We start from the raw sequence: 72,089 nt of genomic DNA, 5'->3' as shown, positions 1-72,089 counted from the left end.
CTGATGGTTTACACTTTGAATATAATTTAACTGTTATAAGGCATTATTGTTATTCATTCAGTTCTCTATTGTAAAATATAATTACACTGTAATTGAATATTATTGTTAATGATTAAGCTTTCAAATTGTTTCCAATGACGATGTGTCGATTTGTTTCTTCATGCATGTCTAAAGTCCAGAGGAATAGTCTATGTGGTGGGGAGCTTGATATAATATTATTATGCTACTATGAATAGAAATAAAAATAAAAATCTCATTAACCTTTTTTGAATTATGAAACATGTTTCAACATTGATGCAATTTTATTTCTACTCATATTACAAGTAGCTCTATACAAAAAAGAGACAATATTTTGCTACTATATAGTTTTATGGCATACAAACCTATATTATTTGTTTCTTATTTCAGTCATCAGCTACAGACACATTCAATTCTTATTGTTCTTGCTTCAGAGGGAGAATGATGTTTTCTATCTTTCTTTCTGAATTCATATTCTTCCACGAATCCGGAAGCTATCTCAACAAGTACCCTGGCTAATCCTACTTTGAGAAGCGGGATATCTTCCCCTCTGAGATCTTTAACTGAACACAGCTTGCCCAAGACCCTAGTTGTTTATACACATGTACCGTATTAATATTGATATAAATGTAATGAATCATGAGGGATTACTATTTCCAGTTCCAAGATTATAATTATAAATATACAATGTATGGGGGCCGACTATTTCCATCTATAAAAGGTGTACATCATGATTTATATAGATATGGAGTGCAGCAGCCCGTTACATCCTGCTAAATGGTTGTTCGATCGTGGTTATTATGTGTGAAAAGCAAAGATGCCGTGCATTAAAACAATTATCCAACGCAAAGTGTGTGTGTGTGTGTGTATGTGTGTATGTGTGTGTGTGTGTGTGTGTGTGTTGTGTGTGTGTGTGTGTGTGTGTGTGAGAGAGAGAGTGTGGGAGAGGTACTTAGATGTGTATGAGACGGTTTAATTAATGCCAGATGTAGTTGATTTTGAGGAAGGGTGCTGGAAACAGCTGACCCTGTCCAAGCGTGACCACCCCCACTCCTCAACCACTGGCACCAAAACTGGCGTAAAGCCGGCTGCCTAATTTTAATTCTATCAGCTGAAACTTTCCTCATTAAAATAATAGCGCGTGCTCAACAGTATAGTACACATTTCCTTCTCTCCTCCAACCATTACTCCCCCACCACCCACTCCCCCAATATCTAATCCTTCTCACACTCCTATTCCTCCACTTGCTTCATCCAAACATTCTCATTATTTGATACTATCTCCTATTCATTCTCAATCCATCTCTTTCTACTTCCTCTTTCTCTCCTTATTTGATAATTCCTTTACTCGTCTCCTCCTCCTCCTCACTCTTTTCACTTCTCTTCATCACTCCTCCACATTTTGCAGTAGACTGCAAATAGATTGCTTCTTCGACACATTTTCACCTAGTAATAACTCCTCCACCACCTCATTGATATTATCATTCAATCCTTATTTTAATCCAATCGAATGAATAAGTAATTATTGAATATAATATTCTACATTCTCTTCCTGTATTCATTTATTTCCTTCTCACTTTCTCTATTTTCCACTCATTTCAATGATTCCTATTTTTCTTCTGGATTATTTTTCTCCTTTCCGTCTTCTTTCTCTTCTACCTTTCACTCTTATCAAACCTGTACTTACTGTCGTCCATTCCATTTTCGTACTCTTGTTCCCTGACATCTTTGTTTTTTGTTTTTTCTTTTACTTGTCTTCTACGAACCTTTCTCTTCTCTATTTTCATATCATTCTATCTCCTGATTTAAGAAGTCATCATTACTACAATATTCTTGTTCTTCTATTTTCCGTTATTTTTCTTCTTATTCTCATCGAAGGTTTTTAAATCTTTTCCCTCCACTTTTCTGTTTATTCCTGAAACTCACTTCAAATTACAATTCCTACTTCAAAATTTTTTCTGCTTAATAACATCCCTTACTCTATCCTATCACTTTCTTTCTTCGAGAATCTTCTTACGAGTAGATTCTTACGAGAATCTACTTTCTTCCCACCTTCTTCCTTTTCTACTTCTTCTACCTTCTCTTCTTCCTCAATTCTCTTTCATTTTCTTCTTCTCTCGTAGTTTAGCATAGTGCAGCCAAAACACTTTTCTTGTCACACTCACTCCCCTTTCCCTCATCCACCACCTCTTCATACTCTTCCACCCCACCTCCTTTCAAATCTTGCAGCATGTTAGCCAGCTAATTTCCGCTCTGTACGTGACTGGACCTCAGTGTGTGTGTGTGTGTGTGTGTGTGTGTGTGTGTCTGGGTGTAAAGCACCCCCAGAACAAAAGAGCGAACACACATGTTGCACCCCTGCATTATGGACCTTCCTCCCTCACCATCACAGTGCTATTACGTGAGCCGGCTATCGGGCTACTTTTGATTTGTTGCACATTATTGCAACCGGTGTTGTCAACAGTTACGTGGCGGACGAACTTTTACTTGTTACTTGATGCTGTCTCAAGATTCTACAAGAACATGTAGAAATATACTAATAGAAAAATAAATTAGAAATTGTATTTGTTCAAATGCTAAATAATAAATGAATATTATTGATCGAAAATCCCAATTGGATGCTGTGAATCACCCCGAAGACTTCAGCTACTGCAAATATTGATAACAGGGTAATCTCCATTGCAAACTTTGATTTCTATCATTTAATTCCAAAAACTCATCGAAGAAAACATTAGATGTATGTACATCCTCTTCTTGGATGGACTTGAAATCGTTTTGATCCATCCCTTTCCACTGCATCTCATTTTGATTAACATAATCGCATCATCATCGAATCAACCCAATATGATCGAATAATAAATTATTATAAGTTTCTGCTGTACAATACAATGAGTTTTGTTTAGTTGTATTATCACTGTAATAAACAAGAATCAGTGGCGAGGCTGAAGAATTGCACTCTGCAGTTGTCATAATAAACATTAGAACACAGCGAAACATTTATCTCAATCCAAATAGATGAAGAAATCTGATCATATTATGGTTTCTACTTCCCTTGACATTCCAATCCAAATTCAACTGTTCTCTTTTTATTCTCAGGGCTCGATTCTATTAGCAAATTTCAAATCCCACACACAATCAGTTCTTGATATTATCAAACAGCCCATCAAATTACTTGTGGAGAAAATCAAATGAATGAAGCCGAAATATTTTGTGTGTCGAAACAAGAAAATGATTCGTCCTTGCGCAAATGCAGAGGAAATAGTCCTCAATCAATTACTCAATTCAAGGAATTTGGCAAGAAACGAGCGCATTAGAACACAAGTGACACTCACGGTATAAAGTGGAATTAATTATTATCTTGAATGCAGTAATCAACGCGAATCAGACTGAATAGAATGGGTTTTCTCTTTCTGTAAACTGTGCAGGGCTGCTGCTTCCAAACAAGAGAGCTTATGCAGGTGTGTAGTGTTGAACTGTCTGTTGGTGTGAGAGTGTGTAGGGTTGAAGGTTTCAGCAGCGTGCAGCATTTGGAAGGCATGTTGCGCCCAACAACAGACTGCCGGGCTGCTCAACGTGTATTGTTCTGTGCAGTTTTGAAGCCGAAAGGAAACAATGAACGTCTCAAACGGCACGCCAACGGATTAGTGGATGGAGCTAGCTGAACATGCGATCCCGGTACTCCGAACTCGGCAGCCAGTCCGTACACATTCCTTTGGCTCATACAAGAGAATCGTTCTCGCTCTCACTCTATCTTCTTCATAAATGATTCCCTCTTCCTCAAATAATTGTCTCTTTGTCTATCTCTCATTCTCTCCATTTCAATCGGATACTCTTTTTCATTTGTAATTTCTCGTGATTTCTCATTCAGACATTATTTCAGGTTGCAAGTCTCAACTCTACTCCATCATTTTACTCCAGTTATGTGCTAGTGCCATCCATCCACAATGGCATTCCATCCGATCATTATTTTTTTGTTACTTTGTAAAACTAATTGAATGAAAAGCTATAATTTAATTTATCATTGTGGACTATTACTCAAGGCATCATGTAGTGTGATCTTCATCTACATGAATAAAGATTTCACCAATCTATCTGGTGTATCGGTCATCATAATTATTTAGTTTTCCATAAATATGAGAAAATGAATTAAATACCAAACCATTCTCGAGCCTATTGATATCATGCTATCTTTTTCATCATAGAGCATCTATCTTAACTCTCTGTGAGGTATTCGACTGATGTTTTGGTATCTGCTGACTGATATGTAGGTTTGTATATTATTCTGGTATACTTGAGAGCACTAGAGATTGATATTATTCGTGTGAAAACAGCTACTTCTTCCTTGTAACTCTATCGAACAAGTAAGTATATTTCAAGTTTTTCTATTGAATTATCTCCTATTACATTCTGTCCATGGATTATTCATTCAAATCATCAGCGTAGCACATGATCAGTGATGAATCATCTCTGCAGAAACTACTGAATTCTGCTGAAGCCAGTTATGAATTCATGATTATATTATGAAGTTCTATTCAACAGCTTCATCCCATGATTCATACAGACATCAACAACATATGCGTTACAGTTATCTTAGCTTATGAAAATATAAAAGCAGGGGAGGGCTACTGAGGGTGCTGAATCTTTCACTCACACACTTACAGGTCACCTACTCACGCGCACACCCAAGCAGATTTATGAAATACCAGCTGTAGAGGCACGCGACAACACCTGGTCTAAAACCCCTATCTTTACTGTCACTGAACCATACAATCTTCAAGTCTTTTCCCTCTTCGCTTGTCCCGGCCTGGGCTCCTAGCTGCCCCCACAAACAGACCTACGGTAGTTGGCATACCACAGGTGCTACTGTTCAACCGCTCCCACAATAAAAATAATAATGAAAAGACCCGTGGCCATCAGCTTGGGTGAGCTTCAGTTTATCACTATCTCTCTTCTACTCAATATCAATATATTTATCCTCTTCTCTACTACTCTACATCAAGTTCTCTTCTCCTTTTTCGTTTCTTTCTTTCTTCACTTCTCGTTCGCGGTCTTTTTAGCTCATGCTTTATCATTATCTCCTCCCTGTTTCCGTTTTCTTGGTATCGTAACGTTCCCCCACTTAGGTATTTTTAACTGTCTCCAAATTTCTATCTTATCTCCAAATTTCGATAATAAAATATCGATAATAATCATTATTGAACGAAAATCCAGATCAATAATGATTATTTATGCAACATTATCATTTTATGAAATGCAATCTCCAATTTATTCCTATTTATCTTTCTATCCCCTTTATTCCCCCTTTCTAAATAATCCTCTTTTCTACTTCCTGGTTTGAAATTAATGTAATTTCTTATTTTATTGTACATCAGTTTAAAATTTATATAAATTGCTACTGGAACATTTAACAGTACATTCGTGTGAGTCTTACTCCATACTTCCCTTCTCTCCAATCTCAATTTCAATCATTTGCCGCCTTCTCTGTATTCCCCTCTCACTTCCTGTAGCATGCGTGCTACACCTCATCCACTATCCTAGCATCCGGATCCGGTAAGACAAGCTTCGATCAAGATCCGAAATCTTCCAAAGCTGTACAACAGTAGATCATATCGGGTTACACTGTGTCTATACCCACACACTTTCAACAAGCTGGTTACATAAGAGCCACACTCTCAACTAAATCAGTGAACTAACAAGATCAATATTTTTTAACAATTCTTTCATGGACAAGCAACAAAAGCTTTTGGAGACAGGAATACTGATTTTTCATTGATTTGAAGAATGTTTAATCCCCTCATCATTTTTCACTTGGAGAGTGAAGATAATTTCCTTGATTAAGAAAGTTGAAATTCAAAATTCTGGGATACATAAATAGTGATTAACACTCAATTCTGATTTTGAAATCTTCAATTCTGATGAGCTCTTTAATTTCCATCTCTGGATGGAACAAAAATAGCAAAATAGCATCTAGATCACGATGGCGTTTGCGAATCCTACCAGTTGAAATAATAATGGATTGATTCACAGTTGCATCTCTTTCCTCTTCTCTCAACTGATTGAGCTCATTTGAGTGTTTTTCAATCGGATCTATAGGTCATATGGCAACATAAGAAAGGCAGTGCAAATCGTTTTTGTCGGTTGAATCAGCTGCCCGTCTGGAGATGTCTTTCATCCCCCAAGACGTTCAGCGAGGGTCGTTGCCCTCGTTCTGAGTCTGCTTCCTCGAGTCAGACCAATCTAAGAAAGGAAGCAGGTGCTACACATAGTACATCTTCTCACCGGCTTAGTACTAGTCTGGCGCATGTCTACACCTTTTGCCTCTAATCTTCACCCTCTATCCCTGTCTCATTCTCAAAAGGAAAGGACTATCCAATTATAATTATTATAAAGAAGTTTGGTCATTCACCCTGCTAATTATGGTAATTATGGACAACCTACTCATTCAGACAGGAGCCTTCTTGAATAGATAGATTTTTTTAATATAAATAAATATGAACCTTCAAAATAACAACGGAATAGCATTGTGCGGATATTGAGATTTCAATTGAAATCATGAAATAGAGAACATAAACTTAATTTCATCGAATAAAAAAGATGAACTTATCGTTTAATAAAACTATATTCGATTGAAATTAAATTTGTTAAATGCGGTATCCCTTCTTCTTAGGATAAATTATAATGAGAGTCGTGCACATAAATTTTAGGAACTGATTGAACTATCTGAGATCCCATTCGGTATTGGAGGTGGTAGTGAACGTCCAAATACATTAAATATGCAAAAAATTGTAGCAACCCTCAATATTTTTGTTTGTCTACTTGGCAAACAGAGAGATCCCAGTTTTTGTTGGAACACCATTATAAAATGCTACATTCTATCATCAGCATCGGAAGTTTAAGTAAGTATCATCAATCACTATAACTATTATCTAAGTTAGAAATCAGCATCACTAAAATTAGCATGATTTGAAGCCCTGAAATTAGCATTAGAAGCATTAACATGTTAATCAACATCAATTCATTCCCTACAAAGCGTATCAAGAGCATCCGAATTATTTCAATTTCAGAATCAGCACCATTATAAACAGTATCAGTTGAGACAACACAATTGGCAGCATCACAATCAGCACCATATTGAGCACTAAAATAAGCATGCAGAGCAGCAGCATCATGACCAGTATTAGTTCTCCTGAAATCAGCATCAATCGTATCAGCAGACCGCTAGACAGCTGGTACAATCCGGTAAGACAATAAGAACCCCAAGACAGGAGCAGAAAGGGAGTTCACTGCAACTGTTCAACAACTCGCGTCCAGGTGATTCGATGTTCATTCAACAGTTGATTCGGGACGTTATTGGGGTGGTTGCACCGGTGCGGGGGTAGATGCGCGTTGAAGTGAAAATAAATAAATAGAATTGGCGGGAAAGGCAAGGCCGTGAATTGTTTTTTGACAGATGCAGTCCGATCACCAGATGCGAGCTGACATTGTTGGAGATGATGTATGTAGGTCGCGTGCTATTAGATCTCTATACTATAACAAAAATCTGGTGTGGTACACTCACACAACTTTCCTTGCTCATATTCGAAACTACGATCAGACTTTTGTATATGTGTATATATAATTGTTTTCAGAGTACTTTTTCCTTTGTGTAAATTGTGAAATTCAATGATTTTTTTTAGTAGTCATTTTTTTAAAGTCGTCAAAACAGCTGTTCTACAGATGAAATATCTCGACTATGTGTTCTTTTTATGAACTGCTCTACCTACCTACCTCATGCACGAGAATGAGGTTACAAAGTCCATTTCTCAAGGATGGGGTGGACGCCCATTAGTTTCCCAGAAAGGAGACTCATGCCAGTTAATAGAGCTGATAAATAACTATACAGAGTATGAATTTGAAAAAAATCGGTCAAGTTATTTTGAAAAAATCGTGAAAAACATGGTTTTTAGTAATTATCCGCCATTTTTCTCAAGAATATTACGGAGCTCCTGCAATTTTCCAAGGAAAAAACTCATGTCATTTGATAGGACTTATGAATAGCTACCCATGGCTTGAATTTGAAGAAAATCGTTAGAGCCGTTTTCGAGAAAACCGTGAAAAACCTGGTTTTTGGTCATTATCCGCCATTTTTCTCAAGAATATTACGGAGCTCATGGGATTTTCCCAGAAATGAGACTCATGCCAGTTGATAGTGCTTATGTATATCTATCCATGGTATGAATTTGAAGTAAATCGTTAGAGCAGTTTTCGAGAAAACGGTGAAAAACATGGATTTTTAGTCATTATCCGCCATTTTTCTCAAGAATATTACGGAGCTCCTGAAATTTTCCCAGAAATGAAACTTATGCCAGTTGATAGGGCTTAAAAATAGCTATCCATGGTATAAATTTGAAGAAAATAGTTGGAGCCGTTTTCGAGAAAACCGTGAAAAACATGGTTTTTTAGTCATTTTCCGCCATTTTTCTCAAGAATATTACGGAGCTCCTGAAATTTTCCCAGAAATGAGACTTATGCTAGTTGATAGGGCTTATAAATAGCTATCCATGATATAAATTTGAAGAAAATCGTTAGAGCCATTTTCGAGAAAAACGTGAAAAACATGGTTTTTTAGTAATTATCCGCCATTTTTTCCGCCATCTTGAATTGAATTTTATTGAATTTCTTATTGTCGGGTCCTCATGGTATAGGGACCTTAAGTTTAAAATTTCAAGTCGATCGGTTAATTAGGAATGGAGTTATCGTGTTCACAGACATACACACACACACACATACACACATACACACACACAGACCAACATCCAAAAAACATGTTTTTGGACTCAGGGGACCTTGAAACGTATAGAAAACTTGAAATTGGGGTACCTTAATTTTTTTTGGAAAGCAATACTTTCCTTACCTATGGTAGTAGGGCAAGGAAAGTAAAAATGGATCATTTTTCCATGAACTCCCACTAGTATCTTTGATCTTAATTGACTTATTTAATTTATTCTCAGTTGAAGATAGTTGAAGAAGAAGTTTGTAGTTCGAATTTACCTTGATAGGCAAGGACAAGCAATTTCAGAATTTGAATATTCGAAGTTGGTAACATAACTTTCAGTTGAAATATTGAAGAAAATTGCACTTGGCATAACTGTTTGTGTTTTTGTCCAGATTTGAAGATGGAATATAAATGCTCATTCTTATAATATTACATATTAAATTTCAGCCATCATCGGAATTTACGAGCTTCACCTGAATTCCTCCACCATATTCTCCCATGGGATATCTTCAGCGTTGCTGACAATTGGGAGAGCACAAGTTGATGATCCAGTTTTGTGAGGATGATTGGCAAGGGACGGATTCAAGTTGAAAACTTGAATGACTTCAGCGTGACTACTTGATTTATTTATCTTCACTTTAAGGATTGTGTTCAATTGTCCTATTCCGGTACTCATCTATTTCTTGGCCTTCCTACATCTCTTTTTCCAGTGGGTCTATAGTTTTGGACCTCATGTTGCATTCTTCCGGGTGGTATTCTATTCAAATGACTGCATCAGTTGCGTCTATTTTGTAGAACTCTTTCACGCAGAGGAGAGACCGATAAAACCTGTCTAAAATCTTTGTTTTTGATCCTATCAATTCTAGCGCAGCCAAATACATACATGCGTTAGAAATCTCGTTTCTGCAGCTAAAATTAGACTGTCCATTTTCCGTGTTTGAATTTAATACTCACTGTCTCATATAGGAGAGTCATAACAGCAATAGTACTATAGAACATCATTCTCGTTTCTTGCCTAGTTTTATTTTTGAGGTTTCTATGCATAGTGCCACATATTTTCTGGAATTCCGATATTCTATTGTTAACATCCATACCTGTATCGTATGATACATGACAATAACTGATATTGTTATTGATACTCAAATTGTAATTTTTAGCAACTCTGTCCAACATGATAACTGACTTTTGTGACTACATGATGTAAAAGGAAAATGTTACTTGAGCTGAGAGCAAAAATTAATCAGTGCTATGAACAATTGAATTTTAAATAAACGCGATTAGACTTAGAATCAGGCAACTTGATTGGAACTGAAATACGGAACTGAAATTGAAATTTATTCTTCCAAAAAATACATTACATTACAATATATCTTCTTCTCTATATCTATAAAAGGCTAAGCCCCGACAGACTGGAATCACACCACAGCTCAAACTACTAAGCCTAAAAACATGAAATTTTGCACAATTGTTTATGATAGCCTCAAAACATCCACAAAGAAAGGATTTTCAGAAATTTGCCCCCCTGAGGGAGCTGGGGCCCCCCCCCCCAAAATTTTGTCTCTATATCTATAAAAGGCTAAGCCCCGACAGACTGAAATCACACCTCAGCCCAAACTACTAAGCCTAAAAACTTGAAATTTTGCACAATTGTTTATGGTAGCCTCAAAACATCCACTAAGAAAGGGTTTTCAGAAATTTGCCCCCCTGAGGGAGCTGGCGCCCCCCAAAATGTTGTACTTTTTAACCGCTCATTTCACAGCAAAGTCATAAGGAACTTTTTTGTTCAGCTATGAAAAAACTTAGACCTATGCAGAAAAATTCCGACCAGGAGCACATAGTGGTCCAGGAGAGGGTATTTTTCGAAATTTTTCATGGAAAATCACACTCCAGCCCAAACTACTTAGCCTACAGACTTAAAATTTTGCAAAAATATTCTTCAAACATGCAAGATGCGTACTAAGAACGGATTTTGAGATATTTTGCCTCTAAAGGTTTCAAAGGATGAAAAAGGATCCAACTAAGTAAGCTTATGAACATGGTACGGTGAACGTCAAATGAAAATGAGATAATTTATTTATTGACATGTGATATCCCTTTCTTCTTCTTCTCTTCTCTATATCTATAAAAGGCTAAGCCCCGACAGACTGAAATCACACCACAGCTCAAACTACTGAGCCTACAAACTTTAAATTTTGCACAATTGTTTATGATAGTCTCAAAACATCCACTAAGAAAGGATTTTAAGAAATTTGCCCCCCTGAGGGAGCTGGGACCCCAAAAAATTTTGTACTTTTTAACCGCTCATTGCAAAGCAAAGTCATAAGGAACTTTTTTGTTCAGCTACGAAAAAAAATTAGATCTATGCAGAAAAATTACGACCAGGAACAGAGAGGGGTCCAGGAGAGAGCATTTTTTGAAAATGTTCATGTAAAATCACACTAAAGCTCAAACTAATTGGCCTACAGACTTAAAACTATGCACAAATATTCTTCAAACATGCTAGACGCGCACTACGAACAGATTTTGAGATATTTTGCCTCTAAGGGTTTCAAAGGATCCTATTTAGTGAAGTTATGAACATGGTGAGGTGAATGACATATATGGAGCTGAAATAATTGACACATGATATTCTAACATATGTTGTAATTATTGGAAAGCTTAAAATAATTTTATCAATCAGCTGATCAAATTCAATTTTCTGTGGATCGAAAGCGCGTGTTTGTTCCATTGTTGTATGCTTATGCTTGGCCTTCATACATATGCTTATGCTTATGGAGTCTCATACATTCCGATTAGAACTGAGCACAGAGATTTTCTTTGGTTAGGAGTTTGTTGATAATTCTTTTTTCAAATTCAAATTTTATTGTAAACAAAAATCACATTGAAAAATTTCTTAATAGACAACAAGATTACAAAAACGAGATGTCAAACAGAAACCTACATTTATTTGTAGCACGGCCAGAAAAAGACAAACTTGAGTACGGTACTAGCCGTGAGTTCATTCAATATACTGTAACTTATATTTTCGTGTTAATATTTTGTGAACAAAAAGTACGAGTTAATGAGAGATGTGAGTAATATTTTATATTTGATCTAAATGGTTATTCATATTGTAGTAGTCGGGGTCACTTCAATCAAAGTTTATTATTTTGTAGCTAATAAATTTCATACGTATTGATTGTCCATAATGTATTCAGTGTCCATAATGGAAGTGATTGAACTACTCAAAATTAATGGCTTACTGGTCCTTCATAGAATTTATAGTATTCCTGGTGATTGAGCCTGTCTTTTTTCAGCGTTGACTATTAATAATAAAGCTTTATTTACAACTAGCTTACCTGGCGAACTTCGTACCGCCAAAAAGTCAATGTATCTCATGGCACACTTTACTTTATTTGGTGAATCATGAAATGTATCTGACAACCAATATTTTCATTTACATCTGAATACAAATTTCCTATGTGCTTAGTCATGCAGCATTGATTATTCCCAAAACATATTCTTCTCAATCAATTGGTAGTAATATCTACCAGTAAAGTGTTGAATTAAGAAAAAATAGATAGGATAAATCAGTGTTTCAAAGATGAATTCAATGTTTTCATAGTTGTTGATTGTAGATAGATGGTCCAGGAAATATGCGATGTACGATGAAACACACAGAATTACATATTCTTTCCATCTTCCATTTTAGGATGAATATAAGCTAAGCTAAATTAAAAAAGAAAGTAAATTATTCTGCCATCAATGAATGAAATATGAACAACTCTCTTCCATGAGGTGAATCATTTTTTCCAACATTTTCCGGTTACTCATTGATAAGGGAGTGATAATTATTTGTATAGGTCTTCTAAGGAACCATTATCTACAGCTGGTATCAATCAACTACACTTCAACTCCAAACTACCGTTGTAATACCAGTAGCCTATACAATTTATCATAGGGTGACGTGTTTATTACAGCTGGTAACTCTAGATGCTAAATCATAGGCCTATTATCCCAATATGATCTTGAATCATGATCATCTTTCCATTCTTCGGTAGCCGCTAGGCCGACAATTTCGAAAACATAGGTCTGTAAAATGGATTAATAAATAATCATTATCAACCACCCTATTAAAATTTCTGGTCAGAGACCATCCCCAATATTCACACAACATATTCCCAAAGTTTCATGCCGTTATCTCAAGTATTTTTCAAGTCATAGGGAACAAACACACAAACAGACATTCATTTATATATATATATATATATATATATAATATATATATATATATATATATATATATATATATATATATATTTATATACATCAATTATATTAATTAATTATATTTATTTATACATTTATATATATTTTTCAAGTCATAGGGAACAAACACATTTATATATGTATATAAATGAATGTCTGTTTGTGTGTTTGTTCCCTATGACTTGAAAAATACTTGACATGGGAGTATATATATATATATTATATATATATATATATATATATTATATATATATATATATATATATATATATATATAGATATATATATATATATATATATATAAATGTCTGTTTGTGTGGATCCTCCTATAGATCCTTCTCCAGTTGCTTCGATTGCTCCTCCATATCGCTGAGCTTTTTCATAATGGAAGACAGGGTAACCTCCTCCTCAGATGTTTTGATTGGTGAGTTGAGCACTACACTTTTCCTTCGTGCGTCAAGACAAGTAGAGCACTTCTACATATCCGAATCTTTCAGAAACTCAATATCAGATTCCTTGATATTGACACACTTACAATGGAACGAAACATTGAAAATTCCACAACTGATTAGAGGAGTGTTCTCGCTCCTCAACGACTTACAGCATACATCACACGACATTTTCATGTTCAGTAACGAAGTTAAAATCTTCAACGAAGTCACTTTACGTAGACAGGACGAACACTTTAATATTGTACTTGCTAATAATTCTATAACTTGAAAGCTCACTACTAGATCGTTTGAACGGAAACAAAACGGCACTATCAAATCAGTTTTAGATAACAGAGCTCTACTGCAGCACGTCTGTTCTCAATCACGGCTGAAGCCATACTGATGTATGGCTTCAGTTTTTCAGAGAACTCTCTGCAAAATCGTCAACAAACTTATTCGCAATATAGATATGGTTGTTTTTGATTTACGATCATCTCTTTATATTCTCCAAAAAAGTACTTCAGGAAAAGATATTTGATGAATAGAGAGTTATCACTGTAAACTCGTTATAATGAGCATATTTGTTAATTTATCTCTATTCACGGTTTAACCATAATATTCTCAATAACTCTCTCGAATTTTCATCTTGCTCTTATTTCTGCTTCAACATCCTTCACTCTATTGGCCTCCTCAATAGTTCGCCACCATTCATCTCTCTGATTAGCCAGTCTCCTCCAATTCCTCATTCCTAGGCACGCTAGATCTTTTCCACATCCTGCAGCCAACGTGTTCTCGGGCGACCTCTTTTCCTCGTTCCTTCCATTCTTCCAACAAGCATCTACCTCTGCATCCTATTATTCTCCATTCTTTGGACATTTCCCAGCCAGCTGATTCTTCTAGACTTTATGAATCGCACTATGTCTTTTCCACGCAGAATGTTACTTATCTCCGCATTGCTTACTCTCCACAATCACTTGCTAAAAATCTCTTCACTTGTTATCCCATTATAAGTTACCTTTAATCCACTTTGTATTGAAATATCAACCAATTTTTTTCTTTTCCTTGTAAAATGAGAATTAACATTAGATTCATTAGACTGTTTTCAACAATTCTTGGAATTGTGAAGTTATTGAGAAAACAACCACCGACTGAAGTTTACATTAAGTGAACAATAGGTGCACTAGGATTTTTAAAGGAAGATTCTGTTAGAATCTACAACTTAACATGTAGGCTATATCATCCATCTTCTATACTCGTCTATGGTGCTCCTCCATGAAGTATTCTGTGTTTCTTTGTAAACCTTGTCGACGACTCTTTTCAAATTTCATCAACTTTTTTGTACAAACTCGCTCGCTGGGATGAATTAGCAGCATGAAGAGATTAAAAGCCGAGTGCATTGTTTCTGACACTAACCCGATTCCCGTTTGTTTGCTGAGTAATTAATTTAGAAATTAATTGGATAGCGGCTAATTACTCTTCATAAACAAATTAAAGTGAACGGAGAGCCGGAGAGAGCTGAGAGTTTAAGAGCGGATGGGTCTTTCTAATCCTCGGAAGCGTCAAATCGTAAATTGACTGATGAGCCTTCCCAACGAATTAAATTCTTGCCAAACTCTTGAAATTCCACTCTGAGCGATGATTTATTTAAAGCGACAACTTCCCTGATTGATCCAGGCTACTATTACTGAGCTAAAAACGAAAATTTTGTAATGTGCAGTCTATAGAGATCGAGCCATCATTCACTTCATAGACAAGTTTTATTCAACCCAAAATGCCTGCGTTCATGAGGCGCCTTACTGGATACCGTACATATACATTGAAGATAGTGCATATCCTGGAGTGTACATCTTTCCAACGCAATGCAATGATCAATGAGTAGTGTCATAGGTGGTTAAGACACCAAAAAAAACTTGGAAATCCTCGAACTTATGTAGGACGCGTTTTCCTCGTTACCTATAGGTATGGGACTCATAGTAATGCTCTCGACTCAAGTCACAGCATGAAATCCGTTGATTAAATGACGTCACGCTCATCTCATCTCGCTGGAACCATTAATTAGTTTGGTTCACTGGTTATTTAATTGATTAATATAACCACCTGGTGTATTAAGACTGCAAGAATTTGCTCTGCATCACTTACATAACGACAACGCGCAACGGCGACAGTAACGATTTCAACCATTCTACCTCGGGTTGAAAATCCTCCCGCTGTCGTCGCCGTCATACAGATACCAGTATATCAATACATCAATGTTTTTTCTTGTCTTCTCCTGACGGGAATATCTATTGCTTTTTTGTATCCCTTCATCTTATCCACTCTGGAATTTTTATTAATTTATTCACATGTCTGCATCTCTTTCTCCCATTTCGCTATCAAAGGGACTACTCAAACTTACGTGACTCACTAATGCGACTATAGTCTCTTCGCGATGCATCATGTGTTTTCAAATTGTGATACTCAGAACAGTCGTCGATTCTAGTAGTATTTGCAACCACGCGACTGAGAGACTGAGTCGCTTGATAACTCAACGTGTTGGTCGTGAAGCGACTTGAGTTTCGTAGTATCGCATATTTTGAATAAAGGGAGGCTAGTATTCAATGTTATTTTTTGGAAGATTTCAATAGCGTGATGTTATCAAGGATGATGGTTGTAGAGGTTAATGGTCAAAACACGGAGTGAATAAACATAATACTTTTTCGCGTTGTTTGTGTTTGGTTTCAGCATTTTGTTTCTGTTTTCTGTCAAAATTTGAATCAATAATAATGACATATCGAATAACAATTTTAAATAAGAATAATGAACGAGCAAACGTTCAATAATATTTTGTTGGGGAGGCAGAGAAGTATCTTAAAATTCATTATTATAATTTGAAGAATTATGCTAGAAAAGTGAAGTGAATCTATTAGGTAGAACTAACTATATTTATTCTGGCTTTCATATTGAGCTATAATTTATTGGGCTTACAGTATTCGAATCATGCTTCAGAAATTAATTTTACTGAATACAAATTTTGATCTACTGATAAAATTGAAAGTTACAAATCATATTATCGGAACTATACCTACTCAATACTCAACTTGAAAATAAATAGAATAAAGTTTGGATCTTTTCGGATAATTGAATTGAAGTTTTATCACTACGGAAAATTTATTTAACTGTAACGATATTTACTGGTGAAGGTTGATTGACCGTCTCCCGTTTATATAATAATTACTATCAATTATTTATAATCGAATACCTTTTTTTTTATTGAGAGCAACTAGTTAAACGTACGGATACAATCAATCAAACATACCAAATTAATTTACTCGATTCTCACTATATAGCCTACTTGGTGTGACTAAGGATTATTCAAAATTTAAAAACAGTAGTGGTAGTCAGTTGTATAATTTACAAAAAAACGGAAAAATATTCAAAAGCAATACAAAAACTATTTGAGATGAATATTCCCCAGAATTCAAACTTTAAAATATTAATAACGGTTTAAAGATTCTACAAATTAATAAATATTAAATTCTACAAATACCTGTATGTACATATCGCAGAAGTGAGGGGCCCCAAACACTTGTATTTATTTTAGATTATCGATGTATTTATTTGAAACTTTTCACACTCATATAATTTTCACGTATTATTTCATTTCGCGCACAAATTAACTTCCCCCAGAAATCCCTATCTTCTTCTGATTTTGGGCTGGATCTGCTGGATTATTAATCCTTTTTGTAATTTGCTCGTAATCCAGTTGGCGAATTGTAGGCGACTTGAAACGGAGCTCTCATGTGAATTTGAAGCTATAGGAACCAGGAAGGCAGTTGATCTAAAGTTGAAGTCTGGATGGCCTGTAGTTGAAATTCTGGTAGTGGTAAAGCTGGGACCGCTTTTTAAAGCGAATTTGGTCGCAAATTTGAAGATTTTACATTTCTGTTTTACTAATGACTGTGGTATTTTAACATATGAAGAAAACTAAAAAAGGAGGAAACTTTCACAGACTGACTACCATTTTCATTTAGTAATTAATTAAGATATTTACTTTCTACATTTTTAAAGGAATAGGAGAAAATTCTCCCTAAAAAAAAACTAATTCCACCGAATACGTCTGTAACGTACCATGATTCAGGACAGACTGAATGAGCAAAGCAGAGGTACGATAATCTTGGTCAGAAGGCCTACGTAACTGACAATATTCTGCGAGAATGAAATCGAAGAGGAAGGGAGAAAGTGAAAGAGAAATGCTATTGAAAATTCATTATAAAGGACAAGGACAGAAAAAGGAGAACGCACAAAGGCTACTATCAAACAGAAAATGCAAGTAAAATAATGAATATCTTTAAAACTGACAAACAAGCTCTGTCTCATTCTAACTTATAATAAAATTAGAGTGAGGTGGTTGTTTGTTGGAAATAATTCCAGAATAACAAGATAAATTACTAGATATTAGTTGTGCATGTAACGTTTTGTTACATAACTTTTCATCCATTTTTCCAAAATGGAAAATTAGATGAATTTCTCGTAGTAATAAGAATGAATATTATAAACTGTAGCAAATAACCCTTATTCCATATTGCAAGATAGATAATTTTTTTCCGTGTCATTTTCTTGACTTAAATACATTTTTTTAACATTGAGTTGAAGAAATCAGGTACGAGAACCAATCAATATTTTGGTCCGTTCATCAATCAGTACCTTTTGTTGGCAATGGAGTTGAATTATCTTTATGGAAATTGTATAATTCATTTAAATATCAATTATCTACAGTCTTCAACCAACATCAAAGACACGTCTTTATTGCGTGAATTTTTTTGCCAACTATATCATTCACGTAGACCACCCAAGTCAATATTCAAATCAAATCAAATTTATTTCTATTTAAAATACAGTTCACAAGCATAAAACACATTTGAGTATTATATTCAGATAATATAGAATGTTAGAACTCTATAATCCTTACAATTGTCACATCCTATGCTCTCTGGATATTTATTATTCATCGAAGAATGACGTAATATAGGCACTACAATTGAAATTTTTTGTGTTTTAGAACAGCTCAAGACGGCGTAGAAACTTTGAGTGTTGAAATACGATAGTTTAATTTGAGGCTCGATAGGCTCGGAATGAGTGCATGAAGCGGGACGATTCTGACCATTCAACACAGCTCAAAATTGTCCCACTCTCGTTTTCCCAGTGAAGTTTGTCTTCCGTTTTCAATCTCGAGAATAATTTAGATAAGTAACTCTTCAATTCTTATCAGGTAATATGATGTGTGTCGATGAAATTACATTATACAGAACGGCATATTTCGGACAGAGCCGTTCCAACTGAAAGCAAGTCATCTTCCTCTACTATTAGGACTTTTTATTCAAATCGGTAATCTCGCTAGCTATTTATCTTTATTCTTTAGACAAGAAATACAGTTCGATCAGAATAAGCGAGAACTCTCTCCAAAATTCACTTGTAATTATTGAATGTTCAAGGTGCAATTTCGATGAACTTAAACTAAAAGCATTTATAATAATTCATCTTGTACTTTTTCAACACAAATAAAATGACATCTGTTCTTCTTCACAACAAATAGCATTCAAAAATGTTACCTAGTGTTATATACTCCTTCATCTATGGTGAAAATGAGAGTTTAATAAATAAATAATAAATAAATAAATAAATCTTTATTCTATGACAAGTACATTACAGAATAACAATAATCAAATATTGAATTCAACAAAAATGCTTAGTGTACAGTCAAAGAATACAATACTGTTTGCTAAAGAGTGAACTTTGTCTGCAAACAGGAGCATATCTCACAATTGAAAATAAAATAGGGAATTCGCTTAGCGTACACACATGAGATATTATAAACTGAAAATAATGGGAATAAAATAATAATGACAATGAACATGAATGATACCAAATAGTAAATATAATAAATAATTAAAACCACACACACACACGCACACACACACACTCATACAACATGGAGCTGATTTTGTTAAATCATAGCTTACACCTTCCAATGGTGTATCAAAAAAAAAGAAGAACGAGGCAATGTTATGAACCCCCTCTCAGCATTCCTAGTGTAATAGGGTAGGCCTACATCAGGTCCACGGTTACCACTTTTCTTATAAAATAGTGCCAGAACCTTGAAGACATACAGATATCTCAACGGCAGGATGGATCTTGCTTTAAAAAGTGGGAATGAGTGGACTCGCCCACCCTCACCGCAAATAACACGGATAATTGCCTTCTGCAGCCTAATCAAAGGCAAGAAATGAGATATATAAGTGGATGCCCAGCACGAAATACCATACCCAAGTCTGGACTGCACAAATGCATAGTACATATTAGAGACAACATTACCGGGAAACAGATGCCTTATGTGATAGAATTTCCGCAGCATCAGAAAGAGAACCTGCTTCAGCTTCTTGATATGGAGCCTCCAAGTTAGAGTATCATCTAAAATTAACCCTAGGTACTTGATAGAATTGGTCCGGCAGACAACATCACAATTACAATTCCGCTGCCCCATCAAGCAATCCATATCATGATACCTGAGCGGGGTAGGGAGGTCAACCGAGGTAGACAAGGAAAAGCACATATACTTAGTTTTGTTCGAATTCAGAGCCAACCTGTTCATTCCAAACCACAAGCTAAGATCATTTAGATCTCTCTGCATCATATTGCACAAAATATGAGAATCCTTAGCAACATAAACCAGGGCTGTGTCATCAGCAAATGATGTAACACATCCCTTGAATTTATGGTTGAACAAGTCATTAATATAAACCAGAAATAGAACCGGGCCCAGTACAGATCCTTGGGGAACACCACAATTCAACAAAGTCAAAGTATTACTTTTTACTCCTTGCACTGTAACACATTGCTTTCTTCCACTCAGGTAAGAATGGAACCACTGGAGAATGTTTCCTCTAATTCCAGCCCTACGCAGTTTCTCCAGCAATATAGAGTGACAGACTGTGTCAAAGGCTTTTCTAATATCCAAGAAAAGGCCTGAGACCCTGCAGCCTTCTGGACTATTCAAACCTGTATAAATACCCTTCAAAAAGCAGTTCAATGCCATTTCGGTGCTTAACCCTTCCTGAAATCCAAACTGACATTCATGAATAAGTTTTGTCTTATCGAAAAATCTAATAAGGCGTTTCTTTACCAGTTTTTCAAAAATCTTTGAAAAAACTGAGAGAAGAGAGACTGGTCTAAAGTTACCTACATCATATTCATCACCACTTTTGTATATAGGTACAACCTTTGCAAATTTCAAATCAGAGGGAAACCTACCATTCATGATGCTACAATTAAATATATCGACTAGAACTGGAATAATAGGCACACATATTTCCTTGATGAGACGTGTCGAAAATTTATCTATTCCAGGGGACTTATGATCAGCTAAGGAATTGATCAAAGAACAGACTTCATAGTAGTGAATGGGCTCAAAGAAGAAGGATTTACTAGGTGTGTTATTATTGAAAATATCATAATATAAAGCTGTAGCATCTTCACTGGGATTACAGATAGCATCAATTACATCTTTAGGTACATTTACAAAATATTCATTGAAAATATTAGCAATGGAGGGCAAGTCCCTAAACTCAATGCCATCCCTTTTAATAAAAGTTATGGATTTTTTCCTTGCTGAGGACATACCTGTTACATCATTTATAACTTTCCATTGCCTTTTAGCTGGCATCTGATTTATATTTTGATAATAGTCTTGCTTAGCTATTTCAATCCACTTTTTAATTTTACTACTGTAAACCTTTAAATGATTTTTAATTTGTATATTATGTGGGTTCCTACGAAATTTATTGTATAATTTGTCTCTATCATGTATTGCAACACATAGTCCATCAGTCATCCAAGGTTTGAGCTTTTTGAACTTCTGATTTTTATACTTGTAATTTATAACTGTCTTAGCATTATCAACTGAGACATTTAGTACGTTAATAAATGATTTAAACTTGAAGTCCACATCGTTACTTGCAAAAACACTGCTCCAGTCATAATCGAATAATAAAGCTCTAAGATATTCATAATTAATTATTTCCTTGGTTCCCGTCCTAACATAATTCTTGCTGGCAACTCTTGAAATAGATAATGACACAGCCCTGTGGTCGCTGACATGAGTCTCAAAGACACCACTTTTTACATTATGGGTACCAGATGACTTCAAAAAGACATGATCTATACAAGTTGCACTCTCGTTTGTAACTCTAGTTTCGAAATTTACCATAGATTCAAAGCCATAACTATACATTACCTCTAAATATTTATCTGTTTTAATACTAATATTATCCAACAAATTGATATTTATATCTCCAATCAAAACTGTGTCCCCTGCTGGGAGAGAATTTAGAGCATTGTTGAGATTATCCAAAAATGAATCAAAGTCATAGCCATGCCATCTATACAAACAGAGTATTGATAAGGAATAGTTACCAAGTGTAGCCCTAATTAAAACTGTGTCTGACCCCATGATATCGCAATCCAACCTCTTCACATTAACATTTTTTGTATTAACAAAAACCAAGATTCCAGATGCCCTAGAATAGTTGCTACAGGCTATATAGGTGCTATAGCCATCTAAAGAATACATAGACGCTTCCTCAGGTGACTGCAACCAGACTTCAGACAATACAATTATATCCGGCATATACTTCCAACAACTCAAGTAGGACATAAAAACGTCATAATTACAATGTAAACTTCGAATATTCTGGTGAAAAATTATAAAATCATTTACATCTGTTAATAAACTATTATTCACTTCATTTATGTTGCTATAAAATCTAAAATCATTACCCATTTTCAATGCAAATAATAATCTCGTATCCTAAAACACCATTGTAATTCAGAAACCATACAAAAAAAAAACAACTCCATGGACCATTCATACTCACACACGCACACTCAATCATCCAAAAAATAAAGAAATACATCTTGCCCGTAAGGGACGATCTAATTGAAAGAAAAATAAAAAGAAAAAGACATACCCAGAACTACCAAGTAGCTCAAGCTTTTCAAACCACTACACAATGCAAATAATCCACTAACGACAATTAATAAATCTACTCTTAAATTCAATAATCATCACTCAACAAAATTTTTAAAATTACTCGTGTGTATAATCACAAGAAGTGTAATTCAATTCAAATAAAAATGCTCGTTATAGCCACACCTAACATTTACTCGACAATCGACTGCAACCACTTAAGGAACTCTGAGTACCTATCTTATCAACAGATTGACTATCACTTGATACAGTAGCACCCTGCTATCACCAACAATGATAGCAATCAACAGATCGAGGAAACGAAATGATAGCTCAGAATCCATCGAGTTATCTCTATTGCAAAAGTTGCATAGCCCAGTGAATAATATCCACAGCTTCCTCACTACTGCAGCCTATCAACTCGAACTATTTATATCACGGTACTAATTCATTATAAATTTCAACAAAAGAAACAAATACCTTTCAACTAAATAAATTTCAAATAAATTTCAACAAAAGAAATGAGTTTCTACTCATACCTCCTCACTCCTCTACATTCTTCTAATAATTTCCTATAGTCCAGTCAATATCGACATAAAAAAGGGGGTGTGCTTGCAATATATATTGTAGTTCTGATTTTTTTACATATTATAAGGATACATGAGAGAAGTCCAGAACCAATTATTACTTCATGCAAATTTCCTTGTGAGATACAGAGTGGCCCAAAAACCTAGTAGTCTCGGTTAATTTTCCAGTTTTCAGCTATTTCCGCCAAATGCATTGATCGGACAGAAACATTTGCTTATGCCTTTTTTTCAGATTGGAGAATAATGAATAAAATGAGATCATAAAATGATCAGATATGAAATTCTCTATCTGCAATAAGTACTGACTTATGATTTTTCAAAAATAAGAGAAATTAAAAGAAAAAATAAATTTTGAAGACTTTTAGTATTCGATCAACAATATCTTCCGATTGTCACCATTAAGATGTACAGTTCAAAATCCCTCTAGGCATATTTTTGTGCTCTACAATCTGAGATCAGGTGAAGCGCTCTATCCCATATAGATTTCCAGGTAAAGCTGACAACGATGCTCCTTGTATTGTGGAAAACACCCACTTTTCAGCTTCAACCATCATCACCAACTTTACTTTACTTTACTTTACTTTACTTTTCTTGTTCGTCACAATTATTTAACTGCATCAAGGGAGCAACGATCCCGCAGTATATGACACGTCAAAGTTTGATCTAATATCTACCATCCCTCATATTTCAACATAACAGATCACACATAACATACATCAAACAAACATTATTCAACAATGAAGTCTGCTAACCTGTACGGATACAATACAATAAGGAATTCCCTGAGTGTTTTTTTGAATTCCTTCAAGCCATCAATTTCACTTATGTGAGATGGGATTAAATTAAATATCTTCATTCCCATATAAAACGGGCCACTCTCCAGCAGGCTAAGTCTGTGGTGTGAGTAAACAAAACCTCTAAATCTTGTATTATGGGATGACTCACCTGGTTCTCCTCATACATTCGTCTATTTTTAAAAACGAAGATTGCTAAATCTAATATATAAATAGCAGGAGCCGTCAGCAATCTCTTTTCTTTAAAATAAGGTCTGCAAGAATGCATTGTATTAATCTTATAAATTATCCTAATGGCTTTCTTCTGCAGTATGTATATTCCATTATTCTCTATACTTTTCCCCAAAAAATTATTCCATATCTCATAACTGACAGAAAATAAGTGTGATATACCAAAAGAACAGTTTTTCACTCCCTAATCTAGCCATTACTCTTAAGGCAAACAAGGCTCTATTCAATTTACTAGTGACATGAGAAATATGTAGCTTCCATTTCAAATCACTCTCCACCATCAGACCCAAGAATGTCGTGGAATCAGAAGTTTCAAATCTACTCTGAGTATTCAAGTTTATTCCAAAACTTTTATACTCTTTACTAAAGGGAATTACTACAGTTTTTTATAGTTCAAACTAAGACTATTGTGGAAAAACCACGAATTTAATTCAGCAAGACACCTCTCAGCCTCTCTTATCAAACATTCACTGTTCATACCGGTGATTAAAGCTGTAGTGTCATCCGCAAAAAGAGAGAGTTTGAAATTGACGTGACTCTCGATGTCACATTATTTGTCAACTTAATTGTCGTCACATTTATATTCCACACAATGATAATGAGTTCATGAGATTATGTTCTATGAGAATCACCCGTTAGATGCACTTCATTTCAGTATTTTCTGGGGGAGAGGCGCGCATAAGGACACCTCAAGGATAAAAATTTCAAAAACTCATAACTTTCGACACAATGCTCGGATCTCATCGTACTACACTTTATTCTTTTCAGCTTGTCAAGGCGGTTCAGAATCATGCATCAAAAGTGGAATTCGATCAAAAAATGGAAAATTTATTGCTTAGTGCACTGAAGCCCATATTCCAATATACAAAAACATAGTTGGTTTATAATATAAAAATTCGATTGCACTAGGTCTCATCCCTGGGAAAACTTGCTGAAAAAACAGAAAAAGGATGATCATTATTCATCTTCGGGGAAACAGCTGATAATTTCGTAGTCTGTCGATAATGGAAGTGAGTGAGCAAGTGCATTCGCTTGGTACTGAGACAAAATTATGACTCAGCTATTGAACTATTGCAATCATTCAATCAGGTACAATCATACAATCAGTGCTGGTCAAATTTCAATCCTTATTAATTCCAGGATAACCAATCAGAGAAGCAATGTTTTTAAAATGGTCTTCTCTGATTTGGTTCACGTGAAATTAATTAGGATCAAAATTCAACCAACTTTTGTGCAACCGGGCCTAGGAGAGAGATTTTTGCATTCCACTGTGCATCTCAATCTCAATCCACTGTGATTAGATAGAACTTCTCTGTATAAACTATAAATATATTTTTATTGTCTTCTCTTAAGTAATAAATTTTCTATGACTTTGTACTCCAGAGCGAAGCTCGGTCCCCCGATATTTATGATTGGAAAAAGGACTTATCTTTAAGGACTAGGAATATTTCATTAAACAAATAGAAAGTTCCGGTTTTATAATTATTTATTAAGAAAATATATGTAATAATTATATATTATGTACGTATCATACATTAAAAAAGTTCTCATTTTAACTAATGTATTTGAATAATGATTTCTTGTAACTCGTAAATATCTTTATAATCATAATTGCTATGTCTATTACATAATAATTATATTATATGCATTGTGTAATTTATAATTCTCCTTATATTGAAGTAATTGAAACAATTTTCTAGTGTATTGTAATAATATTGATCGTATTGATGATCAGTTCAGATCAGCATGGAAGCATCCAACAAATTTCTACAGTTGCTGTAAGATTTATTTCAAATTTAAGTTACGGTATTTTGGGATTTTTTTTCAAATAATTCATTGGAAACTGAACAGGCAAGAGTACCCATAGGAAAAAATGTATTCCTCTGATTAGTATGGCTGATCACAATATATTATTTTGAATTCCTCGACACCAAATTTGTAGGATTTGAATGCATTCTTAGATAAAAGTTATTGAAACTTTGCAATGTTATTACATAGTATGATCTAGTCTATAATATCATCATTCCCTCTAATTATTCGAATCATAAGGCTTATGGAACAGTAAATAATTGCAAATTTCTAAAATGATAATAATCGTTGATATTTCATATAAGTAGAGCCATCAAAAGCTTTTTTAAAAGTTTGAAAAAGACTTGAAAAAGTCTTTACCTACAACATATCAAGTATAAATCTTCAAATTGATTGCTTGCGCAAAGCACAAATGCAGTGATTGAATCCATAAAATTAACATGATGTATTTCACACTTGAGGAAGAAATAATTAGTTCAAAATATCATTGACATCGTGTTGTATAAAAAACTATTTCACATGTTTTTGAGTTACAAGTTTCTCTAAAAAGAATTAACAACAATATTCAAACAGAATTTCTCATACATTACAATTTACGCATTCATTCGGACTAGTCTACTCGATTAATATTTACATTGTTCAATTGCTTTTATTTATAGCATCACACTACTTGTAGGCTATCATAAGCTAACTATTTTACAAATAAATATTTCAACTTATCAAGATAATAATGAATATATTCCCGAAAATATCTTAACACTACTCCTATCATCCAGTGTATTTGATTATCTTATGACTTAGAAACTAACTTAGACCTACTTAAATCTAACTATTGCTATTATTCAGGGTTTTGCTTATCGCAATATTACCCTTACCTATATTATTATTGCTTTTCGAATACCTTAGGCTATATTTGTGAGACTGCTACGCTTATTCAGGAGAAAGATGTTAATTTAGTCGATGAAACTGTTATTTAAAATAACATCGAAATTCGTTGATATGTTGAGCATTTGTTAATTGTTCGTTGTCTACTTGGGTGAAAATGATGATTCGAGATGTTTGTGACACTTACACTACTAAGGCCGAATTATAAAAATTTACACACATAAATTTGTACTGTGATTATCGCAATATTACATCTCATATATTTAATATTGGAAATATATTGCTCCAAAAAAAAAACAATTATTGTTGACCAATTATCAGCACTCGATTTTAGATCAATGCAGAAATAATAGGTAGGTACTTTTTCATTATTTCATGTTCTGGATAGGTTTTAGAATATATAATTCGTCAAACTGTGTCTCATTTTTTTTTTAATTTCCAACTATACTGAGCCAATCAAGGGTGACGATTTAAAAATACTATTAACTGTAGATTGAATGTAATCCTATACTATTAAACGAGCAATCTCTGTTTATATGTCTAAATGTTTAGATGTTTTAATGTTTATATATATATCTGTATGTGTCCGGATCTCGAAAACGGCTTTAACGATTCTCACGGAATTTGGAACAAAGTAGGTTTATGATATGAGGATTCGATTGCACTAGGTCTCAACCCTGGGATAACTCGCTGAAGGACATTAAAAGGATAAATACGTCCTTGAAAAAACAGCTGGAAATTTTGTCGTCTGTCGATACCGTGGAAGTGAGTGAACGAGTGCATGTGTGTGGGATCATCCAGCTGATCTCACGAGAAGAAAAATTCAGCAAAAGAAACTTATTTTCGTTTATTTCTCTTTTTTTTAGAAAACATGTTTACTGCAGAAAGTCCAAATTAGTAACTAGATGCTGTTAGTGATACATAATATATTAACAAATATTGTAGCAAACATAGAATATCATTCTAAATCGAATTCATAGTATATCTATTTGTAATTGATGATGTGTTTGTATTTTGAAATGTGAATAAATTGTTATTTTGATAAGTGATAGTAGCTTAACCTTGATTTTGATTTGGACTGTAGTATAAATTTGAAAAGGGACAGTTTTGGGCGTAAGCCTGTTGTGCCTCCTCATATAACTGTAGAACTAATATTGTACGACTGGGAAAAAAAAAAATTTAAACTATAAATTCGATCTTTCGTTACATATTTTCTATGCTTTCACACTCCAGAGCAAAGCTCGGTCCCCCGATATTATTTCAATAATAGATAACAACCATCTATATGTAAATGACTCTCAATGATTTCTTATGAATAATATTGCTTTTATAAAAGGCTATCTCCTGAATGAGATGAATTTATCGCTTTACGGAAACCTATGACTTGAATGAAATCCCAAATGCCAAACACTTATTGAAAACAACATTTTTGTCATAGAATCAAGTCAGTTATAATTCAATAATTAATCAATTATTCGTTGAATGATCAGTTCGATTAGTTAGTTATATTTATGAACGGATTGTATAAAGAAAATTTGTATTCTAAGAATCACAGAAAGAATAAAGTTCACTACGTAAATATTGAATAAAATATAAACGAAACGTATCTTTGAGACTCTACCAAACAAAAATTTATAGGTTGAGTTGAAAACTTCATTTCAATTCTATGATATATTTATTTTACTTGATCGTTGTTCAACTACTTTCATCAACATCTCTCTCTCAAACCAGCTTCGCATATCTCACTGTATTGCCATATGAATGTTATACACAAAATATGAATTGACAAAAACTGTACAATTGCTTTTCATACACAAGGTGATTTACAAACACGCACATGGATGGGTGATGACTGAAAACGTGCAAAAACTTTCCAGAATAGAAATGAAATATTGCTGCTCTAATAATTATCAGAAGTAAGTCAGAATGAAAATAAACAAATTGATTTTGTGAGGAATATATATACAAAGATGTTAAAAATTATTCGATTGAGAATTGATTAATCTTGCAAAAATCAAAGAACTTCAACTTTCAATATTAAGGGATGACAATGCACATCACTGGCTACTACAAAAATATATCAAACTATCAAACTGTGAGACAATATAATATAAAATCATCAATTCAAAGTTAGGCAGTGGAGGAATATAAGAATGGGAAGCAAGTGATATTTGCAACAAAAAAATGATTAATACTTTCTAAGCTTATTAACTTGACTAAACGATGACTAGATCTAGTCTACACTATCTATATAATATTAAAAACGCCTATTCTACAGTTGACTCTCATCAAATGACTAGATATCACTCGAATGAATTGTGACTGATTCTCAGGTGCTTTAAAATTTTCCAAAAGTTGATCACGGGTTTGGAGTATGAAAACACCAAATACGGTATATGATCACTTGAGAAATCCAATTCAATTTAGTGATTCACAAACATATTAAATTTCAAAAGAGCTTAATAGTTTATATTGTGGAAAATATTTCTTATATTTTGATGAACATCAATATTGCTTTGTTTCTAATTGGATTGCTTGTTGTTTAAGGCTTCTTCCGTAATACGTCTATTGCTTTTAGCTGTTATAGGTTTTTCTTTGCTTGATTAAAAATATTTAAAAACATTTCTTCATATCCTGATTCAGACCTAGACCAGTTACACGTTTGTCTTTTCAAATAATGTATGAAAATTATTGAATGGAAGTACTCGTCCACGCAAATGTTAACAGAACCTTTCTCTATACAATCTGGAACTTCCAATTATTACGTGCGAACCAAAAAAATATTATTCATATTGGATAGAAATTATAATTTTTGAGGTACATTTCATTGTATTGGCAGCATATCCAACCTAGAGGTATGGCTGAATTACCTATTTGAGTCTCTCCAGTTAACTCTAGACAATGTTCAAATTATTATGGGATGCTCATAATATGACAACCATTATAGTGCCTTATAGAGTAGAGCTGATCTTCATTAAATGAATTACCTTGTTCTCAAGGAATTCTGGGCGATATACTTGTTTTCAACAGAAAATATTGATCCACAGATTTATTCAACATGTTAAGTTCAACCTAGATTCGATTGCATTAAAATGTTGGATAGAATAGCCAACATTGATTATTCAAAATTTATTTTTGAAATTTTTGAAGATGTTTTTCAAGACTTTGATATGAATCGACCAAAACATTCTCAGTAGGATGAAGACATAAATTAAATAACGGTGTTAAGTTTCAGCCTAAGTATTCCTTTCATCGTTATGTATTATTCTACCCAAAACCGATTCTTGTTTTTACAAGTCAACCTGAAATCTATAGCCGAAAAAGTCAAACATCTTTCAAGCTACCCTTGGGACGGGATCTACCCTTGGTAGATGTGAGGTTATGTGAAGAGAAATTGTACGCTAAGGGGTGGGGGATACTGGATGAGAGGTTGAAGAGATGAGGGAGTATGTATGAGAAGTGAGGTTTGTTGAGGACAACTATAAAGTAAGAACAAGCCGAGGCTTGTGGCACGACTGACTGCATTGGAGTATAGGCCTAGGCCTACTCGAATCGAGGGTGAGGCTTTGTTTGTTCTAGCTGCTCATATTATCTAGTGTGTACCCTTCCTTCAAGAACAAGGGAAGCAGCTATAAGTAGCTGGTGGAAGGCAAGTAAGTGGAGTACAGAAGGAAGAAAGTGATAGAGATATTAGAAAAAGAGAAAAAGGGAGATATGGAGAAAGATATTGGATTAGATAAGACATAGATTGGATTGAAGGAAGATATCAAGAGAGACAAGATACAAAGAGAGGTGAGAAAAGTAGAAGAGATAGAAGTAACGACGAAATAGGATGAGAATACAGAAGAATAAATACTAGAAGTGACAGAATTACTAAAAGATGGAGTGGAGAAGAAGGAAGGGAATAGATGAAAGTGGAAAAAAGTGAATATGAAGGAATTGAGAAAGGGAAACTTAGAAATGAGAGGATCTTGAATGAAGATTAGGCAGGGATAAACTCTTCAAGTAAGTGAGAAGTAAGAAAAAATGAAGATAGAATGAAATATATAAGAGTTGGTACTGGAATAGTGAATGGTTAGATATCAATTTTAACCACCTATAAGAAAATTCTAGAAGTATTCAGAGCTAATCCCTGATCATGGAACTCTAATTCCCAATTTTATAACTTTCTGATTCTATTCTATTTGCTATTAATGGAAACTCACAAAAATACTGCTTTTAAAAAGTCTTATACAAATTGTCATGATTCTAATAATGTTATTTCACACCTGAGAACGCATCACAATTCAGAAAAATGTCAAAAAAATATCCTAACACCCAAAAACACGACACATAAACCAAGTAATCATACAAAAATAACAATCCAACAATATTTTCATCTTTGAAAATACATTCGATTTATTGCACTGGCGCTCCCTTATTTCCTGAAGTAATCAACACAACATTGTTCACAAATTTAACAAACATGCATCTAAAAATTTCTTCATCATTACATATATGAACACATCTTTATTACAATTCAAACATACCTTGAACAACTATGTTATGATTTTAGATATTTGCTACTATTTTTCTAATCTTAGAACTATTTACAAATAAATACAGTATGAGAGAGAAAATCGAACTATTCTAAAAAATGGAAGTTATGAAAAATTCAAATATTCCAATGTGTATGGATCAACTCATCTATCCATGATTTTATTTGTTCTGATAGAAAGTGAAAAAGTTCAAAATCTTACTTGTAATAGTGTTCAAGCCTAACAATGATAAATCTTTACAAGTAGTATTTTCTTCTGAATTGAGAGGTGTTCTTTGAAAAACGACACTCTATAACTATGTAATTAATTCTAATCTTTGGCATTTCAGCTGTATAATGTGCGTATTGTCTTGACATAACAATGTCAGTGACAATAGAAATATTATAAGTAATGTGCAGATGTGCAGTTACTACTGTGCTCGAATTTTACGTACTCGTATTTGATTAAAATGACAGAAGTTTATTTAGAATTGATATGAGAAAAATGTTTTGATGAAATTGAGGGATTCAAACTTTTTCAGTGAACAGTGATGATTTCAAAAATTCATCATTTTTTTTCAATGAAGAATTTAGCAATTGAATATAATTTTGAATATAAGAACATGATTTCTCACTCTATGAGAAACTCTGCACTGGATTTTTTGTATTGGATTCTGGATATTGTATATAGGTAGACTACTTGATGAGATGATGAGATGGTACTTGATGATAGGTCTTTGTTGAGATGTACTATCAAATTTGTGTTTAATAAAATTCTGAATTATGAATTTGAATCGTCGAACTACAACAGTCTACAACAATGTAAATGGTGACTAGATTACTACTTAGGTTCCAATGGTTTTCTTATACTAAAACTATGAAAACTTACTCACTATTTTGTTCTCTAGGCACGACTATTTTCAACACTCCTACTCCCCTAGGCAAATTTTCGTTGCTCATGAAACCCATTAAAGCAGTCTCCTCCGGTATTGAAGATGAGACAAAAAAGTCCGAATTTAGTATCAAAATAACTTGAATGTCATTCAAATTAATGCTTACCAACTACTCTTATAATATAGGTGAACATTATATTCGTTTTGAAATGAATTTGATGAAAAATGTGAATAATCAATCATTAATTATTATTATCATATTGAATACCCTAATCTACGCATTTTAAAAGCTTTATTATAAATATTGGTGCTATAGCTTTTTCGAAAAATATATAAAATTGTTATTCGTCTCAGTTACATAATATTTATATCTTTCAACAGTATTTCCTGAATAATATTCGGTAGTTAAAATATTGTTCTTAACAGTTAAACTTTTTCATGTAAAATATCACTATACAAAGATTATATATATTCATTACATAACTTGAAAAGCTGTTGAGATCAGTGTCAACTGGTATACTATGCATTTTCTTGGTATAAGCATTCGAAAATGAAGAAAAAACAATTAAAAAACTGCAAGATTCCTGCATTATTAATAATGAACTACCACAGTACTAATAATTTAAGTCATGATAGTTACAAAACGTGTCATGTCATCCTAATTTGTTTTCCAAACCTTGGAATGATCCTACCAATTAAGTATTTTTCTTATTATCACTACATTCAAGCTAGCTCAATTAATTTTATATCTCTTACTGGTATAATCTCTACTTGTATATTGAATAGTAAAAAAATCTACACCCAAACCGTACTAAACTCTTTTAATGCAACTCAATAACTATTATTAAATTGAAATCATTGAACAAATCAGAAATCAAGTTTTTTTATCCTATATTATTATTGTATTTACAAACTAGATCACAAACTACGAATTGCTGTTACAGTTTCATTAAAACTATTAATATAGCTTCTCAACAATATTCTTATGACTAAATTCTCATCGAATTTCAGCTTTGTTTGTGGCGGTTGGACGGTGCAAATATATGGACTCTACTAAGGCTAGTTTCATTACAATAAATATCATATATTTTACATACAGCCCATTGATAATGTATCAAACCTCACTCAGGACCCCACGGCTACAAAAAATATAATATATCAAGCACTATCAAAATCAACTTCTCATACAAAAGTAGAAATGAGGAACAGCTTGGAGTTCAGTCATCAGACTTTTTCGTAATAATTGTTTGAAGAAAGCTCTTCTCAAAGGAGTTTCGGCATGTCAGTCAGTATTGCATGAAAGATATTTATTAATTCATGGAAGACTGTATCACCTTTTATGGTGAAATAAACCTGGTGAAATAAATATGGTGGGTATCAGCTTTTTGTAGGTATTGCAGAAAAAACACTTATTGATCAAGATTGAGATATCTCCTGCACTTGGGCCAAATCTATGAACGATTCTTGAGAACATTGTTAGCCGAGCACACACTGGCAATCATGTCAAGAAACCTGAACCAATAAGAACAATTTTGGAAGCTTGATTTTGAAGAGTTCTGGTCTCATTGGAAAGAGGATGATAGAAAATTTCTTTTCATAATACATAGCTATGAATATTATAAGTACAAAATTGTATAATATTCATTCTTGGAAGATTCAGTAACGAACAAGATAAATGATTTCCATGGAAACTCCATTCAATGGTGACATCAATCTCATTATAAGATCTATTGGATGAGAAATTTGCTAAAAATTATGAATTTCAATATTTAAATAGAAAAACATCAATATCAATATTTTCAATGTGACAGACCATTCACGAAGTTTCGAGAAGAGCTCTCTGGCAGTTGAAGTTAAATTTTTTGCACGTTATCACTAGCGATTGACAGTACAGATGAGAAATGAGAAGGTTGGAAGCCTTATTCCACTTGAGTGAACACTTACCTTGATTCAAATTTAATCTTAAAGAAGTTTGAATAACAACATTGATGATAATATATTTCACACATCAATAACTTTTTGAACTTTTGTGATAGTATAGAAAATGTATCTGCATATAACACTTGACTCTAAATTTCCATGATGCGAATATGGAGTATTTTTTGGGAATTATTCGATTGTAAGGAATCACTAATTCTTAGACACTAATAATGATGAAAACTTGTTGGGGATGGAAATTGGATTCCATAAAACTAGTGAAAATGGTGATGATTCACTGGGAAACTCAACTACCGAAAAGTTTGGAGCAAAAAATTAACTCAATATTGTTGCTGGTCTCAGAACAATATTCTACTATAAGATATATCATTAGACTATTTCCGGACAAGGTAAGTGCACTTTTGTTAGTTTTTCCAGAGGTCGTTCATGTCTGATCAACGGGCATTGACAAAATACATGACTAGAATAAGTTTAACACCTTAAAAAATACAGTTGAGATAAGTCACTCAGAGAGATATCAACCTGTACAAACTAGGTATGATGAGATCATTGCGAGAACCGAGTCGCCTCTTCACGGAGTACAGCGACCATCAAGGAATGTACAAAATTATAAAGAAGTGATACTCATGAAGCTGCCAACAATTGTCATCAAAACCAGACATTTAACACATATAGCACATGAGAGTTGATTTATTAGATATTCCAACAAGTTATTTCAAATGTGACTTTAAACACTACTAATCTTATTTTGCACGGGAGATAATTGAGTTCAAGATAAATTCCAATGAAAATGAAGATACTCTTGAATGAATTACTATTTTTGGTATAATTGACTAGACTGCTGCATTGAAGCAGAAGCTTTATTGACGTTGGAGCAAACTTACAAAAATTGAAAGTAATTCCTCAATAATACTTGACCAGAATGATTGATTGATGGAATCCAAACTTACGAAAAATTATAAACCTGTGGTAACAACCTCTTTGGTAACAACGACTAGGAAAATTACTGATCACTGAAATACTGATGATCGGTTACCTGAAGTACAGAATCCTATGACAAATGGGCAGCTCCTGAATGGGCACTTGCTGACAAACTTAACGACTAGAGCTTTCTACTGACTAGGACTGACTAGGAAGGCTAGACGCTCGACGTGGTCGAGTAAGGAGAGTGGGGACTCAAGGGCTGCAGCAGCTCCCCGGCATCAGCAAGGCAGGCGGACTCCAAGTGCTTGTTCAAGTAGGACTTGAGCGCAAACGTCTTGTGACAGCGACCGCACTCGAAGTTCTTGTCAGTGGAGTGCGTTTGCATGTGCGCGCGCAGATTGCTGCGGTCAGCAAAAGCCTTGCCACAGTGTGCACAGCCGTAGGGCTTTTCGCCAGTGTGTGACCGCACGTGACCTTGAAGCAGCCAAGGTCGTGAGAACAGCTTGCCGCAGACATTGCAGGCGTGCGTCAGCTTGTGCGTCAGCAGATGCATGGCCAGTGCTGGCATACTCACGTAAGCTTTGCCACAAGTTGTACACTTCTTGGCAGAGCCTGAGTCCAAACTGCGATGTGTCTGAAACATTTAAAAAAGAGAAAAATATGATTCAAGCTGCAGTTCCAGAGGATAGCCGTTTATTATCGTTCAAATAACTTTCTTGGGTCTAACATGACTTGAGTGTTCGAGAACACCTCTTCCAACAGTATTGCAACCTTCTATTTAGAGCAGTATGATGATCACTAATAGTTCAGTGTGTGAATTGATTGTGATTATATTGAGCAGGTAAATAGGAATTGATCCATTCAAGACCACACATTTGTATGAAGAGTAATGATATAATAGTTATTATTATTTTCAATTGGAAGGATTGAGAAGTCATGATTTGGAGTACAATGGCATAAGTGATGTATTCACGAGAATTCAGCATATCGTGAAAATAAGCACCATTTAACATTTCAAGTGTATCTTACACTTTATATTCTTGTATTTTATGACTTTTTAATATCGAAGTCCATTACAGTAATAGGATACATAATCAGGTGCCTATCTATCAAGTGATAGAAGCTAGGTATTATATTGAATGTGGTGCAAATAAGACTGCACCAACTGACCTGTTTATGGCGAGACAGGTTGGACGATGTAGCATACTGCTTGCCACACTCGGAACAGGTGTACTTAGGCTTGGCTTGGTCGCTGAGGCTGACAGCCACCGTGTCGACTATGGCCGTATTCACACTGGTCCGCTTTTTGCTGCGTCCGTCGCTGACAAAGAAGGCCTCATAGGTGTAGGCGACGGTTTTTCCCGCCGAGGGAGGCACTGCGTTGATGACGTCATAGTGTGCCTGCGAAAGTGGTGGCGCGGGAGTCGAGGCACTGAGGTCAAGAATTGCATGGGCTGCACTTAAATCTTCTTCTGCGGTTGCTCGCCAAGTGGGGGTAGTTTGAAGGGAGGAGGTGGAGTGTACAGTTGGAGTGGTCTGTTGTGACGTCACCGTAGGCCGGTCGTCCAACGAGTATGGTCTGTAAATATCCTTCTTCTTGGGTGGAAGCGATAGAGTGGCGCCCGTGCTTGTGAAGCACATGGCTAGGGACTTGTGACGGGTGGGTGGTGGAGGCGGTGGCGAGCTGTTGATGGGGGTGGTTGTTGGGGGCGGCTGGAGGGTGGCGTAGGACGGCGGCGTGGCGGCCGGCTCCCGTGGCAGGAAGGCCGAGTAGTGCGATAGGTCTTGCACATAGCCTGCAACAGACAAAGCGAACTGGTTCTACTATAGTGTGTCATAATATATCATTAAAAATACTTGGCTGATATTTAATCTCCAGATCATTAAAAAATCTAAAACCAAGAGATTCTACTTTATTCCTCCATTAGATCGTAGTTTTTCGGTTTTCTTAACACACTGGTCAACTGCAATCAATAGAACTATTGATGGAACTATTCAACAAACCTATTAGGTTTCATTACTGAACATCAATACTTAGCGGAATCAATGAAACTTAATAATCATCAATCACGAAAGAAAACGATGAGTTAAAATGGGAAACAATAGCAATTTAATAGTCATCATTTTCTTCTTGGACTTTCATTCACGATAATTTCTCATGAAATGAGTATACAAATATATTGTATTTACATCTTTCGAAACTTCTGGAACCAAGAATGATTAAACAAGTGTAAATTTAAAAAAAAAATGATGATGATAAATCAACCGAATCTGGGCTCCATATTTCACATTCAAAAGAGAAAAGTTTGGGCATTTTGGAGAAATCTACAAGATTGATCATGCTACAGTTCCATTCTAATTTCGGATAAGTTCATCTACACCGTTTTCTGAGAGGAACAGATTTTTGCGGCAAAATGTTGCATGATAAATTCATCGCACATAGGGAAAGAATGGAGGCAGAGGCAGAGAGTTAAGTGCAAGTTGGAGCTATGGAATGTTGTAAAAACTGTTTTATGTTCATTCTCCTGCGCAATAAATGTCACGTTGGGACGAAGCACGTGATATAACTTATATGACCCATAAGTCGCACTAACGTCCGAAACAGTAAACCTTCACTTGTTACGTCTTCAAAAACAAAGTACGAGCAGAAACACGATGCAAAACACTCTGGTTTACGAGGCGTCTCTAATAATTCTCCCCAGATAGTGTTCAAGAATTATAAAAGTGAGAAAAAGTTACTTAAAAATAACCATAGTTTGACTGTTGTTGAAATTTTAAGGGTGGTGAAGATTCTGCTGGTCGTAGTTGTAATTTTTTTTCTGTGCGAGTATATGCAGGAAAAAATCAATAAATGAATGAAATGAATCAACTTTCGAATGAATAGAATCTTCAAATTTGGATCTGGATCTTATTAATTGGTATTCGTGAATTCCAAACCTCAATCGCTTTAATCGCAAGAGTGAGATCTGTTCCTCATATTGATTTTGTTTTTTGAATTATGAGGGACTTGTAACGAGTAAAGTATTATTTATTCACTTACTGACTAATAATCGTCGTCTATTATCATAGTTCACTCGTTAGTCAAGTGTCATTCGAAAGAGATCATTCCAACCAGCGACCACGTAGTAGAACGTGGTCTACTATGTGGTCGCTGATTCCAACTCATTCTCTAATTGTTTGCTTAACAAATTGATCCTTCAGATTTCATTTTGATGCATGATGCTACAGACTTTCATAACTCCATGGGAGAACCAATGTTATCTGGTATGGTACTGGTGCAATATAAAACAGTCTCGTACAATAGCGTCTTACAGTCTTACAATAGACTCTTACAGTAGCGCTCGTAGAGTAAACATCTTAGTAGTTTAGTTTCACCGTAGTGATAGTTTTCAAAACAATCATCTTTCATCAATAAGTGGGTCACTGGAACATAACCATACAGCAGCTATCTTCATACGTCATCGTCGTCGGATAGATGAGGTCACCAACCAAACCACCGGATGGAATGATCCCGCAATTCGAGGAGGAGGAAGAAGAAGAGGATAACTTTCCAGGAAACCAGGGACTCAAAGTACGAGAACAACCAGGTGAAATGGAAACTGTTGAACAATTATTGCTGAGTGAATTCAACACAGACATAATGAACATGAAGAGTATCTCTTCGGAATTCAAGGAATGGGCTTCGTCAGAATTTAAAAAAAAACAAGGTTTCCAGAGCCGAATATGATAATTTCTTAGAATTAGTTCAGAAATTGGCATCGTGAAAGTAGAAACGAGAGCAGTTACTATTAGCCAAATAAGTGATTCTTTAGGGCATCCGGAAATTCACGACTCATTACAGGACATAAGCAAATCTGTTCAGGAAATTAAAAATAAAGACAGGCCTATTACTTACGCAGAAATGATACAACTACCGAAAAAAAGCTACTTCAAGCGATCCCCAGTCCAATAATCAAGTCAGGAAAATCCTGCCAAAAGAACAGGTAGTCTTAATTAAACCCTCAAATTCACCGGTAATGAGAAACAAGACTGTGAAAAAATAAAAGGAACACTGAAAACCAACATCGCGAGGAAGGATAACATTAAAATAAAAAAGACAGTACCCGTTAGAGGAGGAGGTTTACTCATTGTTCTGGATTCTCTAGAGGGCAAAAAGAAATTATTGAAGAATAAAGCTGTAAATAATGATCAAATCAAGATAACTGAGCCTCAAAATAAAAAACCCAGGATAATTGTTTATGATGTTCCATCTGATCTCACTAACAAAGGGGTAACTGAAGAAATATATAACAAAAATTTTGTCAATTCAGGGATAGAAAAACAAAAATTTGAAGAAGGTTGCAAGCCATCATTCAAATTAGGGCCGAAAAACAAGGATTCCGTGCATTGGGTAGTAGAATGTGAACCCGAAATTAGGAAAGCAAAAATTAATAAGAAAGAATATTCATAGATATGACATCATGTAGAGTTAATGATTACCATGCAGTGCAAAGGTGCTATAAATGTCAAGTCTATGGGCACATCAAAAAACATTGTAAAAAAGAAGAAGACATCTGTGGTCATTGCTCCATCACAGGACACAACATCAAAACCTGCCCTTCAATCGATAAACCTCCAGAAGGCTATGTTTTAACTGCAAAAGAGCTGATAAACCCTCAGACCACAAAGTAAACTATCTAGTGTCCTAGCTATGTGAAAGCATTGCAACAATCAATTGATCGAACAAATTATGGAAGTGCTTAAAAAGATTAGAAATAGAATTTCCTGCTCAAAATCATCAAATAAATTCACAGCATCAAATATAAAAATAGATATTCAAGATTTCCTATCATCTATTAGAAAAACAGAATTAATAAAACAGTCAGCGAAAAGTAGGACGTCTTTGATTTTCAGCTTTGGTCAATATACAGATTTTAATTTATCATTAGCTCGCTGGAATAAAAATAGTTCACGTATTTCAGAACGCCTTGCACATTCAATCAAGAAGAAAACGCTGAGTCAAGATGAATACAATAGCTTACCTACTGTTTATTCATGGAACGTAAATAATAGCTCAATTCGTTTTCATCTTGTTAAAAATTCATTGACATTGATATTAGCGCAAAATAATAACAATGAGGCTCAATTAGGTATCCTTGACCTCTTAGATAAGGCCAGTAAATAATTCGTCTATCACTGGTAATAGACGAATATGCATCGATAGATGAATACAACATTACGATTGGATTAGATTATTTTGATATTGACTCCGAATTTACAAGCTTGGACATTTTAAGTTTAGTAATTAAAACTAAAAACCTGAATTATGTATTCTATAACAGAGGAATAAACAATCTAAATTTTTTGGATATACCACATGAAAACGATGGCTCTGAAGTTTGTCCAAAAGAATACCTACCGTATGATTCTATTTTCTATGCTTATTTGAACAGTATGATAGAACTAAGGAACTTTATTCATCAGTATGATGTTCTGAATGCGGATTTATATAGGGGTTTACTATCTTCACTGAGTAGTAATATCTCTTCTTCAGCAGGATGTATTCAAGAGATAAGGCGAAACGAGATGAAAATTCACGACAATCGACTTAAGACTTTCCTGTGGCCGACATCCACTACATATCGAATGGGTTTCTGTTTTGAAAATGGAGGAAAATACGTACCCTACAATGAAACAACAAAGTCGTTCTTAACTAAGGAAAAGTATATTCTAGTCAGTAGAGACACTCAAATCATGCTGAATGCTGAGCTACTGAAGAATATTCTAAAAGTTGACATCACAAATTGTAAGATGCCAAAAATAACTTGGATGGATGGAGTTCCAGGGTGTGGTAAAACTCACTTTATCCTTCAGCAACATACACCAGGTAAAGATCTCATTTTGTGTCAGACAAGAGCTGGAATAGATGAAATTAGGCAAGAGGTGAATAGAATTCACAAAAATAAATATGAAAGAATAATTAAACAGGATTATAGAACAGTTTCATTTTTTATAATAAACGGATCAAAAAAGCAGTACAAACGTGTATTCATAGATGAAGCAGTATTAATGCATGCAGGTTTCGTGGGATTTGTCTCATCTCTCGCTGGTGCTTCTGAGATTATTTTGCTAGTAGATTCAAACCAAATACCCCACATAGGGAGAAGTAAATTAAAAGCTGAATGGTCACACATTTCATCTCTCTGTGAGAAGAGAATCCATCAAACAGTAACTAGAAGGTGTCCAATAGACGTCTGCTACATCCTTTCCAGCTACTACCAGGACATTTGTACGAAAAATGAGGTCCTGTTATCCGTCAGACCTCCAATAACAAATGGAGAACTTGGACCACTTCAACCCAACACTCTGATTCTTACATTCACTCAGCTCGAGAAGAAAACAGTGCTAGAAGAGCTGCAATCAAAACTTCACTCTTCAATTAAAGTCCATACAATTCATGAAGCACAGGGCTTAACTCACAAGAATGTATTTCTGATAAGGAACAATAATAAACAGCTTGGAATATATAACAGCACACAACATGTAATAGTAGCAATGAGCAGACACACACAAACCTTCAGATATATCACAACATGGCAAGAAGATTTAGTGCTGACCCTGATTCGAAAACTAAAGGATGTTAGTGGAGAGTTTCCCTTAAGCTGGAATGAAAGAAACATGGAAAGGATTAATGAGAGTTTAAATAATGAGTAACAACAACTTATCAAATTTGCTCAGCTTCGAGGATCTTGATTATTATGAAGAAATAAATGATGAAGTAAGTGATCAACAACTTTGTGCAGCATTGAGTTCTTGTGATTTGAGCATCTTCTATCTCAATATAAGGAGTATCAGAAGAAATTTTGATGAGCTGATGATTCAATTGTGCGACATTAATTTTTCTTTTGATTTTATTATTCTAACCGAATGCTGGATTAGGACTGAATTTGTACTCCAGTCCATTAGAAGATATGATGTATTTTCCACCATAAACAACCCATTACAAAATGATGGTGTAGTTGTTTATGTTAAAGATAGTATAAATGTACAATGTGTTGAGCTACGGATTAACCGGCAAATGTCCTACATATTCGGTTGGATGCAGCAGACAAAAAGTGGAACATCCTTGCAATATACAGATCACCGTCCTTCAATGATATTCAGATTTCCTGAGTGACTTAGAATCGATCCTGAATGAATTAAGAGGGCAACAAGTCATATGTGCAGGAGACATGAATAACACCCTTCAAATTCGTCCACATCATCAATTGAATGACTACTGCGATCTTCTAAGCGAGCATGGGCTCAGACTCTGCATTAAGCAAGCAACCAGAACTACAACAGAAACTGCTTCTTGCATAGATCACATTGCTACCAACTCCAGAGATAATCTTTTTTCAATCATTTATGAATCAACAATAACTGACCACTTCACCACAATTCTAGGAGTGCAACATATTTCGAGAAATAGTGCAAATGAAACTGGAACACATGAAATGAACGAGAAAATAGACATTAATAGCTTGAAGAATGGAATACTGAATGAAGATTGGGTTCATGTTCTAGAAGATAATAATCCAGATACACCTTCTTATCAACTCTGAGACAACATATACAAAATAATATCAAGCAGCATCGGCGGCAGAAGAAGTACAAAACCATCGAACCATAGATCACCAGAGGTATGGTAGCAGCAATAAGAACCAGGAATCTACTCAACAAAAGAAGAAAGGTAGACCCAAACAACATTAACTTAACCAACTTCTATCGTCGGTATAGGAATACACTCACAGCTTTAATTCATGAAACAAAGGACCAATACTATAGAGAGAAATTGTATGAAGCTGGAAAGGATAATAAAAAAATGTGGAAAGTAATCAAAGATGCTACTGACTCTAAATCAAAAACAAAAATGAAATTGAATGCTATTAAAATAGATGATAGAATTTTCAATCTAAAGGAAAATCCAGAAACTGTGCTCAACCACATGAATACCTTTTTCACAAATGTAGGTGAAGAAATGGCGGATGCAATAATAAATTCCTCGAGAAAACCACTAGACCAAATCATATCCCAATATAAACCTGTTACAAGAAATCTACACTCCATCTACTTTCACCCAGTAGCTGAAGATGAGCTTCTTGAAACTATTAGTAGTTTGCGAAATGACAGTGCTCCAGGACTTAATGGAATCAATAATAGAACATTGAAGTCGATAAAAAATGTAATTGTAAAACCATTAATTCACATATTTAATTTAAGTCTGTCAAAAGGAATTTTTCCAAAAGCTATGTATTAGACCATTACATGAAGGAGGCGACAAAACAAATGTCACCAATTACAGGCCTATTCCACTTATAAGCAATATTTCTAAGATTTTGGAAAAACTGGTAAAGAAACGACTTGTGTATTACATGGAAAAAACAACTTACCATCTAGGAATCAATTTGGCTTTCGTGAGGGGAGGAGTACAGAAGATGCGGTATTAGAATTGTCAAATTTTGTCACAGATAAGCTAGAAAATAACAAAAAATGTGCAGCAGTGTTCCTGGACCTAGCAGAAGCTTTTGACACTGTTAATCACAGTTTGCTGCTAAAGAAATTAGAATCCATGGGAATTAGAGGAGTTCCTCTAGAATGGTTCAGATCATACCTCTGTGACCGGCGTCAGAAAGTCAAAGTTGAAGAACATCTCAGTTCAGAGGAAACAATTAAGTTTGGGATTCCCCAAGGAACAGTTCTTGGGCCAATTCTGTATTTGGCATATGCAAATGAGCTATGTTCAATTAAGATAAGAGGAAGAGTAATAGCTTATGCTGATGATACGTGTATACTATTTGAAGGAAACACCTGGGAGGAAGTTTTTAATCTGGCACAGGAATTGATGAAAGTCGATAAATGGTTAAGAGAAAATTTGCTTACAGTAAACGCAACAAAAACGAAATTTTTAGCCTTTTCTCTGACATAACGGACGAGACCACCGGATTCTTCAATAATCCTGCATCACTGTGGAAGTACCAACAACCCGTGTGATTGCCCTTCAATTCAACAAGTCAATGAAATGAAATATTTAGGAACAATAGTTGACAACAAATTCAAATGGGACAACTCCGTAAAATCCTCAACTATGAGACATTAAAAACTGTTTATTTTTCTTTAGTGCAATCAATTTTAAGATACGTCATAATTATCTGGGGAGCTACGAATTTATACATGTTGAACCTCTCTATAAACTTCAAAATACTAAAAATAATAGGCTTCAAGGAGAATCAATTTCCCACGAACATTCTTTTCAAGGACAGTAAAGTACTGAGTGTAAGACAACTCTACATCCAGGCTATCATCACGCGAATGAGGAGAAACAACGAACACATAAGACTGGCAGATCATAACCATCAAACAAGGCAGAGAAACACGCATTCAATAGTACCAAGGATGAACACTACATTTGGGCAAAGAAACTACATATATGTGGGACCAAAAATTTACAATTCAATATCAAGTTACATTAGGGAAGAATTCAATAGACACAGGTTCAAGAAAAGTTTATTTTCCTGGTTGGTTGATATTGGAGTGGAAAATTGTGAAAATTTAGTTAGACTGTAAATATTGAAACTGTTTATTCTTCATTCTTCTCTTTACTGTTTTTCATTTTTCTAAAAATAACCTTTCTTATTATTATTCTTAATAGAACATTAATATTTATCTACTAATTTCAATTTTGTTTTTATCTACTAATTTTGTTTGTATTATAAATTTTTACTTATTTTGTTATAAAATAACTTTAATCCCATATCAGTGAATGGAGTTTGTATATAGTAATTATAACACGCAAGAAGCAACTAATTACTTATACCCCAACACATATAATTTATAGTGGGGTGTATATTTATTCATTGAAATTATCATTTATTCATTGTTGAAACACCGCTGATTGATTTAGTTACATTACAATACTATATTATCAATATTATTTGCATTCAATAATGTTGCATTCAATCTTCATTGTAAATTAATAAGTTTTCATAATATGTGAAATTTGTTGCATAATTAGCTGTTGTACTGTAATTTATTGTAGATTCGTGTATAAACCAGAATGTATTGTAACTTACTTGAATAAATAAATTTGAATTGATTTGAATTTGAAATGGTAACAATTGGAATAATCATTTAACTTTATTTAGATATATATTTTGAATCAACGAATTGATTGGAAATCTTGTTTCCGTGTATCTATATTCAATCCAACTATAGTTTTGAAAATAACTGGCTGTATTTGTCAAATTTAGTTGTCGAAGAAACCAGCTCGTGTAAAGACAGACCGCTGTTTCTCCCAAAGATGAGAGCTAAGTCAAGTAGAGGGATGAAGACGAGGACCCTGAGCAGCAGGAACCTTAGTTATCAAAGTTAACCTCAACAAGAACTAGGGCTGAATCGCTGCACTCAACCCCAATTCGAAACTTTCGAACAGTTGACTCAGGGGATGAGAAGATGTCTGGCGCTGCATGCGATATGACAAAGTTTAATAAGATCCGGGAATGAATCTGTTGGAAACAGACAAGACAAGACCTGCCAGCCAAAACTGTTGAACTGTCGCTGAGACAACAAGTAGTTGGCCGCGTCTCTTTCATCCCCTGGGGCATGTTGTGCTCCCCACATCGTCATACCCACCCCTTCATACCAATCAACCAAGTTCGCATGCATGGTTCTAGGTTACTGGTGACATGTAATGACACTCCCTGATCGTATGTTACATAGTTTCTGTGGTAAATCTTACATGGTGTTTGTGTGAGAGCAGTAACGGATGCACAACTATGCCGCATTGTTAATTATTACGGTTTGAATAGGTTGAAACTGGTGCAAACTAGGAGAACAATGAAATAGTATAGTTCAGTGAAGGATGAGAATCAAGCTACGAGCGAATTATAGTTTAGTTGAGAGTGAGTCTGTGGTGCAGAATGTAGTATGAGTTATAAAGCAATGACCGATGTCATTAATGATCTAGTATGTCACGTCGATTATTCTCTTTCAAATCAGTTGTGAATCAATAAAGTTCAAAAACTCCCATGGGCTCAAAGAAAAAAATGTTGAGTCTATTCAACAAGGAAATCTACAAAGAAGCTGTAATGACAGAGTAAATACAAAGACGAAATAATAATACCAATGTTTTTACTTTCGTTTGGGATATTTTATAGAAATTCAATTTATATTGTTCTATCATGAGAGCTGAGGAAGAAATGAAAAAACTTAAAAAATACAAAGAACAAGTGATAAATATGATTAATAAAAGATGCTCACAACAACAATCATCAAGATTCCGTTAATGTAGGAAAAACTGGTTGAATTTCTCAAATTATGATTACTGAATAATTCAATAATAGCTTGTTCTTAAACGTTTAGAAAAGCTTCATCATGATTGTTCTTTCCCTTCGAAGCTATACAATTATTTGAAATATACCTGATACCACCATAGACAGTAAATGTTTTTTTCCAAATGATCCAAATTCACATTGAACGTATTTGTCCGGGTTAATACAAAATTTCAATGCAGCTCCTCAACACTCTGCCTCAATTCCAATCTCTTGATGCTTATCCAAAGCCATGATGAACTTATCCAAACCTTTTCATAGAAATTTGTATTTTGCAAATTCTGATATTCAGAAGAGGGGATATTATCCATATACAGTCAGAGGAAAAATACCTCGTAGTGAGGAACGCTATAAATGTGCGCTGAATTGGATCTCTGTGTGTATATTCACGGGATAACACGGATTATTCTTTTGTTCTGCAATGGGGAAAGTAACGTGCGCATAAAAATAAAGGAATAACAGACGCAAGAGGAAGGGAATGTAGGAATGCAGACTCTGGAACGAGAAGCTGCATTATTTCGCTGACAGCGAGGGAGGGGAGTTACCGGTACGCTTAGTGTAAAATATGCAAATGTTGTGTTACGATTCACTCTCACACGCACACACGCGCGAGTACGCTAGGGAACGAAATGGATGCAAATGGAAAAGGTAAGGGTTGGGGTTGGAGGGGGATGACATCAACAGTTATAGATGGGGGAGGTGAGTTTTCCATTTTCCATTCCAGCTACAGTCCCAGGAGTAGACTTGTTCGTACAGCGGATTGAATAATGACGAATTCCGTTGCCGATGCTAGCCTATTATTGTTTGGTCCAACAGGTTTGGGACATGTTCCAGTCTTCCATCTTCCATTTTCAGTTTATCATGGTATCTTCACCATCTTCTTCATCTCCATCTCTGTCAGCCCATCTTAAATATCTCTAGTATAATATCTAGCAATATCTCCAATATCAGATTTCCCCCTGCTTAACACTCAACCCATCTTGAATTTCTGCAGATCATTCCAAAACACCCACGCTCTGTTCATTGTTGCGAACTTGTGTAACTCAAACTTTCTCCTCTCTTAATCACTCTCCTCTCGATTCCTCTCTCACAAACTCCATGTATATCTCTCCCTCTCTTGTCGTTTCAGTACTCAATTGCTCTCATTAGGGCACCTTAATTGTTTCCAAGTCGGTTTCAGTCCCAGACCCGCTGATTCCTCACAGAACTTCGAGAGCTGCACTACACCCCGTCTCTCAAAGAAAACATGAGAAACTCCTTGGAAAACTTGTGGGAAGTACTCAGGCTGCCTCCTGCTCCACAGATCACCGTCCTATTTCCGTCTGTATGCCTCTGCAAACACTTCACTCAATTACCAACTTGCTTGATGCTTGGATGGTGTTCTTTGTTCGTTCACTCTTGAAAAATATCTTTGCTCAACATGTGTTCCAATTAGTTGGAGGATCATGATTGCTTTAATATAAGATTCAAATGAATGTTGATGATGTTATCAGAATCATAATATAGAATTCCAATCCTTTTCAACAAAATGATTGAAACTCCTTGAACATTCCAAGAAATATTTTCCATCCACCTCAACATCACTACACATGTATTATACATTAATTTTTGTGATTTTGTGAAGATCTAAAACATGAAACCAAGCTAGTTCTCCATTTGTTCCTATAAAGTCGTTATTCTACAGTGTTGAAGGTTTTAAATGGTAGTGAATAAATAATTCAACTTGAATACCATAATATTAAACTTTAAATGGAATATATTATACACAGTACAATGCACAACTCATTAGCCATTACATTTCATGAGTACATCCACACACAGATCTCAGAGGCGCCAAAAGTAGCCGGTGCCATATAAATCATCATTTTACTTCCATTGTCGAATAACATATAGTACTTAAGAAACCTTTTTGAGCCATGATACAAGCCCCGTGATTCCTTTGCGAGTATATTCCTAATGATGGAATGCCCCCCTCCGCTAGAGCATCAAGACGTAATCTAAGCTCTCAATACTCAACGTCTAAAAGCTGTTCTTCGGGGTTATTATGATTTGAGCTGATGGAAATGTATACAGACTAATCATCGATGGTGACGCATCCATTGTTGAATGCTATTCATTCTTCCCAGATTTGATGGAAGTGTGAGAAAGAGCGGGACAACTACTCAGGATTCGAAAGTCACTCATTTGAGTGAGTGGGGAGGCAAATCCATTCTTGTGCCACTGCAAAATTCAAAACTCTCCAATTCAAGCCTTTGTATTTGACTAATAATAAATGGGGCCGTCTCGCCGCATAATAGGAGGCGAATGCAGTGTGTAATCCCCCTCCTCGATCCCACTGCAGACTCATTGACTGTCATTTAACAACCCCCTCCCACCATTCGAGAGGTCTTTGTCTGCTTTCGCAGATCATTGTTTCCTGGGAGCGAAAACTCGCACACTGTGTGACCCTGCTGCTGCTGGATTGTGACGTCACGCAACGCCAATCGAGCTGGCCGGCCGGAAAATGTGGAAATCTATTCTCTGTCACTTAGTGTGGTGGGGGGACGTCTCCAATCATTCCTCCTCACCCAAACTGAATCACACAATGCTGACGATTAGAATTAGGATTCCTTCTGCTTGCAGCCCCGGAACAGAATTGGAAACCAATCAAGGTTATGGACCAGACGGCCTTAGGAGGATTCTACTAATACTACTATTTGAAACAAGTAGTAGTATTAATGAAACAAGTTTTCACTGGAGAAATGATACATTATGAAGTAAAGTCGTACAGTAACATTCACAAAAGTGACAATCATCTCTACATGTATGTCCATAATATTACCAGCCTTTCCTCCATACTTCCATACTAGTTTGGACGTAAATCTTCAGATTTCAACGTTATTCGGTCTTTGTTTGATACAATGATGTGTACAATATTGTTGACAAATTCTCTATAACAATATTAATCAATAGTATTCACTCTTGTTTTCTTCTTAGCTGTTCGCTCCTAGTCCTACCAATCATCATCATCTCACTTCCGTCATATAGCTTGAGTTGCACACATCATTCTTTAAGCATGATAAGAGAGCAGGGAGACTCGAGGACCTGTTTCCACGATTTGTGGTCGGACGTTAATTGAATGCGAGGACCGAAACTATCCTATCGCATCCCGTATTATCCGGGTTTACTGTTGAGTGATTCTAATGAGATACGGAAGAAGAGGGCCAAAGCAGAAGACCAACGGGAAAGACGGCTTTATTTATCTAGGGCGGATAACTGGACTGCAAACGAGTGGAAGACGGTTGGTGGGGGTGAAGGAAGGAAGAAGATTAACGGATGACTGGTTGCACAAGCAACCAGCCGCGCGGAATAAGAAGACTTGTATAGCAGGGAGCACTAGCACAGAAGGACGACAAGAAGAAAAAATGAGAGAGAATTGAACATTAGAAAGGAAAAATAGAACTGAAGAGAAAAGAGTGAGACCGAATAACAACGATAACAGAAAGCTTGGCAGAATTAGGGGCTTTATCGCGTGTTTTTCTTCTCCCATCAAGTTCACTTGCACAGGAAACTTGTTGAAATTTCATTCTATGAAATTGTCAGTTTGATGAATCCTGTTCCCGTTATGAATTATTATTGTGATATTTTCACCACCATTCTTGATAATATTGTGATGTGCTGGAGAATTAGGTCCTGGTTGATCAGGGTGGAAGTGTATTTAAAAGGAAGTTTCCATAAGCTTAAATGAATGTAATTCAATTTCCAATCATCAGAGCGAAAACACTTGAGAGTTTCCATTCTACAGCAAATACTTATTCAATACCGTACATCCTTGTGTCTGCTTATTACTCTACAATGTAACATCCTCATCAAGCGAGGCTACAATGTAAGTTCCATGTTTGGCTACACTCAGCAATCAGACACAATGTTGTTTCAGCTGGCTTTCGAGGGTTGCGAAACGCTGGTGAAGTCGCGTCAATTTCTTCAGTCGTCGCGTGTGTCGGCAAAGATTTCCATTCGAGATAGAAACGTCTATGCCTGTGTGCGAGTGTTGGCGAAGATTTTCATGGTCGATAGGGGTTGTAGGGGTGTGGAGGAGAAATGGATCTGTGGTTGCGATGGTCTGTGGCGAAGATAATGGTGTGGATGAGGGGTGTAGGAGGAGAAGGTGGAGGGGGAGAATCGTGAGGGAGAAGAGTCAACAGAGGCTGGGACCCGTTGATTGCAAACCAGGACTGACTCTGTTGACTCAACCCGTTCCGCCAGGGAATGCAAGATAACCCAGCATCACTCACTCTCTCTCACACACACTCTATCATTCTCTCTCTCTCTCCCACCCGAAATATCCGTTGCCGGCTTAATACTCGTACTTATCTGCCCCCATTCATTTACTTCACTTGAATGTTTCCAACTCGAAACGGGGCTGGCTGGCTAAGCCAACTTCTCTCTCCGAGTTTTCGACTATTGTCAAGGCGGTAGTTCTCCACATTCGGCACAAGAAATGTTGGATTAGGTTCAAATTCGGGGTCCCTTTCCCTTCGGAATACTGATGGTTATCTTGGAACCAACTTTGAACCTTTTACAATGGTAGGCCTTGTTTATTGGCAACATTAGGATTGTTCAGTGATGGTGGAATGCGAATGGTATAAAAATCGGTATTTGTTCCCTAATGGTTGTTTTGATTATTCAGTGTAGTTTCAAGCTTCACGAGCAGAATGAGTTGTACTATAGAGCCAATTACACTCACATCGATTTTTGACGTTCGATTTTTCACCGACCTCATGAATTCTACCAAATTGAATGGAATTTGACATACATCATCTGTTTAATAGCTTTTGTAAGGACAACAAAAAATCTATGTGTGTGTAACAACTGGCTTGATGTGATGTATCATTGATCGTCATATTATAACGTAATATTCAACAAGTCTAGCACGTTACAAAACCCACAAAGTGGTGCTTTTATTTGAGGAACGTTTCATAAGAAACTATCAAATGAATTGATTGGAGGAATGAGATTCCTCAAACCATTGAATAGTACTGATATCATTGCATTCTCACTTAGCAATTCAATGAATATTATTCATAAATTTGAAAGCAAAGTTTCTTATATAAAGGGCTGAAACCGAGATTGACAACGATAGTTGAGAACCACGCTACAATAGAACTCATAGCTGAAGCATCAAATCAGCGATAGGTAATCAAACATAGAATAAAGTAGAATAAAATAAAATTTGTTCAAACAAATTTGCATAGTACAAAAGTAATTTGAGTTTTCGCTCCTTACTTGGCAGCACAACAATGTAAATTTCAAACAGCGCTTCAAGCTTTCCAATTTGAACTTACAATGAGATGAAAACTCTTGAATCGGCTTAGGGGGGGTGAACGAGCGCTGATGAAAAGTTCAAGTAATAGAACCGCTATTGCAATGTGGGCTTTATTTTCAAAGCTGGAATAAGTTCTGCCACTACCTTCATCCCCTGTTTGAACAGTCTATTTTCACCACTCACTACTCCTTTCTCCGTCTTTAACTATCCACTCTTCATTCAACTTCACCCTCTGTTTCTCCCTTTCGTTTTCTCTTCATCAAACTCTATCACATTTTTACTACTCTATAGTTGTTCCTCCTTCCTCTCTCTATCCAACATGAAGCTGAATCATCAGTTTCTCTCTCATTTTACACCTGTAACGCCTTCTCATTCTTTATTTCCAGAACATTCGTTACTGTGAATGTTTTCCCAGGATTCCCTCTATTCTTTACCACCAACTTATTTCTCCTTTGAAGCAAGAGCTCACACGAACACACACTTAAAGGCACCTAGGCGTACGAGACAAGTAGGGCCGTATATTACCAAACTCGCGGGAGCGTTGCAGAAAAAAGGGCAAGATACGGACAAGGTTGGAGTTCCCTATAGAGTGGAAAGTACTTTTTTGCACTATTTTCGACGCCATCTTTTAAAAAAGTTCAGTCTGGTGAAATAGGGGTGGATGTACAGTTCTTATACTTGGAAAGGGGAAATAAGATAGCTCCTTTTCTGTTTAAGATTTCTTCTGTCATTCAATTCATTATCATATGATTGAATATATGAAAGTTTTAAATTGTTCAATATTCAAGAATAAGCTTGTCTGTCGATTAATGTGTTTTTTTTTTCTTTCCTTAGCTTGCTCTAGCTTTTATTGGCTGTGACCAGATAATATTCATATTAATCATAAGACTCTAATAAATCTTTGATGTACTTTACATAATGAACAATAATAAACAAGCTCATTTGCCCTTTTCCAGAAATAATATCGATCTACTCTTATCCAACACGAAAATGAATTGATGGATACATTCTACTAATGAATTTGTCAGATTATTGTCCTAACCAATTTTCAGATTCACTTCAAAAGCTTTAAAAGATAACATGCACTCGCACGCTGCTAATGAATATCGATAAGCGGAAAAATGATTAATGCTTTGACAACATCAATCCTACAGTTCACATGACTCTCCCACCCATCAGCAAAATGAGCAATGAATAATCTTTGTGAGAAGGATTTGTCATGTAATTGAATGAGCTGATGTGTGGTTAGCGATTGGATTCAACTAGTTCGATGAAGATGATCATATTTCATTGATAGAATTATGAAATCATGTAAAATAATGTTGAATTATCAATTAATAAAAATGTTTGATGTACATGAATTTCAAAATTGATTCCTTGTGAGAAAAATAAATTCAATTCTAACTAAAATGTAAATATCTCATTAATGGAGGAAACCATTGCTCTTGAAATTTTGAAAAACTACAGAAATTATTTATCTTCCTTTGAATTATTAAATGTTTTCAAACGTTAATATGGAAATAATTGAAAGATTGATCAAGAATTGAAAAGATACTCAAATGGTCTCTTATAATAGTAATAATGTCAATTTGTGACTTCTATATGCTATTCAACATCTATCATTCCAATTGGGATTCGAATTTACAAGTTAACATTTTATGGATGGAGAAAGATCAATATTTCTATAGACTTTTCTCTTGAATTAATTTTTGTTGACTTGATAACGTTCGTCTAATAAGGATGAAGATAGGCTGGACCTCTCTGATATGGTGAAAAATCGAAGAATTGAATTTTGTTGTGATTTGTGTACTTGTTTAATTGATATCAATATTATATTAGCACGTAAAAAGCCAGCAGAAAGTGAGCGTATGAGTGCTCTTCGCGAATGTACTGTTTTCCTTTTTAAATTTTCAGTTGATGTGACCTTTTGGCGTGTAAGGTCGTTGGAGCGGTTGCACAGCTATTAACATTTTCGTCCGGTGCTCATTAAATGTCATCCCAGCCTTATAGGGCCGGACAACTTTTGCTAGAAGGGACCACCAACCGTATTACGCAATTATTAAATGCATTGTAAAGAGCATCTGCTAAAAATCCAATCTCCATATGGGTCGTTGGATGTTTTAAAGTTCAGCATTGTTTTTTTGGGTTGTCGTTTTGATCACCCACGGATATTACCTCAGTCTGCGTTGGTTAGAAGGTTCTTGTGGACTTTCCCAACAGGAGTTTACATCGCAAATAATAGGTCCATTATTTCAATAGGTCAGTTCCACAATTTATCCACATCAATAATACATTTGTCGATAATCAGACAAATTTGAGGCATTTCTATTGAAAACGTTTGGATTCATTATCTTCATTTGAAGCTACTTTCAATTTTGGAAATTCAATGCATTGTTGGTAATTTGATTTCCATGTTGGAGTCTCATGCAAGTTCTAAATTGAAAGCCAATCCAATGAATCAGTTCAATTCAATATCAGATTAGATTAATGAGAAAATTTGTCACAACTATCTGTGAATCGAAGACTTTCATTCATCATAAACTGGAATTTGAGTACGTTGAATCCGTACACGTCAATAATTACTCTTCAAGAGTATGCATGTTTCATAATTATTCAAGTCATGATCGAATGGAATCGGATAAATCTTCGTTCTCAAACAAAACAAAATGAGCAATGATGAAAATGATTCAAGTCATTACTTTTGAATAATAATTACAGGCGAACTATACATGATTTATTAGGCATGAAACTTTTTCGGAGTAACCCACAATTCATAGTAGCCTACTGTAACAAAGTACGGTTTAAAACCTAGTACACCATGACGGCATGTGATACGATGCCGTAAGTTTTCTTTCCAAGTACAGAATTACTCGGTCCTTTCAAGCAGCTGCTATAACGAATTTCAGGGGGAAAAAGGTACAGTAAAGGGGACCCAGTTGGATAGTCTACATATTTTATCAGACTTGCTACGAGTAGGCCTGTAAGCTGGTGCCCTATTGATGTTTCTTCTCTCTCACGCTTTTGCATGCTCTCTATAACCGTCTCACTCTGCTATATACTGAACCCGAGTTGGCAATGCTATAGCAGGGTACACTGCCAGTCTCTGCTACTCAAATCAATAGTTGGCAGTAATTCAGAAGCTCGCCATATACCGTATAACATGCACCGGGCTGGTTGTTACTGCTAGCTTGCTCGCTGTATACCAAACCCCTACACAGATTATACCATACGTCAGCTTCATAAAATATTTATAAAATAATAAGTCCATATAGTAGAGATTTATAAAATTCTCCAAGTTCACTTAATTCAATAGACTATATACATATATTCAATTAATAAATTAATTGTTTTCTTTATGTATCATCTTGCAATATCACAGCTTAGGCTATGATAATCAAGGAAATGTCAAAAATATCATAATATTATAATTCAAATATTTTCGTTCATTGAATTTTTGTGCTTATCTTCAACTGACTGATTATTTTTAATCAAACAAGCATATTCTCATTAGGCTAATGATAATATTGAGAACGGAATTTCTTCAATCGATATTTAAAAAAAGATGTTGTATTTAGCGATGACCATGGTCATCTTGAATGAGAATTCAAATTGGTGTCAGGATAAGAACAAACAGCTCGACAATAATTTTCATGCTAAGCTTCAAGCACTATTAGGGTATGTTCTGAGAATGCATTTTGAAATTTTATAACTTCGTTCATTTTCAATCATCTTCAACTATTTGACCTGTATAGTCTATATCAAACTGGTATCACCAGTTGAATCAATAACAATTGAAATAAAGTTGAATGATTTCTCATTAGAATATAAAATCGTAATTTTTAACGTATTATTTTCTCAACATTCACACTCTCCTTATGCAAACTTATTCCATCTATGATATGCAGTAATCGAATCAATTGAAAACTGAGCAAGTAACCGATATTAGTTTATCAGAAAGGTTGTATCAACAAGAAAAATTGAATCTGGTATCAATTTCATTCAAAAAGTTGAAGAGCTCACAAAAATAAAATCCAATAGAAAAAATTGAAAACCCTGAGATCAATATCATTTTCCAGTATTTTGCTAATAGAATTCTGTATTTTGAGCCTCAGGAGACATTGCAACAATTTTCACATGCATTCATTTTATTTATAATTGACAATCTTTAACAAAATCTCCCAGATTTCCCTTAGAGAAAGATATCATCTTTCTTTTGACTTTTGTGGTCCATTCACAAAATTGCTTTCGAACATGAACTTTGGTGAATTCATGATCATTATTACTATCCAATTGAAGATAGCTGTGGTTGCACATGGAAAACTCTGTCCTAACGGAAAAAACAACTCTCATGAAAAACTTAGGTTTTCAATATACGGAGTGCATTCGAATTTATCGATCTTCTAGCAATTTTTCACATACCTATTTTAAACATTTATGAGAAAATTCCAATTGGTCTCTGTGGGAATTTATGAAATACTTGATAAAGGAAAATTAAAAATTAAAAATGAGTGTTTCCTCTTGAAATGCAAGGAAAATGAGCTACAAAGCCCGTTCTATTGAGCGTCTTTGTCTCCATTTGTCGATGACCTATTTTCGTGGAGAATACTGACGAAAAGTTATTAAATGTAAATCTATTACGATTTTTTTGCCTTCTAGACAATTTTCAACAAGTTCCAAATAATTTCAAAGAAATTGAGAAAATGGTACTTTACCATCAGTTTTGAGCGGCGCATTTCTGATTGCCGGGAGCCGACTGCTACGCGGACCTTGTTGAGGGAAAGCTGAAATACGACTGCGGCTCCGGTGGAAAATCGGGCAGGGGGATTTTCCACAACTGTGACGTCAGAGCTTCAGTGCGCAATACACTGAAATGGCGCCCCTTATAGAACGAAACTCCCTCTGCTGAACCCCCTTTTTGCCCCCGAACTCACATTTAATCTGACCACCTCTTTTCACCCCTCTCCCTTCCCCCCAACCATCACACGAAATAGCGATCTCGATCTCCAGTATTTATTATAGGAGGAAACTTTTTATTTCCTCTACTTCAACTAACTCACGAAAAATCCGAGAGTGAAGTTTCCGTTGAAGATTTACCCTGAATGTCGGCATGAAATGAGATTACCGGTTGATTCGGTGTTAATGACTCATCAAACGATTCACCTGCATTGAATTATTACAAATACTATTCACAATTTATTAGATCATTACATAAGACATACCGTTTATGTTCTTTGGATGTATCATTGAATAAGATCATCTCCCAATTATATTATTATAATCAACTATTTTCCTCAATGACTTCTCAATTTATCACAGCAAACACTTCATTATTGCAAAGGAATATAATTTATCCTCTCCCTCCAAGTAATGCATAATAATTTAAAGCTTAATCTTCTCCAATTTTGGTGTCCTTAAGTCACTGTAGAGAATAATACCGGACTGATTCTATTATTATTTGTATGGCTTTTATTGGCAGAGAGATCCTTTAGGAAGTTCTGCCTTGCTTTATTACTCAATTCTAATGTATTGTATATGTATACATGTTTGTTCGATTTTTGAAAACTCTTCTCAATCCTTCCAATTCTATATTCGAACTGTTCAATTCCAAAACCATTAAAGAGATTTATGAACTCTGGTTTTTTATCCCCAATAACAAAAACTATAAATTTAAAATTATTGTTGTGGAAATAATATAATACAGTATACTTTATCAATTATATTGTTTTTTTCAGAAACCTGCAACATTTGAAAATTGGAAGAATAGCGGTGTAACTAAGTTAACATGTTTTGAATTTTGAAGTAACATTGAAATCGCAATAAACTGAACCGTTCGGTGCCATGAAAACCAACAAGTGAATGAATTTGAAAAAAAATCTACCCACAGTTTCGTGATAATGAGACACATAAGGAATATGGTAATTATGCTGGACTTCAACTAATACAAAATATTAACTTCCAGAAACTTAAAATATAAGAAATAAAGAAACAGATCATATAACTATGAATAATTATTTTTTTTAATGTATGAATTAAGGGCTACTGTCTTCTATCTATAAAATAGAATGATAGTACCCTTTAAAATTAATAAAATGATAAAACAAAAATACAAATTGTAACCACTAGTTTTGGTGATCACACCATCGTCAGGTTATAAAAATAAATTTCCAATCTGGAATCTATTTATAGTTTGGAAATTTATTTTTATAACCTGACGATGGTGTGATCACCGAAACTAGTAGTTACAATTTGCATTCTTGTTCTATTATTTAATTACTTTAGAAAGGTACTATAATTCTATTTTATTAACTATGAATAAATATTTTGGAATATAAAGTGATCCCTCGTCTTTTGAACTCTTCCATTCCAGTTCTCATTATTATTATTTATTTTAAAGGGTATTATCATTCTATTTTATGAACTATGAATAAATATTTTGGAATATAAAGTTATCTCTCGTCGTTTGAACTCTTCCATTCGATTACTGTGATCCCAATAACATACTGGCGTAACATTTGAGCCTGAAAGGGAGCAGAGGGATGAAATGCGCCTTTGTTAATGCCGCCTCGGCTCATGCTTCATTAGGCCGACGTGATATGCCAACATGAGCCATGAACCTCACTGCTCTGCTACTGCCTACTGCTTACTGCCAACCAACTTGATTGAACTTTTCATCCAGCGTCGAGAGTAATGATGTAGACTTAATCCACTGCAGTCATCAATGTATTTCATCCAGTCACAGTAAAAACTACATTGAAGAACAGCTTTGGGCAAGGTTCCAGCAGCTTATCCATTATTGCACAGAGGATGAAGGAGAAAGAAATTCCTCTACTTTGTGATTATTGTGCATCTCTACTTCAGTCGTACAAAGAAGTGGAACGTATTCGAAGAGGATGTATTTTCGATTATCCATACTCTCATCAATTCTCCGAAGAATTCTCTCATCGGAAAATTAATCATTTGTCATTTGATATGACACGATAGAAGATTTTTGATGTATAGAGTATCTCAGACTCAAAGAAGGAAATTCCGAGAGAGTATATTCTACATAACTTTAATTCTTCTCAACATAATATATATTTCAGATCCATTAGTATCGATCACCTTGACTTTTTGTATAGATCTAAATTCATGGCAGAATTTTTATTTATTCATGGAGACAAAAGGTAAAAACCCATTCCGCCTCCTTCACACTATAAAATAATTTCCAACATAATACAATTTTCAATAAAAAGAAGATAGAAAATATGAGAAAATAATAAATTATAAAAATAGCTAATTATGAAATTATGAGAATGAAAAAAGACGAAAAATAGAAGGAATATACAGTCTATAGAATAATAAAGATACAGTAACTGAATACAATATATAGAATAATGAAAATACAGTAACTGAATTCAATTAGAAGAAATACACACATACCTTAGTAAACTATGATCATTACTAGTATACAAGAGGAAAAAAGTGTCTGTGTAATGTACTAACACTTGCCTTTATGAGGATAATTGAATAAAAGAAATTCAAGCGCAAATCACGAAATGATAGACCACATACTACAAGACTAAATCATATGAAATCCTTCGGAACTTGGAAGGGGAGAACCAGAAGATGTCCAAGTGCTCCGAATAAGTATTGAAAAGCATTTGAGATCTACTTAAAGTAAAGTTATAATGGCTTGCCGTTCTGGAGCGAGAAATATGAAATGAAAATCCAGAACGTCGAGCAATGGTATTTATATATATTGTTATTTTAGAAAGCAGGTAGGAAGAATCAATTCTATTATTTAACAGATTATACAGAAAAACAAGTAATTTAACATCACGTCTCACTTTCAGTGATTTAAGTGATATTGAACATACTTCTGAGCGAGTTGGTTGGGTAATCAAAGGGACAGAAAACCCTGTGCTTTTTATAATACATACATCTCAAAAATTTGTTCTGCAAGCGTTCTAGAAGGTGAATCTGTTCATTATGATAAGGATTCCATACTTCGCATGCATACTCTAATAGACTCCTCACAATTGATTTGTATAAGAGTAGCAGAGGTACCACATCACTGAAGGGCGAGCATGTCCTCAAAATGAAACCCATCTGTTGATTGGCTCTGTCAGCTATGTAATCAATATGTGAATTGAAAGAAAGGTCTGGGCCGAATACTACTCCAAGGTCCTTGAACGACTCCACCTTTTCCAAAGGAATGCCATTTATAAGTTATAGTATACACCTGCATGAGTGGAGGACTGCCGAGTGACACTCATGAATTTACATTTATTCACATTCATTTTTAGTCCATTTTCATCACACCATCTAGACAGACTATCAATATCCCTCTGCAAATCATAGCAATCTCTTTGATAATTGATTTCTTTATATAATTTTACATCATCAGCATACAGAAGGCATGAAGATTCACTGATGGTGGATTTTTTGGAAGATAATTCACATAGCTTAAAACTTATCAGGGATCATAACAGTGATCAACATTTTTCGTCGATCAAAACAATAGAAAGTTGAGGAACTCTTCAAAATTCAAATTAATACCTTTAATCTAGTTAAAGTAAAGGAGATTCAACGTTTCCTCATTATAGTAAGCTTGCAGTAAGCAGTAAAGCTAGTTCCATAAAAGAAATCTTCTAGGACAACCTGCCTATCGTTTTTTTTTTAGTTCAAATCAATATACAAAAAAATCTGGTGTGGTACACTCACACAACTTTCCTTGAACATTGAACTGCAAGCCTCATTCTCAAACAAGAATAATTTAGGGGAATAACATAATGACGATTGGCGGCAACATATTCGCAACTAAGATCAGACTACTGTATATGTGTATATTATAATTGTTTTCAGAGTACTTTTTCCTTTGTGTAAATAATTGTGAAATTTGATGATTTTTTTAAAAGTCGTCAAAACAGCTGTGTTTTTTTTATAAACTGCTCTACCTACCTCATGTACGAGAATGAGATTACAAAGTCCATTTCTAAAGGATGGGGTGGACCCCTCATTAGTTTCCCAGGAAAAAGACTCATGCCAGTTGATAGGGCTTATGTATACTCATGGTATACATTTGAAGAAAATCGTTAGAGCCATTTTCGAGAAAACCGTGAAAAACATAGTTTTTTAGTCATTATCCGCCATTTTTCTCATGAATATTACGGAGCTCCTGAAATTTTCCCAGAAATGAGAATCATGCCACTTGATAGGGCTCATGAATGCTATCCATGGTATAAATTTGAAGAAAATCGTTAGAGCCGTTTTTGAGAAAAACTTGAAAAACATGGTTTTTTAGTAATTATCCGCCATTTTTTCCGCCATCTTGAATTGAATTTCTCATTGTCGGATCCTCATGGTATAAGGACCTTAAGTTTAAAATTTTAATTCAATAGGTTAATTAGGAATGGAGTTATCGTGTTCACAAACATACACACATACACAGACACACACACACACACACACACACCACACACACACACACACACACACACACACACACACACACATACACACACACACACTCAGACCAACACCGAAAAATCAGGTTTTTTGAATCAGGGGACCTTGTAACGTACCGTATAGAAAACTTGAAATTGGGGTACCTTAATTTTTTTTGGAAAGCAATACTTTCCTTACCTATGGTAGTAGGGCAAGGAAAGTAATAAATAATTATCTTTGACGAGGGTATTTATTCAGTCTCATGAATGAATCGATTGAAAACGGTTCCTGTATAGTAAAATATTTTTTTCTTCGACACGATTTTGGATTAGGCTCTCTATCCTAAGATACGTGATTTCCAGTATCACAGCTGAAGCGGCTGCCTTGTAATTTTGTTACAGTGTTGCATTGCTTCATGCGGTATTACAATATTGCATGTACATTAGAGTAAAATACTAAGCTTTTTCTTAAAATGCAGGTTTTCCATTCTAGAACCGTGCAAGATTTGTATTTGAAGTTGAAACTTGAAGAAATCAGTCAATCTCCGAGAAAATACTAGAATATTATCCATCGCAAACACTTCAACATTTAACATTCATAAAAGTTCTAATCTGATTTCGAATTAACGTAGCACTGCAGAACATTCATGGAGCAGAATAAAGGTGTGAAAATACTAGCTTTATCTCCATTACTTGATGTGTGGACACTCGCGTTGGTGAGTCTCTGAATTAAGCGGACATTTAACGTGTGAACAGGCAATAAACAAAGCTGTTCTAACTGCTGGATTCCTATCACGGAATAGGTACCAGATAAGTTGATGGAGTCGATTCACGAAATCCTACAATCCGACTTTTCGGAGGAAAATTCTATTTTTCCACTCTGAAATTATCGGTAATTGTTTCCATTTTGATCTAATTGACACTCTGACGCCTCTATAGAGTCTATTGAATTGTAAAATGAAGTTCTAGTAAGAACTCCACGGCTGTTTGAGAGTTTTGGTTCCACCCTTTTTGTCATCAGGTTTGAACTTGCTACCCGTGATTTTGAGGTACCAAACAATTCCCAGAATGGTATCCATGTTCCAAAGTATATTTCTTGTTTTTCTAAATTTCACAGTAGATTTTCCACTTGAAAAAGCAATATGAAAAATTACTATCATCATTGTATCATCAATCCCACTATTCCCATTGTGGGACTGACTTCTGCTCTCTGTATTTCTGTTGCTGTATGATTAGTATTCCCCATCCTTTCTGAAATTAACATGAAGAAGGAGGTGTTTGATAGAATTCATCCTCATTTGAATTCATACATTCTTCAAGGAAATTCATACTGATAAATTCAATTCTAAGTAGTCCTATATGAGTTGTCAATTCGAGTGAGATCACTTCAATAATTATTTATTTTTATTCCACTCAATACTATACAGAGTAAGTTATATAGATTGAATTATGGAAATGACCCAATATTCCTTCTAGAAGGATATTTTGAAACAAAAGTACTACTTGAATTAAAAAAACTACTATTTTGTTGCTTCAAACTTGTGTTCCGCCATCTTCTATTTGCAACCTTGAATCCATCTACATTTTTTTTAAAAGCAAGGCTAGTATATGATACATGATTTCGAAAATTTCAAGGGAGAAAGAGAGATACAAAATTTCAAGAGCAAATGAACGGAGAAAATCGCACATCGATACCTTGAACCGTTTCAAAATGATTCTCATCTAAATTCACCACTGTAATAAATCATAGAAAAACGAAATAAATGAATACATAGAAAATCTGACGAATGAAACTTTCCTGTTCAATTTTCACAGTTTTCTACTCCAATATCAACTAACCAGGAAACTGAACTTTTCTTGAACTTGTGTCTATTGAATTCTCCCCTAATATTACTTGGTATTAGCATAGAGAAACAATAGCGTAAGTAGATATCCCATGGCATAGGGCGTTTATGTCGCAACTTTCACTGTTATCTCAAGCCGATTACTGTCGATTATTATCGATTTTTACTGTTTTGACCGGGTAAGAGTATGAACGGCACAATATGAGAGACTACCAGCGTCATAAAGCTTCACAGGAAAGAACTACGTGGACTATCAGCTTGAGATAACAGTAAAAGTTGCGACATAAATGCCCTATACCATGGGATATCTACTTATGCTTTTGTTTCTCTATGGTATTGGATTGTGAATTTTTGGACGTTGTTTCTCCTAATTTTCGTGATCATAGCCTGGATGTAGAGTTGTCTTTAAAAGGATCTAGAGTTGCCCTCTAGATCAACTGTACTAGTACACTTAGTACTTTACTGTCCTTGAAAAGAATGTTCATGAGGAATTGATTCTCCTAAAAACCTATTATTTCCAGTATTCGATTTTGAAGTTTATAGAGAGGTTCAACATGTATGAAATTCGTAGCTCCCCAGATAATAATCTGAAAAATATCTTAAAATTGATTGCACTAATGAAAGATAAACAGTTTTTAATGTCTCATAGTTGAGGATTCTACTAAGCTGATAGAATTTGTAGAGGAGTTTCCTGATCCGGGTAATTGATAGATTAATGTGCTTGTCCCATTTGGATTCGTTCTCCACTATTGTTTCTAATTATATTATTTCATTGACTTGTTGAATTGGAGGGCAATTACATGGGTTGTTGGTGCTTCCACAGTGATGCAGGATTATTGAAGAATCCGGTGGTCTCGTCTGTTCTGTCAGAGAAAAAGCTAAAAATTTCGTTTTTGTTGCATTTACTGTAAGCAAATATTCTCTCAACCATTTATAGACTCTTATCAATTCTTCCTGTGCCAGATTAAAAACTTCCTCCCAGGTGTTTCCTTCAAATAGTATACTCGTATCATCAGCAAAAGCTATGACTTTCCCTCTTATCTAAATTGAACATAGCGCATATGCCAAATACAAAATTGGCTCAAGAACTGTTCCTTGGGGAATCTCAAACTTCATCGTTTCCTCTTAACTGAGATGTTCTTCAACCTTGACTTTCTGACGCTGGTCACTGATGTATTATCTAAACCATTCTAAAGGAAATCCTCTAATTCCAATGGCTTCTAATTTCTTCAGCAGAAGACTGTGATTAACAGTGTCAAAAGCTTTTGCTGAGTCCTTTTACTGCACATTTTCTGTTATTTTCCAGCTTATCTGTGACAAAATGTGACTATTCCAATACCGCAAATTCTGTACTGCTTCCCTCACGAAAGCCAAATTGATTCCTAGATAGTAAGTTGTTTTTCCATGTAATTCATAAGACGTTTCTTCACCAGTTTTCCCAAAATCTTGGAAATATTACTTATGAGTGAAATAGGCCTGTTATTGGTGGCATTTGTTTTGTCGCCTTCTTTATGTAATGGACTAACACGTGTCTCTTCCATAGCTTTTGGGAGAATTCCTTTTTACAGACTCAAATTAAATAGGTGAGTTAATAATTTTAGAATTACATTTTTCATCGACTTCAATATTCTAATATTAATTCTATCAAGTCCTGGAGCACTGCCATTCCGCAAACTACTTATTTCTTCAAGAAGCTCAAGATATATGCGTAGATGTTACTATTAGTATAATGATCACCTTCCCATCAAGATGAATGAAGTTTGATTAGGAATGTCGGTTACAAGGTAGTGGACCAAAATTTTTAAGTGACAGAAGCAGATCTTCTATTCAAATGGAATACTATGAAATCAACTGTCAAACCATCCTTGTCAAAGAAATATTGAGCTGTTTCCATAGTATTCATCAACTACTCTGTATATAATACTTTATTCAGAATTCATAACACAGGATTCATCCCTGATAATACAGAAAATTGAAAGTTTCTTCTCTTTTTGGATTGAGAGAACCAGAGTCAATTGAAGTTCATTCCAGATAAGTAAATAGGGGAGGCTTGACATGAACTGATTATATATTATTAGTTGCGAATTGGATCAATTTTTATAAGGGGAAGGTTAACAAGAAACATGACTAAATCACCAGCAGACGTGGGTAGTTTGTAGTGAGAACTTGTCTGTAAACAGTCAACATTGTTGAGCGTCATTAATTTATTTCACGGAGGGCAAACAGTTAAGAAACAGAGTTTAGTGCTCAACTGCCAAGGCCTGACATGTTCAACAAGACTTCAACTCTCAAACAATGCAAGACATTGGAACAAGCGTGTTGTTCCTATCCTGTAACTCACTCCTTCCTAGGGAAAGATAAAAACTACAAAAAATATCGGGGAAAACAAAAGAAGTTTGGTAGCTGACGCGAAGAGAAGGGTTAGTTGATGTAGTGTGTTGCACGTCTGAGAGAAATAGAAGTGTCAGAAGGAAGCTTGCATGCTGAGCGATCAACAGTTGAGCCACGCGACTACAGAAAGGCTCCTACACATTATGCAAAATAAAAACTGTACTCATTTTGTGATTCAAAAAATATCAGCATTGTCTGTGCTTATTGAATTGGAAATGACGCTTGATTTACATTATTTAGTAGTATTTCATATTCATGTTGAACATTGATACAATTTAAGTAAATAATTATAATTGCAGCGGCAATGAATGACAAGTTTCAAACAATTCGTATTCCAAGTCAGATCAATTGAATTGGAGCAATAAGGATAGTGTAGGACAGCTGTGGACAATGTAGGGTGTAATTCATATAGCATAGCGGCCTACTATTTTCACTAAATAAACGAACTTACACGAGAGGGAAAAATACATATCGTATTTCATATTGCAGACATGTGGCTATTAGCTACATGCATTTTTCGTGATTTAGAAACCTAAAAACGGTAATATTTTTGAACGTTCGTTCAAAAACTGGGAAAAAATTCTCGGGCGTTCGATAATAATCAAGTAGCCTACGATATTTGTCGTCCCAAATGAGAAATTCCACCACATTATCGTATGTAATAACCAGTTATTACAAGCCTACAGCAATGTAGCGGACTGCTCATCAAAATGCGAGCAACTTCAATATGAGAGGTTAATATGGGAGATATATGTCGGGCCTTATACCTACTTGTATACGTCAGTTTAGTCAGTAATAATATGGTACATGAAGTACACTCTGCACTGTCCAGCATCAGCGTCATATTGTTGTTGTATCGGCCGGGTTATTGGAACAGATTAAAGATAGCCGTATGCGGTTGCAATTTGAGGCCTTGTACGGCTATAAGGCCACGTATGGGCCCGGATATTGGACAGGGGATGCTTCCATTTGGTCACACTAAGGTAGCAATGCAAGTCCTATATACGGCGTACGGTATTAATAACTGAATATTATGGTAGGCTGTATGTCTGCATAACAAGAGCTGTTACGGCCACTTGTGCGTAATAATGCCTCTGCAGCGTTATGCGAGGGGATGGATGAGGGGGAGAGACGCCTGACAGAAAGAGAGGAAGCGAGAAAGAGAGTGATGAGAGAGAGAGAAAAAGTGTGTTTCAGACAGTGTGTCTAGAGAGAGAGACAGCTAGTGAGATAGAGCGATAGTGTGTGAGTGTGTGTGAGAGAGAGAGTGATAGATTGAGTGATTGTGAGAGTTAAGGAGAGAAATTGAGCTGGGAAGAACGTTTTCAGCAAACGATACTGAAATAAGGGATGGGTTGAACTATGAAAAGGTCAATACGTGATGTGAGGGATGCTGAGATTGGGGTAGGCCTACTTACAATTCTCGAGATGGACTGATTTTGCTATTATAATGAGCGGATATCTGTTATTTTTAAAAAGTTTTTCAATGAATGAATATTGGAAAAATGCGTGAAGCAGTTTATTTTCGAAATATTTCACAATATGAAATTCCAATTTGAATCCCTTGAAGAGTTTTATTCTTTGGAAATTGACTTTGTACGTAATATGTATTGTAAAAACTGGTTTGCGGAGAATTGAATTGATCGAAACATCAATATTATTACTTTTATCCATTATTTTTGATCGAGCATATTCAAGAGAAACTCCCATGGGTTTGATTTATTCAATCAAGGCAATTATTTGGGAGGAAAACATGCTCAACCCACAACTGTTTCCCTTCCTAAGTTTTGTCAGATTGATAGAGTAATAGGGTTATTTCAAATACGTTTATTTCATACAGCATGAAAATGCCAAGACCAAGTCAAAATATTTATCATATTCATACAATAGGTACATCATTAAAATAAAATAATCATTAAAATTATATGCAGACTACTCAGATTTTGAGTATCGGATTGTATCCGAAGATTGCCAAACTTGTTTAATTTGCTTAATTTGAAAATTTGATTTCGCAAATTGTAACACTGCACGAATGATTGAACTATCAATATCAAAATCACTTATTTTAATTATGGTTTATCATAGTGTCACCTTTCTAATTTACTCCTAACTAGCCACTTGACAATCTAGTATAGAGTCTTGTATTCATGAAATAACTGCTCACCATTACACTATGAATAATACTATTATACTATGAATAATAATAAACTAGGCCTATGGAGTGGGCATATGATACCAATAATGATATTAATCAACTGTATATTTCAGGGCCACCTTTCTTCGTTCATCTAACTAATCATTGTCATTATCAATAACTAATTATATTGTAGAGAGTAATTGAATTGAACAAAAAATCAAATTTCATATCAATATTATTCAAATGTTTGAATTCAAACTATTCGACTTAGAAAGAGTTCACATACATATCTCAATAATCAACTGAAATGAGAGAATGTGAGTAGAATAACTAGTTACCATTGTAGAGAAGAGAAAGACGCGTGCCGTCCTGCCCCGCATGCGGTGGCGGTGGACTGGGGGCGGTGGCAGCGGCGGTGGGGCTGGCCGGCCCCCACGAGCCCACCACGTCGATCTCCTCCTCATCGTCGTCGGCCACGTGGTCCGTGCTCGGGGGCCACGGGTAGGCCTTCCACTTCTTGGCCATCAGGCAGCGAGGCATCACCGCAGCAGCAGGCGTCGAGGGCTCCTAGCTGATCGGGCGACCGACTCCCACATACGGACACCGACACCGACACGACACGACACGACACAGGACACGACACAGGGGTGGTGAACAAGTGGATGATGATGATGGTGGTGGTGGTGACAGAGACAAAACACAAAAAATAGAAAAATAACCCAACTGAACGAACGAACGAACCCTAACGTCGTAGACGACGGAGCGGTTGTATTTGAGCCGAGACCTGCTTCTCACCGCCCTTTTATAGGGCTCGGCTGCGCGCGCACCCCCACACCCATCGATCCCTCCACCCTTAAAAATCGTTTCGCTCCACCCATTGCGATGGGAGGGGGCGCAATTTATTGCCTCCCTGTTTGGGCGCCAAATCGTAGGACACTTGTTGTCTGATGAATGGTGAGGGGGGGGTGAGGACAGCGCCCCCATTACTCTTGACAGACAACTGAAGATTCTCAGACATAGCGGAACGGCCCTGTTGTCTGTCCTTAGCCCGATTTTGTGGCCCGCTTTTCTAGGTACAGCTACAAGAGTTTACAAGCAACAAAGTGGCTGATCCTTTCAAGGGCACTGCTTGTTTGAAGTTCGTGAACCGGGAGACCATTAAAAAATTGCAGCAGAATCTTTCACGACATTAGTATTATAACTCAAATAATAATAATAATTGATGAATACTCTCCTTGATATAATTTCTCAAATGAAAGTAGCTATAGCCTACTTGTCATGAAAAATTATATAAAAAACGAAGAGATTGAAAAAGATAACATAAATGGCCTAATAATGAAGAACATAATTATTATTAAATCCAATTACTGTATGGGAGCTGATGAAATTTAGCCTATTCATTGATCACTATGAATTCTGAGGAAGTTTCCTGAATTGCAATTCAATGAGAAACTATTTCATTATGAGGAATATTCACTTCAAAAAAATCAACAATTGAGAGGGATTAATATTTCAGTATATTTTCCAAGCAAACTTCGTAAATCATTTTTCTACTTCTTTAGATACCTACACCATCCTCTAATGAGAAGATTGGATCTGGCTATAAGGCTATCATCATAGCAATTATTCTCACTTCCAAAAAGCGTGTAAGCTTGCAATTCAATAAAAATTGGAGCATAGAATTTCTTGTAATTAACACAAACAGTGAGTGATTCAATAATTATTTGTGTGATCTAGTGATATTATCAGCACACACTCTTCAGTACAACTACAAAAAAAAACAAAGAATCATTGTGGATAAAGAATCTCAAGTTTAAGTTAATAGTTATTCACTCTTTTTACAGTCTCATGTGATCTTAGGCCTACAGCTTTCATCTCCCATTGCCCAAACTCAATCTTTACCCACAATTCTCAATCCTCCAAAACTTACAATTATTCAATGTAGTAAAGTGCAGAAAATATTACACTGACACAACCTTTATGCCAAATGAAATCTTTATTGCACTTACATAATATTTGTAAATCTCAAGCACATACTTGATATTCGATTTCAACTAGCCCTAACATGAATACTTTCATATAATGTAAGTTATTTTGTTGAGTTGAACCGATAAACGTCTCATATGCGGATATGCCAATTGATCGGTCACTGACTATGTCACTCGAGTAGGCCTAGCGATCCCCGGTGAAGCCCTCCACTTCCTTCACCTGTTCGAGTGACAACTGTCACTTCGATGACGGAAACCAAACAGCACTTCCTTGTCTTTCATTGCGACAACTAGCCAGTGAACTTGAAAAGCCCCGGAAACGAATATTGACTGCAAAGGGTTGAGGGGATCCGAACCGGATTAGCTGCCAATTGTGGTATAGCCTGAGAAAATGCTTAGTAAATTGATATCTACTCCCTGGGAAACATTACAGTACACCTGATGATATTTGCTGTTTCCCAAATTTCCACTTGGAATGCAATTAATTATTCTATGTTGTTCCGCAACGCTTCGATCAAAAAAATTCAGGTTTTCTCCATAACTTCCCTCAAATGAAAGGGTTATTAAAACCGGGGTTATTATTAACAGAGTTATAAAAAACAGGGTCGGTTTACAGTGTACAATCTGTAAAAACCCTACAGTAATAGATGTTCCTCATTATTATCACCTGACAACGATGATAATTTAAATTTTATAGGTTAGCTATTAAATTAGCGAGTTATTATATCATTTATTATTGAACTATCAACAGTTGAGTTCAATGACACAAATTTTTACTCTGAATTTTCTAGTTGACCTTCTTATTCAGGAATAGAGGAACATTATGTTGTTAAGAATAAATTATTGCTCAAGAGCTGTGAAATTCTGTTTTTGCTTGTAATTCACCAACAGTGGAAGATGTTAAATGAATATTGTAGAATAAGGCTATACCACATTGAATAGCTGCTATGACAGTAGTTAAGGCTAGTTTACACATCGCCAATTGACGAAACAATTGACTTTGGACAGTTATTGTAAGTATATGTATTGTATGAGAAGAAATATTACATTAAGATTCCATCTGTTTGAATTGTATAATAGGTCTTATATAAACCTAATATGAGTTATGAGTAAAATCGCTCACGTTTACTTGATAAAATCGTATTTCTTTGAATATAATCTTTTTATAATTTCTATTCAACCTTTTTTATTTCCAAACATTGTTTTGGAACTTGGAAAAGTAAATTATGAATATTATTACGAGTATCAATAATATAGGTATCGGTATAATTAATAATTATAGGTACTATATCGCAGGCTGAAAGCTCACTGACTATTTATCAGTGATTACAGATAGTCTATGATGTGAAACTCTCCGTTTTACTCTGAATTTGCTTCATCATGTTCACGATAAATTAATAAATTTGAACAGTATAAATTGAAATTACATAACATTGTCCCAATCTTACTCCAATTTTGGAAATTGAATATTTTGATAGTTTTTATCTTTAAAAAATTACCACTAAACTATCAAAATAAGCTTTATTGATGTCTTATGTTACATTTATGAAAAATATCACTTTCCATTTATACAATTGTTGAACGATGATGATATATTCTCATGAAAATAGATAAGATACGGAAAATACTCTTCTATGCAGTGTGGTGTTTAATACCAGTCTCCTGTCGGTGACGGCACTTATCTGAGGGTTAACTCCTGTTTAGGGAAGGAAACCTGCCTGGTGAGTGGTTCTTGCGGGTTGAGCCATTTGGCGGGTTGAGCCACTTGACTACCCGGCTTCTTTACTCCCGTCTCAGGAAATACCCTTGTCAAACGAAATAGGGAAAAAAGCTAGAGTATACTAGATATTTCCCTGACAACTAATAAAAGGATTAATTACTATAATATTTCCTCGAGATCAAGTTACTATTGATGATGGGTTAACATCCCAACATCCCATTTTGGAACATTGACCTCTGAAATGAATATGATATTAGCAAATAAGTAAGCTATAAGCAAGGTCGAACACAGATCGAGTCACTAAGGGACAACATGCAACATGAGATGACGAGTTGCATTTATTTAAATTTACTAAATCATATATGAATATCATTTGTTCAATAATTAATAAATTGATTTGATAATGTATAGTGAGGTCTACGTTATAATGGCAGTGAAGAAAGATAGGAGAGAAACGTTGCCAAGTCTCTCCATTTTGCCACTGAGTGTACACATCTGTTACTCAATCCACCCCATTAAATTTTGATCTAATAATTATTATCATATCCTACATAAAATAATCAATTCAATGTCAAATTGATCAAGAATATAATTCTTTTTCATAATTTGATTCAGAACTTTTCTTCCATAACTGAGATCAGATTTTATTTTTATACAAACCTGAAATGGCGGCTAATTTAAAAATCTGGTGTGGCGCACTCACACAACTTTCCTTGCCGTTTTGAAAATTCACAATTCTACTTATAAACAAAGATCTGAGCCAGCTGGTGACAGGACAATAACGCTGGAGACATAAGAGTTCTGCGATCTCTTCATAGTGAATGATTAAATAGAATCAACAGTTTGCAATTAGATAATCACATTTTCTCGAATTTTGAGCTCATTTTCAATTTTAGGTGGAA

General features: G+C 35.1%; 1 protein-coding gene across 2 annotated transcripts; it reads right to left on the bottom strand.

Moving 5' to 3' along the window:
* Nucleotides 1-26,734: 26,734 nt before the first annotated feature.
* LOC111062594 (transcriptional repressor scratch 2) lies at nt 26,735-68,234 on the bottom strand. Of its 2 annotated transcripts, none has more exons than XM_039430636.1 (3): nt 67,818-68,234; nt 36,200-36,825; nt 26,735-35,663 (listed from the first exon to the last, which is right to left on the bottom strand). In XM_039430636.1, the coding sequence occupies exons 1-3, from the start codon at nt 68,017-68,019 to the stop codon at nt 35,244-35,246; spliced, it is 1,248 nt and encodes a 415-aa protein (XP_039286570.1). In that variant the 5' UTR covers nt 68,020-68,234; the 3' UTR covers nt 26,735-35,243. The 2 variants fall into 2 exon arrangements, with proteins under 2 accessions (XP_039286570.1, XP_039286571.1); XM_039430637.1 differs by lacking the exon at nt 67,818-68,234 and adding an exon at nt 56,395-56,496.
* Between the last annotated feature and the right edge of the window lie 3,855 nt (nt 68,235-72,089).

Source organism: Nilaparvata lugens, chromosome 6, assembly GCF_014356525.2.
Source record: "Nilaparvata lugens isolate BPH chromosome 6, ASM1435652v1, whole genome shotgun sequence".
Lineage (NCBI taxonomy): Eukaryota > Metazoa > Arthropoda > Insecta > Hemiptera > Delphacidae > Nilaparvata > Nilaparvata lugens.
Note: the sequence above shows the minus strand (reverse complement) of the source record. Positions and strands in the feature narration are given on the sequence as shown.

Coding starts and splice junctions, on each gene's coding strand:
- LOC111062594 (XM_039430636.1), bottom strand. CDS start 68,019: ATGCCTCGCTGCCTGATGGCCAAGAAGTGGAAGGCCTACCCGTGGCCC. Junction 36,826..67,817: donor TCTTTCTCTTCTCTACAATG/GTAACTAGTTAT, acceptor TGTCTGTTGCAG/GCTATGTGCAAGACCTATCG. Junction 35,664..36,199: donor ACCTGTCTCGCCATAAACAG/GTCAGTTGGTGC, acceptor TAAATGTTTCAG/ACACATCGCAGTTTGGACTC.